At 32.9% G+C, this 72089-nt stretch overlaps 6 protein-coding genes and 1 pseudogene across 7 annotated transcripts; 3 read left to right on the top strand and 4 right to left on the bottom strand.

Moving 5' to 3' along the window:
- Positions 1 to 6949: 6949 nt before the first annotated feature.
- LOC105790114 (polygalacturonase) lies at positions 6950 to 8481 on the bottom strand. The gene is made up of 4 exons (XM_012617538.2): positions 8300 to 8481; positions 7895 to 8203; positions 7288 to 7803; positions 6950 to 7210 (listed from the first exon to the last, which is right to left on the bottom strand). The coding sequence occupies exons 1-4, from the start codon at positions 8474 to 8476 to the stop codon at positions 6950 to 6952; spliced, it is 1263 nt and encodes a 420-aa protein (XP_012472992.1). The 5' UTR covers positions 8477 to 8481.
- Positions 8482 to 14862: 6381 nt separating this feature from the next.
- Positions 14863 to 16376, bottom strand: LOC105790123 (polygalacturonase-like; annotated as a pseudogene).
- A 2750-nt stretch (positions 16377 to 19126) lies between these two features.
- LOC105790136 (rho GDP-dissociation inhibitor 1) lies at positions 19127 to 22295 on the top strand. The gene is made up of 5 exons (XM_012617573.2): positions 19127 to 19542; positions 19663 to 19729; positions 20417 to 20635; positions 20729 to 20853; positions 22037 to 22295. The coding sequence occupies exons 1-5, from the start codon at positions 19396 to 19398 to the stop codon at positions 22106 to 22108; spliced, it is 630 nt and encodes a 209-aa protein (XP_012473027.1). The 5' UTR covers positions 19127 to 19395; the 3' UTR covers positions 22109 to 22295.
- A 7371-nt stretch (positions 22296 to 29666) lies between these two features.
- LOC105790129 (fasciclin-like arabinogalactan protein 7) lies at positions 29667 to 31988 on the top strand. The gene is made up of 2 exons (XM_012617561.2): positions 29667 to 29836; positions 30937 to 31988. Exon 2 carries the CDS (start codon positions 30963 to 30965, stop codon positions 31758 to 31760), a length of 798 nt encoding a protein of 265 aa, XP_012473015.1. The 5' UTR covers positions 29667 to 29836; positions 30937 to 30962; the 3' UTR covers positions 31761 to 31988.
- Positions 31989 to 35378: 3390 nt separating this feature from the next.
- Positions 35379 to 40089, top strand: LOC105790092 (fimbrin-5). The gene is made up of 15 exons (XM_012617504.2): positions 35379 to 35686; positions 35955 to 36077; positions 36250 to 36420; positions 36557 to 36789; positions 36880 to 37051; positions 37158 to 37196; positions 37326 to 37394; positions 37510 to 37626; positions 37901 to 38112; positions 38191 to 38346; positions 38440 to 38639; positions 38898 to 39055; positions 39147 to 39243; positions 39481 to 39572; positions 39695 to 40089. The coding sequence occupies exons 2-15, from the start codon at positions 35991 to 35993 to the stop codon at positions 39857 to 39859; spliced, it is 1968 nt and encodes a 655-aa protein (XP_012472958.1). The 5' UTR covers positions 35379 to 35686; positions 35955 to 35990; the 3' UTR covers positions 39860 to 40089.
- A 145-nt stretch (positions 40090 to 40234) lies between these two features.
- Positions 40235 to 44442, bottom strand: LOC105790101 (BTB/POZ domain-containing protein At2g04740). 2 transcript variants are annotated; one of them, XM_052633390.1, is made up of 5 exons: positions 43895 to 44442; positions 42158 to 42917; positions 41837 to 41873; positions 41618 to 41700; positions 40235 to 40866 (listed from the first exon to the last, which is right to left on the bottom strand). In XM_052633390.1, the coding sequence occupies exons 1-5, from the start codon at positions 44364 to 44366 to the stop codon at positions 40515 to 40517; spliced, it is 1704 nt and encodes a 567-aa protein (XP_052489350.1). In that variant the 5' UTR covers positions 44367 to 44442; the 3' UTR covers positions 40235 to 40514. The 2 variants fall into 2 exon arrangements, with proteins under 2 accessions (XP_052489350.1, XP_012472972.1); XM_012617518.2 differs by having other exon boundaries at positions 41618 to 41751; positions 43895 to 44441.
- A 1229-nt stretch (positions 44443 to 45671) lies between these two features.
- On the bottom strand, positions 45672 to 49215 carry LOC105790082 (uncharacterized). Its single transcript, XM_012617494.2, has 7 exons — positions 48463 to 49215; positions 47508 to 47624; positions 47078 to 47256; positions 46888 to 46981; positions 46686 to 46763; positions 46456 to 46557; positions 45672 to 46040 (listed from the first exon to the last, which is right to left on the bottom strand). The coding sequence occupies exons 1-7, from the start codon at positions 48952 to 48954 to the stop codon at positions 45906 to 45908; spliced, it is 1197 nt and encodes a 398-aa protein (XP_012472948.1). The 5' UTR covers positions 48955 to 49215; the 3' UTR covers positions 45672 to 45905.
- Between the last annotated feature and the right edge of the window lie 22874 nt (positions 49216 to 72089).

Below are 72089 nucleotides of genomic sequence, written 5' to 3' on the forward strand. Positions count from 1 at the left end.
GTGGCAGGCGATTGCAAAGACCGAATGGCATCCTTCTATATGCAAATGTACCGAATGGGCATGTAAAAGTGGTCTTTTCTTGGTCCTCCTATGCGATCGAATTTGAAAGAAACCCGAGTATCCATCAAGACAACAAAATGAGTTTTTCCGCTAATCTTTCAAGCATTTGATCTATAAAAGGAAGAGGAAATGATCTTTTCTAGTGTATGAATTCAACTTCCTGTAATCAATGCAGACGCGCCACCCATTTTGTACTCGGGTAGGTACCAAGTCACCTTCAGCATTTTTCTTTACTGTCACACCCGTTTTCTTGGGCACGACCTAAACCGGACTTACCCACCTACTGTCAGAAATAGGGTAAATTACGTTAGCATCTAAAAGCTTGATTATTTCATTTTTACTACCTCCATCATATTCGGATTTAGCTGTCTTTGCGCCTCTCGCCTCGGCTTCGTGTCTTCCTCCAAGTAGATCCTGTGTGTGTACGTCAAAGGGCTTATCCCTTTTAAGTCTGCAATGGTCCAGCCAATCGCCTCCTTATGACTTTTTAGTATATGAACCAAAGTTTCCTCTTCATGTGTGGAGAGTCTATTGGAGATTATGACTGGTAGGGTATTACCCTTCCCCAAAAATGCATATTTCAGATGCTCAGGAAGTGGTTTCAACTCCAACTCTGGCACCTGTATAACAGAAGGTAATAGTTTAGTATTTGGAGATAATAACTCATTAACAAATTCAATTTCATCAAGTTCAAAATTATCTCCATAAATTGACTCGAAATTCTCTTCCACCAAAGAATCAATTATGTCGATACGATTTACGCTCAATATTTCACTTGGATGGCTAATGGCGTCGTAGACATTAAACTTTACGATCTCCCCATCAAACTCCATCGTGAGAGTTCCACTTCGAACATCAATTTTAGTACTAGCTGTACTAAGGAACGGTCGACCTAGCAGGAGATCTGAAGATTCAGGAGTGCTATCCTCCTCCATTTTGATCACATAAAAATCTGCAGGAAAAATAAGATCGTTAACTTTTACCAGAACATCCTCGAGTACTCCTTCTGGATGCACAACAGACCTGTCCGCCAATTGAATGATAACACCTGTTTTTGTCAAAAAACCCGCGTTAAGTGATTCATAAATAGAATACGACATTACATTTATAGAAGCCCCTAGATCACACATAGCCTTTTTAATTCCCAAATGGCCTATTTTGCATGGTATTGCAAACATGCCCCTATCCTTACATTTTGCGGCATTTTTCATTTGTAACATCATGGATACATTCTCACCAACATTCACCCTTTCATTACCTGTTAATTTTCGTTTGTTGGTGCAAAGCTCTTTAAGAAATTTAGCATACCGCGGTATTTGCTTGATGGCATCCAACAGCGGAATATTGATCTCGACATTCCTAAATGTTTCAAGAATTTCTTTATCCTCTTTACCTCTTCGACACTGGTTGAATCGTTCTGGAAATGGAGGTTGAATTTTAGGCAATGGAGGCTTCGATCGGACCTGTTCGTCTTTTTCGGGTTTTTCCTGGGTAATTTCTTGGGCAAGATTCCTGTCAGGAATTGGTTCCAGTACCTTTCCGCTTCGCAACGTCACTGCATTTGCATTTTGTCTAGGGTTTGGTTCTATTTGTGACGGTAGCTTCCCTTGAGAAGTCAATTTCTCAATCGATGTGGTCAACTCTCTTATGGACGCCTCGATTTTTCGTTGGAAATCTTTCGTCTCTTTTGGAAATTAAGAGTTTGTTGTTGGAAATCAAGAACATTAGTCGCTAACTTATTGACCATGGTTTCTAGAAAATTACCGAACCTTGTGGTCATTCTTTGAAATCGATTTTGGTATGGCTGGTTATTTCGTGGATTGGTCCCATAGCTTAAGTTAGGATGGTCCCTCCACCCTGGGTTGTAGGTATTAGCGTAGGGGTCGTACTGCCTTTGTGGTGGCCCAGGGAAATTTCCCACAAGACCAGATGGGCCGTGGTATCATCATACAAACTGGGACATGCATCAGTTGCATGATCTGGTGTAGCACATATTCCACATAACCGAGCTGTCTTTGTTTTTTCTGCAATAAGAGAGTTCATCATATTAGTAAGTCTATCAACTTTATCCTCTAAGGTTGAATTACTTAGCTGATGAACCCTTCTAGGGGTTCAGTATTGGCTCGGAACTGCTGAGAATTTGCAGCCATCGTGGAGATCAAGTCTCTCGCTTGTTGGGGAGTCATGTTGACCAATGCTCCTCCACTAGCAGCGTCTACCATATTCATCTCCATGGGCTTCAAACCTTCGTAAAAGTATTGGAGGAGAGATTGCTCATATACCATGTTGTGGATGACTTGCACACAACTTTTAAATCGCTCCCAATAATCGTAAAGGGACTCAGCTTCTTTTTGTCTTATTCCAACGATCTCTCTTCTTAGCTCAGCTGCTCGAGATGCTGGAAAAAACCTGTTCAGAAACAAACGAGATAGATTAGCCCAAGTTGTAATAGATCCAGGGGGTAAATAAAATAACCATTCCTTAGTGGAATCTGCTAGGGAGAAAGGGAAAGCACGCAATTTAATCTGATCCTCAGTTACCCCCTGAGGTTTCATGCTAAGACAAACCATATGAAATTTTTTCAGATGCTTGTGGGGATTTTCATTTTGTAACCCACGAAAAGTTGGCAATAACTGGATTAAACCTGACTTCAATTCAAAATCAGTATCCATAGTAGGATACGCGATGCATAATGGCGGTTGTTCTGTTGGAGCTTCGGCCAGTTGCCGAATCGTTTGAGCCATTGGATCGTGTGCTAAATTTGGGTTTTCGTTAACCCTAGCGTTAAGCACTTCTTCTGGTGAGTCGACTTCTACTTTTTCACTTTCAAATGTTTGAGTAGGGTTTTCGTTAACCCTAGACTCAGCTTCGTCGTCGACTTCTATTTGTGGCGGTGGGTTACTTTGAGTTCCAACCACCGCTAACTGCTTTTTTAGTAACTTTGTCTCCTTGCGATTGGCTCTAGCAGTCTTCTCAATTTCTGAATCGAACGCAAGAGTACCTGGAGCAGATCTGGTCATAAGAAACAAAAAAACAAGATTAGTACGTTGCCAGTCCCCGGTAACGGCGCCAAAATTTGATGCGGTCGTTGAAAGCACCAAAAATATCCTATCCCTAATAAATAATGAAAAGAATAGTAAAAGGGAAGTAGGGTCAAATCCTCAGGGATTGGACTTGCAAAATATCTTGTTTCGTGATATCCCAGGCAGAGTCTTGCCCAAGACAACATGCGTTCCTAAAAAAAATAAAAACAATAGAAGAATTAAATTGTTGGATCTAGAAACGAAAAATAAAATAAAAATGAATTAAGAATATTGAATTGAAAATTAGAAAAAATAAAAATAGAGTTGAGAGAAAGAAAATTCTTATGGGAGATTCCACCTCCAGTTGTCTCGTTCGCCTTGGGTTAAATCCTCGGCTTTTAGATGATCCTTCCCAAACCGAATAAGCCAGTTATAGTGGAAGAGGACGCCACGACCACCAGCTCAATGATTTAGACTTACAATTTGGTGGAACTCGACTCTAGCCAACAATCGCTTCAGGATCGTCTTATGCTAGATCAACGCTTCTCAATGGCGAATCCCACGCCATTTTGTCTCTTGGGCTCGCCAACCTCGACGCAGATAAGCTAACGAATCGATTGTGTAACCTTCCCAAAACATACAAAGCGGCCGCCTTTGCATACGTTGAAAAGCTTACTTTTTAAGGGACATGGACGGAAGCGTCGGCCAGTAAAAGTCGGAGAAACGATGAATACTGTTGAGAAGGCTAAGTCTGATTCTAAGCCTCAATAACCCTTTTGGGATTTTTGACAACCTTCGCTAGATGGGTTTAGTGGCTCATGGTTGTGGTAGAAAAGAAAATAAATAAAATAAAATAAAGATTTTATTGAAAAGAAATATGAAAAGAACAAAAGCCTAGACTTTTGGGGAGAGTGTTCTTAGAAAAAGAAAAGATGGGCTCTCCCTTTGAGTCACTTCACCCCTATTTATAGTGCTAGGGAGATATTCTAATTCTACTTAAATTCCTAAAAGATAAATACATTTAATTGAAGATAAATAAAGATAAAATAAAATCCTAAAATAATCCTTAATAATTATCTCAATATTAATTATCCTAATATAATTAAAATAGAGTTTAATAAAATAAAATCTCTTCTTTTGCATTTCAACCCTTGTGTCCTCCATGCTTGCACTTTTGGCACCAACTTTTCCTTGTGTCACACATTGGCCCATTTTATCTCTAAATTCACGCTTTTGGCCCTTAATTTTGCTTTTGCCTCAAATTTAGTCCCTATGAGATAAAAGATCATAAATAGCTCAAATTAGCAGGATCATACTCAGAATAAATACATAATTAATACATAAAAATACGTTATTCTAGAGTGTTATCAGCTATGACACGTTAACAGTTTATAACAGGTAACATAAAGTCAGTATATTAATAAATGTTTAACTAAAAGAAAATAAATAAAAAAAATTCAATCATAGCATACATTTACAAAGCTTAAAACGAGCTTTAGGAACCCTTAAAACAAGCCATTTCAAAACCTAAACTTTCCCAACAAGTTACCCCAATTGATATTGCATTCAATTAACTTAACTCCACTTTAAACATTCAAAAACATATCAATTCAAACAACCTAAACCTTCTAACTAATATGCCATTTAAAGGCACTTCAAATCAAAACAAAACAATTTAAGACAAAAGGTATATTTTCATGCCACAAATATATAACATTAGCTCACACCTAGCACAATTGTACACATTTCTACCCATTTTAAACATACCAAAGTTTTTCTCCAAACATTAACAATGCAAAAAGATTACAAGTTAACCAGAATACAAGTGAACACATAACATTACCATGTCATTCACATCTTAATCTTACAAGCAACCACACTTATGATAGGCTACATCATATTTACATATCAAATCTCAAAACATTTGCATCTCAACCTATTACATGCCATATAAGCCAAAATAAACATCCAAAAACTACTAAAATCAACTAGTTGAGGAAGATATGAGTTTTACAATAACTTAAAACTTTAAACAATTTAAATAAAATTTTAGAAATAAGATGAAATCATTTTTAAGACTTTAAAATCATCCTAGAATCATTTAGAAACTATTTGTGGGTGATCGAAAGTGTACAGGCTAAAAAAAAGAGCGATTGGGAGCCAAAAAGAATTAAAACAGCGCAGTGAAGCAAAATGCTGGGACAACGCGCGAGGTCGCGATGTCACACATATGAAGTCATGACGTCACTTGCTGGTTGGGTGAGGTCGCGACGTCAGAAGTGAATGTTGTGACGTTGCAAGGACGAGGTTGCAATGTCATCCTCTAAGTAGCCCAAAATCACTCCAAATTATCCCCACATCACCCCTAAATATCCATAGAACTTACCAATAAGTTTCAATCCATTTACAACACATTTAAATGGGATTTCAAACCATCATTCACTGTAGAAGTGAGTTTAAAGAAAATCTAAGCCAAAGTATAACATACAAATTAGCCAATTAAATACATTCTTCACTCAAAATTGTAAAACATCGTAGTACCATTCTTTAAAAGGACTAAGCTCGTCTTTACTAGACCTGTCCATGGGCCGGGCGGCCCGACCCGGCTCGACGGCCCGCTCGAAATATGGGAGGGTTTGGGTAAAAATATAGGCCCGAAATATGGGCTTGGGCAAAATTTTAGGCCCGTTAAAAAATGGGCCGGGCCTCGGGCAAGATTTTTTTGGCCCGGGCCCGCCCGAAAAATATTAAATATATATATTTTAATTTTTAAAATATAATAGTTTTTTATTTTAAGTTTATTTACTTTCATTTCCTTGACTAGTGTTACAAAATAATAATAATAAAACATCAAGTTTGTTTTACTAATCAAATGTTAGATTTTGTTACAACAATTAATACAATTAATACAATTAATAATTTGATAAGTTTACTAATCAAATGTTAGATTTTATTAATACAATTAATACAATTAATAATTTGATAAATTTACTAATCAAATGTTAGATTTTATTACAACAATTAATACAATTAACAATTAATAATTTGATAATTTTACTAACAATTAATTTTAATAATAATTAATTTTAATTTTATTTAAAAAATAATTTTAATTTTAATTAAAAACAAGCCGGGCCGGGCCGGGCTCGGGCCCCATATTTTTTCTTCGGGCCGGGCCTGGACAAAATCTCAGGGCCATGTTTCGGGACGGGCCGGGCCCGGGCCTAGTAAACGGGCTGAAAATTTTTTGTGGGCCCGGCCCGCCCCATGGACAGGTCTAGTCTTTACATGTCATAACTATTAAAATCTAGAACAATATCATAGATTAAACTTTCTATCATTTGAGTACGTAATGTTATGCCTCAAAATCTCTAATTGAAACGAAATTGAAATATGTGTATAAATATAATCATATGTTCAAGCGCGTACGAATAATAAAAAAAGACTCCTAAAAGAAAGCTCTTCAACTTCAGTTCAAAATGAAAATATTTTTCAATTATTTTATTAGATGAATTAGGATGATCAATTTTAATTTTATTATAATTAGATTTTTCACATTAATATTCAATTTTCTTTAGAAACTTCGATGTATGTTACAAAAAACAAAAAAAAGATAAATAACAAAAAATAATTAAATAGTATATGGTTCAATGGAATTTTAATAATAATTATACCGAAAGCCTAAAAGCAAAAAATGTTATCACATTGCAATATTTTTGTAGAAGTGTATTTTTAAAAATAATTAATTTTAAGCAAAAAATTCTTAATAACATAGAATGTAAAACAAAAACAAAAAATTGTTTGCAAAAAATAAATAATTATAAGAGTTACAACCTCATCAAATAATTTTATACCTATGATATTGATTAAGAGGTAGGGGTAGGCTTTGCTGGGACAGGGGCGGAACATGCAACTGGATTTTGTTTGCCACTAACTTTAGGCTTCACATTCGAACATTGTGATACTGCAGGTCCAGTCGGTCCACTGTGCATAATTTCAATGTCGGCGAGTTCCACATTTTCACACGGCAAAGTAGCACTGCAAATAATCTTGACAGCTTCTGGAAGCGCAGAAGTGCCGTGAATGTTTTTGAAACTAATGTTGCTTAGTTTAACTTTTGATTCTTCCTGCATCAACAAAATAACGATTCAATGATTGATTGCCTCTTTTTTCTCCCTTACCATTTTGATAAATATGTACGTACATTTATTTTGCATTTGTTCCATGGGCAATATTTCTGATCAATTATAATAGGAGAACTGACATTGGTCACGGTAATATCCTCAAAGTGAATGTTCGAACAAGTGCCGGGTTCTGCACCTGGCCAACTTTTGATTCTAACACCATTTGAAGTATTTGTCAAGGTGCAGTTTTTTACAGTAACTCCATCAACAGGTTCTTCATTTTTAAACAATCCGAGACTGCCAATACTGATACCATGTCCGGGTCCACAAGTTACTCCATTGATAACCAAATTTTTGGTACCATCCCCAATTGAAACACAATCATCACCAGTTTTTATCTCCGTGTTAAGAACATTGACCCCATCTGATCTCCCGATGTGAATCCCATCAGTGTTTGGGCTTTCTCCAGGTGCTAATACGGTGAAATGTTCGAAAGTAATGTTTTTGCATCCTAGAACATTAACGTGGAACTGCTTGCTGTCTTTGGTAGTTACACCTTGTATCATTGCGTTGGTTAAAAAATCAAACCTTAGGTTCTGTTTAATTTTAGAATGAACCAAAAAAATTATTACTTAATTCTATTTATAAAAGCAAAAGTCATAACTTCTCGATAAGAAAAGAACTTACAATAGGAAGTGAACCACAAAAATTATGCTTTTCGCAACCTTTCCGTTTATAAGCAGTGGTTCCCTGGCCGTCGAAAACTCCTGCGCCAGACAATTTGAAATTTTCAATTTTATTGAAGGCAATCCATTTAGGCTCCTTTAAAGCACCAGGGTCTGCCGGAGCCTTCACAGTGCCTTCAACTTGAAGCTCAATAGGAGCCTTGCAAGGACCATCTAAGGTAGCTGTACTTAAAAAATATATCCCTTTAGGAACCACAATTTTTGCCGGGGATGTCGAGGCACATGCTTCTTTCCAAGCATCCAACAATGGCTAAAAAAAGCAAACATATATAACGATAAGAGATTTGAAAAACAATTATACATGCTTTTACCATCTGACTATAAAGTTATATGAAATTTTTGTTACCTTACTCAAATCTGTTTTCTCGTCTGCCTTAGCACCAAACTTTGCAACAACATCAATAACGCCACCACCTCCTCCTCCTCCACCGCCACCACCACCAGCCTTTTGAGCTTTAGCGGATGATATGGTTAAAAGTAACAGTATTAACATGGATGAAACAAAATTAAATTGAATAGCCATAATTTATTTTTATTTTAATTTACTTAAAAGAGAATGATTTTGTGTTTTGTTTTGTTTCAAACCTTCTTATATAAAGAGTAAGGCCAAATTACAACCAACTAAATATTTTCTATTTTAATTAGTGTGGGTAAATAATATGACCAAGTTTTACTTACTATAATTAGCTCTTATTCTTCTTTTTCTTTTTGGAAGGAATTAACTCCTTTCTTTTATTTCTACATGGTTTGGGTATATAAATTTGAGGTTAATTTGCCAACAAACTTGATGCAATATAATCATATAGTAAAAGAGTTAACTAACATATGAATTAATATAATTATTTTAGGTTTCTCTATATAATAAGATATTTATTTAATGCAATAAAAATGATGAATGAAATTACCGACTGTGTTTTACTCGATTAGCATTGACATTGTTGCTAGGCATTGTATAAAAAAACGATAAATAAAATTATCTATTATTAATTTATTTTTTATATTACATTTTAAGCCTTCACTGAGTTGGTGTCACAAGTCAAAGGAGCGACAACTTTGCTGGGTAATAATTAAACTAACATTTGTTTACAAAGTGTATTATATTATTTTGAGGGTGTTTTTGTCTTTTTATATCTTTCATATGAGAAGTAGAAAAAATAAACATAATGGTTCCCTAACCATTTCAAAAAAATGCCTTATTTGTTTTTTATATCAACTTTTTTTTAAATATACTTGTTACATAATTCTTTTTTCACCTATGATGAGGGTGAGACACGCCCGTGTCTTAGGCCGTGTAGGCATTCAAAATAGGGACACACTGCCGTGTCCCAGCCAGTGTCTGCACCCGTATAACTCACTGACTTGGGCTACACAGCCAAGCCACATGCCCGTGTGCTAGGCCGTATACTCTTCGAAATAACCTCACATGTATGTGTGCTAGGTCGTGTAACAACCTAACTTGTAACCCTTTGAAAGCTACAGGGGAATCATGTCCGTGTCGCCTGGCTGTGTGTCACACACGGCTGAGACATACACCCGTGTCTTTACCCGTATGGAAAAAAAAGGTCATTTCCAAGACATTTTTCTCACCCAAACTCACAACTCATGCACAAACCATTTGTACCTAAAATTAAGCATTCAAAACTCACTTTGCATATGCATATCCAAGTTTATACAACATAGAAACTATCCATACAACCAATATGCCAAAATGTCACCTCAACTTCCACAAACAAACTTATTTAATCAACTATCCAATTCAATCATCATTTAACTACAAAATGAACAAATTCACTAACACATTTTTCATAATGATCTTATACCAAAAATTCATAAACAACCAATGCAAAATGACCATTTCTGAACTAACATGTACCATACTAATTTGGCCAAAGATGTTCACTTCCAAATTACCAAAAACTAGCCATTTTCAACATTATGCCACATTAATTCCACATCAACCATTAATTGCCACTATATCATTTCCATCAACATTTCCTTACCATCATCTTAACCAACACAACATCAAATTAACAACCACACAAAATACCATATAATCTTAATATCATACCAACTAATTCATCAACCAAAATAACATATATACAAGTCACACATAATGGCTAAATTCATTAAACAAGACACCTATGCATGCCATTATAACCATAACTCAAAATCTTCAAAATATACTAATATAACCGATGGATAGTGTGATGGATCTCCGACAAGCTTCCAAACCACATGAACCTCCGACTAACTAGAAACATAAGAGAAAATCACACAAGCATATAATGCTTAGTAAGTTCGTAAATCATTAGCATTACTCACCATTTCATTACAAAAGTTTAAAGGCAAATAGTGAACATATCCAACATTGCTTGGCACAAGCTTAAAGACCAACAACAATTCACAAATGTGATTAGCATATAAATTAACCAAACTCATTATTCAACAAAAAGCTTCATTAAGCTTTCCATGTAAACGTTCATTCTATTATGAACATACTAAAAATCTTTAATAAATATCTTATCATACCTTTCCCATGCTTTCGTGAAATTATAAGTCGATGCTTATAGCAATCCTTCCCTTTTTGTATACCCGTTGAACCACTAGAATAATATTGGATACACGAGAATCTCGCACACTATGTGCCAACATATGGTCAGAACCACAACTATATCATATCTTGTATCAATGCTCTCTTTCGAGCCATAAATGAGTCTGCTCACACAAGCTATCAGTCAGGACGTAGCTACATAGTGCTGTTCACACAAGCTGTCAAGTAATCGCAACACATGCCAAAAACTCAGCCATTGGCAGGACGTACAAGACCAGCACTCGAAACACGGTAACCCCTAATGACATGTCATTTGTATCCTATATATTCCTAAGGTTCAAACGGGATTTAAAAGTCGCCGAAACTTTGTTGGATAATTTTGTAGAGTCGTAATACCAAGAATATATCATAAAAGCATTTAAGTCAAACATAATTTAATGCTAATTAAACATACAAACTTACCTTAAACACGAACGGAGAATTACAATCGATTAATCTAATACTTTTTCTTTTTCCCGATCTAAATTCGTACTTTGCTTTTCTTGATCTATAAAATCAAATTTAACTAATCCAAACTTCATTCTATTCACTTTAATTCAAAAATCATGTTTTGGAAAAATTATACTTTTGCCCTTAAAATTTTGAATTTAGTACAATTTAGTCTCTATCTCATAAAAATGAAAATTCATGCAATTTAGTACCAACCCATTATGGTCGAATACCACCTAGGTCCATAGCAAGCCTATACTTCATTTATTTCACATTTTTACCATGAACATTTTTCTATGTTTCAATTAAATCCTTAAATGACAAATTCATCAAAAATTCCTTTACAAAAGTTGCTCAACTATCATCAAATATTCATTTTCATCCATCAAACATGAAAAAAAACTAACACACATTCATGGTAAAACCCTAGAATTTTAACAATTTTGCAAATTAGTCCCCGAGCTAGCTAGATTAATCTACAACGATCCCGAAAATATAGAAATAATTAAAAACGAGTTGAAAATGCACTTACATGCAAGGATACTGTGGTCGAACCTTCAAAAGCACAATAATGGGGTTTTTTATTTCTTATTTTTGGTTGAAGATGAGTTAGAAAGTGATACAATTTTGTTTTCATTATTTTACTAAGTTTATTTTATTAAATTACAACTTTAACATTAATTAAAAACCTTTAAAACCATTAATAATGTGTCCATATAAGTCTAGTCACATTATGGATGATCTAATTACAACATAAACCCTCCAAACTAAGTTTTTCATATTTTGCAATTTAATCTTTTTTTTTCAAATTAAACATGCAAATGATAAAATTTCTTCGTGAAACTTTTATACAACATTACTATCATGCTGTAGACATTAAAATAATAATATAATAAATTTTTTGATGTCGGATTTGTGGTCTCAAAACCACTATTCTGATTTCACTGAAAACGGGTTGTTACAAACCTTGTAGCTGCCATCTCTGAACGGACTGATCTACAAAAATTGAACTAGCTCTGGTAGCACTTGTTGGTGATTGACTCAATTAAGTAACGAACAAGTAAAAGAATAGTAGAAGAAATTGAGAAATTGAACACACAAATTGAACGTGGAAAAACCACTCCAAAGAGAATAAAAAACCACAGGCAAAGATAATTCTACTTCAATGGCAAAAGAATGAAGAGTACAAATGATGGATATAAAAAAAACTAAACCCTAAAAGTCGAAAACAAAAAACCCTCAGAACGTAAACACAAAATTCTCCAAAAGTGTTATGAGTTCTAATCATTAATGGGTGTATTTTCTAAGGTTATAAAAGAGCATATTTAATTATAGGCTAAATTCGTAGGTCAAATAATAATAAAACATTCTAAATTAATCAGAGTTCGACTAAAACAAATAAACAGAGTTTAACGAGAGATTATCTCTCAAATTTGAGTGAAATATGAGTCATACTCAACAAGAACTATAAAATATTAACTATATTAAAGAAAAATGACATTTTTACACAAGAGATTTTAATTGTTAAAATATTGTCTTATTTGATTCTTTTAAAAATATAAGGAATAGATTGTTTCTTAAAAATAGATAGAACAATTTGATCTGGTCCATATAATATATAGAATTGCTAGGTTCTTTCACACACACTTACGCAAACACAAACAAAAATAAGGTACACAAATATTTTTTTTAAAAACCAATCTGATGTGCCATTATAATTGTTGGACTAGAAAAAACCAAGAAGGGATAAATTGATATTTTTAGATATCTACAAACTTTTTTAGATATTATAAGACGAGGGAGAAAAGTTTGCACAATCGATTTATAGTGGTTCAGCCATAATTTCCTACTCTATTACCTTGCTATGTCTCTACCAAGGATTTTCTCAATTCACTATTTAGAATTGGTACATTCAAAGTTAAGGTATAACCTTTATAGTCTCTATCTTTATAAAATGGTTACAATAGAACTTTCCCCTTGATTTTTGTGAGTAAGCTAAAATCCTCTAGCTTTTCTGGCTCTATTAGAAATCCCTTACAATCCTCTGTAGGTGTTCTACCAGAAGAAATGTTAAGTAAACTCTTTAATACGAAGACAAATGTGTAGAAACCTAAGATGCCTCAAAGGTGTGTGTTTACAAGTGTCAGCTCAATCAAAGAATGAAAAATGGGAATGATAAAAAAAATTCAATAACCACCTAAGAGGCTATGTATAAGAGAATATGAGAAAAAGGAGATCTACAATGAGTTCTCTTGATTTCAAAGCTTGGACATGTCCCCATCGAGTCTGGAATTGTCTTTGACTTATATTAATGTAAAAGAATAAGTTTGTGAACGTTTATGACTATTGCGGATAATTTGGAGCCATTAGAAACATTAATTTCGAGTTGGAAAAGTGACTCTGTAACCCAGGTATCGATACTTGATAAGTAGTCATTTGTTGTAACATCCCTCACTCATCTTGAAAATCTATATGGACATGAGATGCTACAGTTACACTTTCAAGCTTAAACACTTTTTTTAAATAAAAAAGAAACAAGTGTCCATTTCGAAACATACTTATGTTTTATAAATCAAATTTGGAACATTTAAAATGATTCAAATATAATTAGAAATCATTTCGGGGCATTGAATACATATAGGGACACGTCCAAATCATAAAACAAATGTTCCTTCGCTTAAATTGAGGTTATTCGGGTTGAGGAAGATATGAGTTTTACAATAACTTAAAACTTAAAACAATTTAAATAAAATTTTAGAAATAAGATAAAATCAATTTGGAGACTTTAAAATCATCCTACAATCATTTAGAAACTATTTGTGTGTCATTTAAAAACTATTTGTGGGTGATCGAAAGTGTACAGGCTGAAAAAAAAAGACCATTTGGGAGCCAAAAAGAATTAAAACAGTGTAGTGAGGACAATATGCTGGGGTAGCGCGCGAGGTCGCGATGTCACACATATGAAGTCATGACGTCACTTGCTGGTTGGGTGAGGTCGCGACGTCAGAAGTGAATGTTGTGACATTGCAAGGATGAGGTCGCAATGTCGTCCTCTAAATAGCCCAAAATCACTCTAAATTATCCCCAAATCACCCCTAAATATCCACAGAACTTACCAATAAGTTTCAATCCATTTAGAACACATTTAAATGGGATTTCAAACATGATTCATTATAGAAGTGAGTTTAAAGAAAATCTAAGCCAAAGCATAACATACACATTAGCAAATTAAATACATTCTTCACTCAAAATTGTAAGATATCGTAGTACCATTCTTTAAAAGGTCTCAGCTCGTCTTTACATGTCATAACTATTTAAATCTAGTACAATACCATAGATTAAACCTGCTATCATTTGAGTATGTAATGTGATGCCTCCAAATCTCTAATTGAAACGAAATTGAAATATGTGTATAAATATAATCATAAGTGCAAGTGCATACGAATAATAAAAAATACTCTTAAAAAAAGCTCTTCAACTTTGCTTCAAAATGAAAATATTTTGTAATTATTTTATTAGATGAATTAGGATGATCAATTTTAATTTTATTATAATTAGAGTTTTCTCATTAATATTCAATTTTCTTTAAAAGCATCGATTTATGTTATAAAAACAAAAATATATATAAATAAAAATAATTAAATAGTATCCGGTTTAATAGTATTTTAATAATAATTATACCGTAAGCCTAAATGCATAAAATGTTATCACATTGCAATATTTTTTGTCGAATTGTATTTTTAAAAATTATTAATTTTAAGCAAAAAATTCTTAACATAGAATGTAAAACAAAAAAAAAATTGTTTGTAAAAAATAAATAATTATAGAAGTTACAACCTCATCAAAAATTTTTATACCTATGCTATTGATTAAGCGGTGCGGGCAAGGTTTGTTGGGACAAGGGCAGAACATGCAGCTGGATTTTGTTTGCCACTAACTTTAGGCTTCACATTCGAACATTGTGATACTACAGGTCCAGTCGGTCCACTGTGCGTAATTTCAATGTCGGCAAGTTCCAAATTTTCACACGGCAAAGTACGCTGCAAATAATCTTGACAGCTTCTGGAAGCACAGAAGTGCCATGAATGTTTTTGAAACTAATGTTGCTTAGTTTAACTTTTGATTCTTCCTGCATCAACAAAATAATGATTCAATGACCGGTTAACTCTTTTTGCTCTCTTACCATTTTGATAAATATGTACATACATTTATTTTGCATTTGTTCCATGGGCAATATTTCTGATCAATTATAATAGGAGAACTGACATTGGTCACGGTAGTATCCTCAAAGTGAATGTTCGAACAACACCTGGCAAACTTTTGATTCTGACACCATTTGAAGTATTAGTCAATGTGAAGTTTTTTACAGTAACTCCATCAACGGGTTCTTCATTTTTAAACAATTCGAGACTACCAATACTGATACCATGTCCTGGTCCACAAGTTACTCCATTGATAACCAAATTTTTGGAACCATCCCCAATTGAAACACAATCATCACCAGTTTTTATCTCCGTGTTAAGAACATTGACCCAATCTGATCTCCCGATGTGAATCCCATCTGTGTTTGGGCTTTCTCCAGGTGCTGATACGGTGAAATGTTTAAAAGTAATTTTTTGCATCCTAGAACATTAACGTGGAACTGCTAGCTGTCTTTGGTAGTTATACCTTGTACCATTGCGTTGGTTAAAAAATCAAACCTTAGGTTCTGTTTAATTTTAGAATGAAACAAAAAAAAATTATTACTTAATTCTATTTATAAAAACAAAAGTCATAACTTCTCGATAAGAAAAGAACTTACAATAGGAAGTGAATCACAATAATCATACTTTTCGCAACCTTCCCTTTTATAAGCAGTGGTTCCCTGGCCATCGAAAACTCGTCTGCCAGACAATTTAAAATTTTCAATTCTATTGAAGGCAACCCATTTAGGCTCATTGAAAGCACCAAGGTCTGCCGGAGCCTTCATAGTGCCTTCAACTTGAAGCTCAATAGGAGCCTTACAAGGACCATCTAAGGTAGCTGTACTTAAAAAATATATCCCTTTAGGAATCACAATTTTTGCCGGAGATGTCAAGGCACATGCTTCTTTCCAAGCATCCAACAATGGCTAAAAAAAGCAAACATATATAAAGATAATAGATTTGAAAAACAATTATACATGCTTTTACCATCTAACTATAAAGTTATATGAAATTTTTTGTACCTTACTCAAATCTGTTTTCTCGTCTGCCTTTGCACCAAACTTTGCAACAGCATCAATAACGCCACCACTTCCTCTTCCTCCACCGCCACCACCACTAGCTTCTTGAGCTTTAGCGGATGATATGGTTAAAAGTAATAGTATTAACATGGATGAAACAAAATTAAATTGAAGAGCCATAATTTATTTTTATTTTTATTTACTTCAAAGAGAGAATGATTTTGTGTTTTCTTTTGTTTCAAACCTTCTTATATAAAGAGAATAAGGCTGTAATATCCCGGTTTTAGTTAAATCAGAATAGTGATTTTAGAACCACAAATCTGAGGTCAGAAAATTATTTTAATATTATTTTTAGTATTTACAACATGTGATTATATATGTGTGAAAGTTTCGTAAAGAAATTTTACTGTTTGAATGCTTAATTCGGTAAAAAAGACTAAATCGTATAAAGCGTAAAAGTTGTGTTCTATAAGCTAAAGGTATCCAATAGCTATAGAACATTAAAGTAAAGGTCCTTAAGTGGTAAATAGGCCATTTGTGAGTTAGTGGAGTATAGTGGAGTGACATTTTGTGTAATTATTAAAGTTTATAAAGGTTAATTAAGTAAAATAGTAATTAATGTTAAAAATAAACAAAACAAAATTATCATCATCTTCCATTACCATCTTCCACCGATTTTTAGAAGGGAAAGAAGCCATTTTTGTGCAAAACATTCAGCCAAGCTTGTAAGCTCAATTAGGTATGCATTTTTGTCCCGTTTTTGATGATTTCTATGTTTTTGAGATTGTTGCTTCGTGATCTAGCTAGCCCATGCCTTAATTTTTGAATTGGTTGATGAATTTGTGAGTTGCCATTGATGATAGCTTGATGTTTTTGAATGTTGATGATGGAAAATGAATAATTGTTGATAGATTAATATGTTTTGTAAAGTGATTTTTGACAAAAATATCAAATAGGGATTAAATTGTGAAATGTGCAAATTGAGTGGTTGTTAATAGAAACAATAAGGCTGTTTCGGACTTCGTTACCACGCTCTGGAATAGCTAGAATAATAGAAACAATTTTCTTTTTAGAGGTAAAGAGGAAGAAGCGAGGGTGGTGTGGGAGAGAGTTGCTACCTTGAGTCAAGACTTCCAGATCCATAACATGGTCTTTAAACCCATGCTGCCAGTGCCTCAGAGTGGAAAGTGTTGGCTCAAACCCCCTCATGATATCATCAAGATCAACTTCGATACTGTTGTCTCAGCGGAGAAGATTGGTGTTGGGATGACAGTGCGTGACTCGGATGGCTTTGTGCTTGGAGGTGGGGGAAGCGTTATTGATGCGAAGATGACTGCTACCTGGGCCGAATTTAAAGCTTTGGAAGAAAGTATCAAATTTGCTAAAACTTTAAGGGTAAACTATAAAAATAGTCACTTTTGTTTGCCTTATATTACATTTTAGTCACTTATGTTTGAAATGTTACGTTTTAGCATTTATGTTATCGTTTTGTTACAAAGTGGTCACTCTATCGTTAAAATTCGTTACCTCCCTAACGGTAGTCCTACGTGGTACTCCAAATAGATTTTAAATGCCAACTTGGATATCCAGTTGCAGGGATGAAAATAGGTTTTTAATTAAATAAATTTAATTTGAATTGCCACGTAGTATATCTAAGTTGGCATTTAAAACCCATTTAGACTGTCACGTAGGGTCGTCGTTAGGGAGGTAACGGAGTTTAACGGTAGAGTGACCACTTGGTAATAAAATGATAACGTAAGTGACTAAAACGTAACATTTCAAATATAAATGACTAAAATGTAATATGAGACAAATAAAAGTGATTACTTTTGTAGTTTACCCAAACTTTAAATATCCAAAAAGTATATTTTGAGACTGATTGTGTCAGTCTGGTAAACCGCATTAATAAAAGGGGGCAGGATATTACTCCTTTGGGCTTTTACACGGAGGTGATTTGTACGCAGTTGAAGCAGTTCACCCATTCCAAGGTCTTGTAGGCCAACAGATTTTGTAATAAGATTGCTGATTTTATTTGTAAGCAAGCTATTGTTGATAACTGTAATTCGATTTTTAAGTTGGATTACCCTGAGAATATTTATGAGTTAGTGATGAAAGATTTAATAAATTGATGTTGACCTCCGGGTATTTTTATAAAAAAATAAAAAAATTGTTTATTCCTATTTAAACTCTAGATGATAATGTTCAAAAGATATAATTTGAAATTTAATCTAAATAATATCAGAATAATCCTAACAATAATCCTAAAATAAAATTCAAATTTAAAAAGTTTTATGTTCATAAATTTCTTCTTTGAAATTTTTTCAAGTCTTCTACACTTTATATTTTCGCACCAATTCTTCCCTATTTTGCATCTTAACTCATTTTATCTTTAAATTCACATTTTTTGCCTCCAAATTTTCTTTTGCCATCAATTTAGTCCCTACAAGATAAACAACCATAAATAGCCCAAATTAGTAGAATCGTACTCAAAATATATGTGTAATTAACATATAAAAGTATGTCATTTTAGAGTACTATCAAAATGTTTTCTTTGACTTATTAATCTAATTTGATTAAAAATCAAGGTTTTCAAAATCAAACCAATTGTCGAACTAGTCAAGCCACCAATTTTCGATTTGACCAATTCTACTAATTTATCTGGTTCAATCAAATAAATTATTAAAAATATATAAAATTAATAGAAAAACCAATTCACCTAGTTCAATCATCAATTTAATTGATTTTTCAATACAATTCATACCTATTCGCAAATCAACAGATTTAACGCTTTTTCAAAAAAAAAATTCGAGAAATAATATAAATTTGGGAGAATATTTATCTGAAAATTAGATCCCATTTTAAGGCCATCTAACTCTATTATTATCAGTTTCCATTTATCTCACCTTCAATCATGGCTCTTTCCCCTTAATAACAAATGCAGTAAATTTCGGATCATCACATATGACACTTTCTAATACCCTCTTTCACGTTCCAACCAAAAAATATAAAAAATAAATAAAGTAACAAACGAAGACCAAGTGCATTTGAGTTTTTCAACTCATTAACCATCTAGCACACAATTGTGACCCTTTCTGTTCTTACCCCCTTTTTTTCTGTTTTTGTTTCTGTTTGTTTGGGGAAGGGTCAAAAAAAGAACACTGTTTGATGTCTCTTTGGCTGTTCCAAAGTTGCAGTTAATATGGCGTTAGATGATAACAAAGACAAGCAAGAAGCTGAGGATAACAAGGCAACTCGTCCTGAAGAGAGTGATGATGATAATGAAGATGACAACGCTATTCCATTAGGTCCACAGTGCTCTCTCAAAGAACAGCTTGAAAAAGACAAGGTTTGTTTTGTTTCTTACATACACACATGATGAGGTTTTTTAATTTGACTTTTTAAGTTGTGGAATCTATATAAACAATATGCATGTATGCATGGGGTTTGGTGATTTTATTGTGTGTAGGATGACGAGAGCTTAAGGAAATGGAAAGAACAGCTTCTTGGAAGTGTGGATATTAACAACATTGGAGGTAGGTAGTCTTCTTCACGAAAATAGTACTTCGGGAAAAATCTTCATTAATATAATTTCATCCTTATATTAGTTTTCATTTTTATAATTTTTGAATAATTAAATTAATTTTTTTTTATTTTAGGAGTCAAAAATATAATTTTATAATTTATTAATATATAAATTTATAATTTTATAAAATTTAAAGGAGCGAATATAATATTTTCTCATTTTAAAGAAGGCATTGACCCTGCCAACCCTCCTTAGTGCTGCCCTTGTGTCTGGGAGGCCGACTTCTTTCAAAAAAAAGGTTTTTAAATGTTGTTTATTGAGAGTTGAAGAATTTTTTAACGAATTGATATTATTTCCAGTCAAGAGTTTTGTCTCTCAATTTTATTGAGATCTCAAGTGCTTGATGCATTAGGTTCGCAAAGTGCCTCGTCCTACCAAAGGAAATGTGGATATTTGCATAGGGTTTGAACCCTTATCCCTTAAATGGCCACAATCAAACCCTATCAAAGAAAATCTGCACCAAACATAGCCAATTCGACAATTAAACCTGTCGTCTCACGCACTAAAGCTCTCCATGAAGTCGAGACACAAAACCTTGTTCGGAAACAATATCGAACCATTGAAGGGTTTGACGTCTCCAATTAACAACATTTTGAATGCATTTGTTGGTTATGGTTTTATACATTTTTTGTTGCAGAGACACTCGATCCGGAAGTGAAGTTCCTTAGCGTGTCGATCGTGTCGGCGGACAGGCAGGACATGGTTCTTCCGATCCCTGAAGATGGGAAGCCGCATGGCTTATGGTTTACACTGAAAGAAGGTAGTCAATATCGCTTGAAGTTCACCTTTCAAGTCAGCAACAACATTGTATCTGGTCTCAGGTACACTAATACTGTATGGAAAACAGGTGTTAAGGGTAAGCCAATATACTATGTCTTTGACTCATGAAAAAAAAAGGAGAGAGAGAATTAAAAACACTTGACTGAAAATGATTTTTTTTTTTTTTTAGTTTATAGCACAAAAGATATGATTGGAACTTTTAGTCCTCAGCTAGAGCCTTACACGCATGAAATGCCAGAAGAAACAGCCCCTTCTGGTTTTATGGCTAGAGGATCATATACTGCAAAATCAAAGGTATGTTGTTCAACTTTGTTGTTACATTTGTTATATCGGATTATCTCGAGTCAACCACCTTGATCATGGACAGGGACGAAATCTGAAATTGTTTTGAGGTCGGAGATTATGTTATATATTTTTATAAGGGTTAAAATGTAATATCATTATTTTATTGACTAAATCAAAATTTTATTATTTTTATAAGAGTTTAAACTATAATTTTACTATATATTAACTTATAAAGTATAAAGAGTCAAATAAAATTTCGTAATTTTAGGGGGCCAAGAACTTGCCTACCCCATCCTTTGCCCTTAGACCAAGGAAGAGTTCATTAGTACAAAGATTCTTGCATGCTTATCACGTGTGCCATTACCAAATTACATCAATGTCCACTCAGATGCTTCTCTTATCATATCCCATAAAGCCTCCCGTAACTATACTCTTGATTGTACAAGAGTAAGACTAAATCCTATCCAATCACATCATAATAAGGCATTCCTGGTAGTACTCTACAACCTTCCCCACGGAAAAAGATTATATGAAACAGAGACGTCACATCATTTTATATATTTCTTATCAATTATTTAATGTCATTTTAACATTTTTTTTATATCATTGACACATCATTTTGATAAATTTTTTTACCTTAAACCTTGGACTTTGGATCTTACACTTTAAAACTTAAACTTTGGATCTTGCACCATGAACTCTAAATTCAAAATTTAAGGTTTAGGGTCAAAGGTCAAGGATTCAAGTTAAAAAAATTGCCAAAATGATGTGTCAATTACATATAAAAATATAAGGAAATAGCATTAAATAATTGGTAAAAGATTCAGAATGATGTAACGTTTTTGTTTCATATAATCTTTTTCCCACTCGACGGTTATCCAAAAAATCCCACACAGCTCTTCAAACTCCTCAAAGAGCCGATTAATATAAGGACTACCAGAATTCTATCCAACTATCTTCGTAACTCTTCAAACACTCACAAGCTACCACTAGAGACTCTCAGCACCCCATGTAAACCTCCTCCAATCCTCCTAACAGCAAACCTTGTACCAACGACAACAACAATCATAGCTCATGTTTATCATTATTTGGCTACCTTTATCAAGATAAATATTTTATCATTTTTTTAATGTATTCATGTTTGACATTTCTTTTCAATGCTTATCGATATCGATTTCTCTTTTTGTTGCAGTTTCTTGACGATGATCAAAAATGTCACTTGGAGATCAACTACACATTTGACATTCGTAAAGACTGGGCTTAGCTCTAGCACCCTTCATTCACATCAATGTTCTTATCGTATTATATACATATTTCTTTTATTCACTATTAAAGTTTATCCCTTTCAGACATTTTTAACTTCTACATTTTTCATGCAATGAAGTGAGAAAAAATTCTCTCACTAGGAAGAACTTTACTATTAATTTAAGGGCAGAGAGTTAGCATTTCTAGGAACATGTTTGGCTTATGACGATGTCTCGACACATTGTTCTTGTTCGTTACTTGTCTTTGCATGATTTTATGCTTTTATTTTTCTTTTCTTTTTATTAACATTTTTTATGTTCTAGTTACAAGTATAATCATAAATAATACATGATTATTTATAATTAAAATCAAATCATTATAATAAACAAGCAAGTTGAAAATTTGAAATAAATTTAAGAGATAAATATCAAAATTATACATGTATTTGATTCAATATATAATGTCATACATAAATTTTGATTTTGTGCGACTTTATACATGAAAATTTTATTAGATTCAATTTTCACAAATCATGACAACATTATTAAATTAACACTATTTTCTGTTTGATATATAATATACACAAACAATCATATTAGTCAAATATGAAAATAAATTAATATATTCATTTATTTAAATATGTACATTTAAATCAAAACTAAAGTTTCATGTATACATATGAGTTATGTATAATTGCAAAAATTAAAGTTCATATATAAATTTATATTTATATCTAAATCCGGACCTATACTAGAATAAATCTAGCATAACTCACATGGTAAAATTTAAACTAAAATTTGGACCAAAAACTCACAAAATTCTTAAAGATCCAATCTTACCATTAAGCCGAGGCCTAATAAAATTTTATGATAAAATACAATTAAAAGTAACCAACCCAAAACCATACATTTTGTATGCATTCTAACTTCATATCAAAATAATATTAGTTTTATCATAAATTTATGAATAATTATTTGGTATATTGTTACTGGAGAGTTGAGGTTTTATTATATATTCTTAAATTGTATTTAAAAATTAAAAAAATTAAATAAGATATTTAACAAAATTTTAATCCTACTTATAGAATAAAACTTACCATCACCTTATATACTAGATAATTACATAAATTTATTTCTAACGATAAAAAGAAAATGTTTGTGACATTTTTTTCTTATATGTATATATATAATTATTTGATCATCGCCAGTGAAGTTTTTATACTTCACAAATTTAAAAGTGTGATAAATTTCATATTTTTTGAATTATTTATTTATTGTACATTCTTTCCATTGCATATTGCAACTTGTGGACATGTCCCTTGAAATAGGTGCACTAGTTTTATTTTATTATTAAGTTTCAGAATATGATTGACTGGTTGGTATATGCAATTATATATATCAGCTTTAAATCAAGTTTTAGAAAATCTCCATCAAATTTGTATAATTAAGTTTGATTAAAATTTTGCATCTACACCAACCGATTGACGAATTTCTAATTGTTAATTGAGATTTATTTAAAGAGGTGTCAATGATCAAACTATTAGTCCAAGTTGTTGATTAAATTAATCCAAAAGATTTTATTAGTTAAAACAAGGTGCATGTGGGAAATTCATCAAATCTAGGCAAGTGTTAATTAAAATTTTGAATAAAAAAATTAGGATTTTCATATTGTTTCTGGTTGAGGGAATTATTTTACATTCAGGTCATTCATATTTGTAAGTTCAGATTTTTTTTTGGATCCGTTTTCAGATTCAGGAATTTTAATTTTTAAAATATTATTTTAAGTTAAACTATTTTGAGTTGGGTTTTTTTTTTCTTATTCGAGATGGATGGATTCTTATCAATAGAATCGAATTGAGTTTATAGTCGTATTTCATGCAGAAAAATAAATACGAATGGCAAAATTCGAGCCATCTAATGGATTATGAATCAATTCGCTTCTAAAGAAGTAGTTTTTATTATAAAATATTTCTAATGGATTATGAACCATCTAATCAATTCGCTATATAAAATTATTATTTTACCCTTATATATAAAATTTATTATAAAAATTATATTCTTTTACATTTTTCTTAATTTATTTTTCAAGACTAAAATCCAAATTGAAAATATTAAAATATTTTTTGAAAAATTATATTGAAATATCTGCATTTTAATTATAAAATGAGGTGAATTTGGTAACATCCCTAAAAATGAGGTGTATAGGGAAGAAAGGAAAGTAGGAGGAAATGGGGGGGTGATGATTGGATTATCTAATAATTTGGATTAAAGAGTAAGAATATTAAAATAGAGCAAACTCATGGACACATAAAATTAGTTAATTTACAGTTGTCGATCATGGCTGACAGCAAACAGCCAATGCTGATTGGCTCTAATCCGACCTTCTTCTCGTGGCGGCAGCCAACCACTCAACATGCGACAGCCACCTTTGTCGGCTTCTCTCTCTGTCTCCACTCTTTCCTTTTTGTTAATATATAGGTGGAAATTTGAATTTGATAATTTATATTTACTTGGTATCTAAATTTAGAAATTGTTAGTCAATTCCATACTTTTGTTAGGTAATTGACTAATATAGTTAAAATAAGTTGACGTAGATCTGACAACTAATAGCATGATAATACGTGATAATTTCACATTTTGACATGTAACAAAATATTAAAATGTTTATTAAAAATTATAATTTTATTTTTGTCATATGTCAAAGTATGATGTCGACATGTGTCACCATGCTATTAGTTAACAATATCACGTCAGCGTCATGTCAGTGCCACACCAGTATATTTTAACAATGTTAATTAGATACCTAAAGAAAAGTACTAAGTTAGCTTACGGTTTTCAAGTTCAGGTGCCAGTTAAGTAAAAAAAAAAACATAAATACCAACTAAGTATAAATTGCCAAGCTCAGATACTTCCGTATATATTAATCATTTTTCTTTTATTTGTTTCACTTATGTTTACTATTTCTTTTTTTCCTAAATATATTTAATAATGTAGTTAAAATACAACATAAGCAACTACACCTTCACAAATTTGGAATTTAGTTTCTCGATCGGATTTCAAAATCCAAATCCAATTGTTAATATTGTTATTTTTTTGTTAAAATTGTTGGTATGACATTTAAAAAAATACTTATTTGGTAGCCTTATAATGAACCTAAATTTAACAAAATGATTTTAACCGTGCAAGTAGTTGGAGTTGAATTTTGAAATTTGAAAAGTAGAGAGACTAAATTCCTAAAAATAAAAGTAAGAGACTTATGGCATATTTTAACCTAATAATTATAAACATAACATAAATTATTTAAAGATATAATGACAAATTTAATTTTAACACTTACATTTTTATCATTTAGCTATAAAAAAAACTAAAGTGATAAAAAAGTATAAATATTAAGAAGTAAAATCATCATTATATCTTATTTAAAATATAAATACATTAAATGTGTAATGTTAATCAAATTAATTATATTCGTATCTTTGGATAGCCTTAGTTAGGTCGGCAGTTTGGTGTTTAAAAAATGAATTTAATTTCTTTTTAAGTTATGATATTATAAATTAATATTACGTTGAATTCACCTCTTCTGGATTATTTTTAAAAAAATTATGGCTTCCACCTTATCATGAATTTATATCATATACCAAATCATGAAATTTAAAGGAATTGCTCTTGAGTAACATTAATATGCTTTTTCTTTTCTTATTTTCCACTCTTTTAAAGACTTTCTCTGCCTTTAACCTCTATTTAGAAGTTCATTTTCTTTCCTTTTATTCAATTTTAAAAGCATTCAAATTAAACCAGCCAACAATGATTATAAAGTTGTTAATGATGTTTTGATTTAATGGTATAAATTATATGTGGGATAAATTAATTAATTATTTTAATGTTTGTAATGCTTGATTTTGGGTAAAAGTATCATAGGTAAATTATTTCACGTACATTAGTTTAAAAAGTAAATTAGTTTTTGTTAAAATTTTTTCTATTTTTATTGTTAAAATTGATCACTGAATATTAGGGTAAGATATAACATATGACACGACACATATTCTTGTTTAGTTATTTTGTCATCATATTATTTTTAACAATAGAAATTGATAAAATTTTAATAAAAAATTAATTTACTCTCTAATCTACTATACTAAAATTAATTTGTAATTTTTAAATGAAAAGGATAAAATATAATCTAACAACGTTGATAATATTTTTACCCTTGATTATGATAATAATTATTATTATAATAGAAAATTTTAACTTGTAAAACGTGAAGAACCATGTGTTTGGTTGGTAATACTAAGAAGTTTTTTGGGTTCTTATTTTTGTCTCATTCATCGACTTCAAAAAGAAATTGTGGGATAGTGGGTCTTATTTTCACTGTTAAAATAACAATAGTTTTATTTACCCACATCTAAAAAATTGTTTCCAAAACCGGGTTAATCCCTTTCAATTACATATTTGCAAGTGTAATTCATAATTATGCAAAAGAAAACCTTCACGTAGGCATTAATATTAAGAGTCGGATTATATTTGCCTCCTTTTAATAAAAAATAGGTAAATTAATTCATATATATTAGATCAAAAGGCAAGTTAGCCCTTTTGTTAAAGTTTTTTTATTTCTATTGTTAAAATTAATTTTTATACGTTAACAAGAGGTACACATCGCATACACTATGTATCATTGTTTGGTTATTCTATCGTTATTCTAGTTTTAACAATACAAATAGATAAATTTTTAATAGAATAGACTAATTTATTCTTTGAATAACGATAGGGATTAATTTGCCCATTTTTTAAACAAAGAGGGCAAAAAATAATCCATCTCCTAATACAATGGCTTACATTATACTTTTTACCCTTTTATGACATATAAGTGTAAGAACACAAATCGAATTTTCTGAAGCATACTTATCAGAAAGATTTTATCTGTCACATCCCAAAAACTAGGTTGGTAGAAATTGGGTTAGTGAACCAAGAGTGGTCACGTTCTATCTTTTTTTAATTAAATGTTGTAGAAATCATGTCAAGTAGTTAATTTGTTGAAGTAGCAAAGTGTTAGTTATGTTTGCTTGAGGTCTTGTGTTTAAATCTCTTCCTTTAAATTTTTGTTATTTTTGTCTCAACCCCTATATTTGAAAATCTAGCTTATTTATTATTTTTGCTCAACTATTAACAAGAATTAACCTACTGTTCAGTGGTAAGGCTTCACCTTACGTTCTATTTTTGAATCTTGTGTGTGTGCAAAATGGAACTATTTTTATTCCCTCTTGTTGTGCCGCCCATGTGGATTGTCGTCCACTTTTCCATTTCTTTTCCAATCTACCATCTTTTTTCTCTCTCCTTTTTTCCCACATCCAAGTTCTTTTGTTTTGTTGACTAATTTCCTATGCTGATTTTCTCATTCTTTTCTTTTTTTTTTTGTTTTTGTGAGCGCAAATACAATCTTAGTTCCTCTTTTGACGATTGTCGGTTGTTGTTTTCTGATGTTTTACCACGGTGGTGCTGTGTTTTGAGTGAGGAATTCGTGTTTCTATTCTAGATTAAGTCTCGTAAGTGCATTCTTTGGTGGTAAAGTGAATTAAATTTTGTTTCTTGTTTCTCATGTAGAGGTAAGTGGGTTATTTGGTTGTTTGGATTGGGGTTGGTTTTGACTAATTTCAACGATTTTGTTGGGTAACGAATGCGAAACGGATAGTTCACCAACGAATTAGACTTGATTAAGTGTTGTGTTTTTCAGGGTAAGTGGTTGAATACTTCAATTAGGGGCTGGTGGTGAATTTCGACAAAAGCCAAATGCCCATTTGTTGTTTATTAATTCGCTGGTTGAGTAAAATTCGATTGATTGTAAATGTTGTTAATTGGTTGTTGGTGGATATCAATGTGCAGAACCTAGTGCTGTTGTTCTACTGACGTCCCGGTTTCGATCAAGTGTGTACCTTTTGTCTTGAAAAACAATGAACGACACGATGTCAAAAAGCATTCTGTCGACGCTACATGGCCGTGTGCCTGGCTGTGTGAGCCACAAGGGCGTATGGGCCCATTTTCGGTAAACTCTAATTAGGACCATAATTTGAAGTGGGTATCAAGGTTAGCTATTTCATAGGGTTTGTTAGGCGGTAAATATGATTTTGATACATGAAATCTAATATTATGCTTTTGCATGTATGACTTCTACAAGCATGTTAGCATGTACTGATGTGTAAAGCATGTATGATACATGTGTATCTGAATGTCTGGTTAGTGTTAATTTGCATGTGCATTGGGGTGAGATAAAAATGTGATGGAGGAAGTGTGGCAATTTAATTATCTGCCTTATCTGGTGGTTTTAACCACATATCTGTTCTAATGGTTTGATCATATTTATCTAATTCTGGTGGATTACCACGCTATTCTGGCAGCTTGTTTGTACTATTCTAAAAAGTGACATACGCTAGCTGTTTGGGGTTGGATGAGTATTTATTACCCTAATTGGTGTGTAGGGATGGACGAAAATGGTGTGTAACGGATGGGGGTAGGATTTGTATCTATTCGATATTAAGTGTCGCATCGCATAATATGTCATGCCATTCGCATCTGATATGATAATTATATTGCATTGCATCATATGTCATGCTATGTATTTTGTTTAGTTTCTGACTTTTGTGTGAATTATACTATTTGGTTTGCTTTTAAGGGTTGAATTACACATTAATCTTGTTAGCTCACCTTTTTATTTTTGATTTCTCAGGTGAACAACAAATTTAGGATCGGGCGGCGAATTGGAGCTCGGATTGATTTTCTGGATAATACCATAAAACGGTTTATGTTTAATTCTTTTCTCGACTGTATATCTGTTTTTGGACTTTGCTTTATGGTTTTTGTTCATTTTGTCGGATTTTGATATTTTAAACGTAAAACTGCATAATCATACGAATTATCAAAATAAACATCGGTTTTCAAAACTAAAAACTCTGAAAATTTTCCGCTACTATACTAAATAAGTGATTAAGTGATCTTATTATAAAATAAGTGTTTTCGAGTATGAGATTTTCTAAAAACACATAAAAGGTTAGCTAAAATTAATGTTTTTTTACCATTAGTTTTCCAAATTTTTGTTTTTCAAAATAAGACGTGTTTCAAAATAAATGGCTAAAGTTTTTAATTTATCAATGTAACATTTATAATTAGATCATAATTTCTAGGCCGAGTGTGAGGCGTTACATTATCTTTAACTTGAATGATTAGTTTATATATAAAATTAATTTACTCATTTTAAGTTAAAAATAAAATGTAATCTGATTTAAGGTAAAAGAAAACTTTTATGGTAAAAAATATTCAATGATTAGGGTATCTTGCAGTAATATAGTCATATAACTTAGTTGAAAGTTGATTACGAAAGCCTACCTTACACTTACATTGTCATCTTTCCTTGAAAGAGTTGCCAAATCCAGATTGCATTATTTTTCCTTTAAGGAAGTATTCATTGATTTCCCACCCATTATTCAATCCCCACTACACAAAAACAACACCCCCCATGTGTAGTGTATTCTTTTTCCCAATTTTTTATTTTTATTTTTTGTATTTACCCTTTAAATCCCACTTTAAAACACCACCAGCTGGTACCATCCTCAAACTCACTTTGATTTTATTCTTTTATAGAAGCCAAAGAAAAAAAAATATCCCATCTTTATAGTCGCTCTCTTTCTCCCAGGTTATTTCAATCTGCTACATTGGGTACCCAAGCACTAAACTTTCTCCCTGGGTTCCTCTTTAGTAAGGTTAGTTCCCCGCATTTTGTCAGCTCTCATTGTAGTTTTAAGTTTTTCTTTTGTTAAAGTTCCATTCTTTAAGTCTTTCTAAGTTCTAAAGATCCTGTTTCTTTCAAGTTAACCGAGTTTTTAAGTTATACCCAGATCTTTGCTTGACTTTTTTTTGTTGATGTACCTTGTTTTGGGTTCTTGAAGAACTTGGCTTTAAAGTACCCAGCAAAACTATAGTTGTGTTCAAGCCATTTGTAGATTCAAAGGAGTAATTTTGATCTGGTTTTTTCTTTATTACTTGAGCCATTTGGTAAGCTGTAATTTAGTGAAGGAGCTCAAGAACAACAAAATGATTAAACACACACACACACACACACACACACACACACACACACACACACACACACACATATATATATATGGTTAATTCTATGTAATCCATATTTGCAGTCTTAGATCCTGTTTTAAGCTTGTTGTTTCATTATGGTTGACTAGTGTTTTCATTATTGGATTTGTTGGATGAGCTAATCAAGATCTGATTTTTCATTTCATTCCATTCCATTCATTGGAGATTTGGTTTTATTTACAAGGGTTAAATCACTGTTTGGTTCTGAAGATGGCAAGGGGTCTAAAATTTTTCTTGTCCAAGTTACCTCGTGAACTTGACATTGGGGTTTGAACTTTTATTTTGTCCTAGTTAATCCCTGAAATTGACAATTGTTTCTATATCGGAGCTTGAACTTGACAATTAGTCTCACATTGGGCTTGAACTTTAAAGTTTCCAAAGACTAACTTGGAAAAAAATGTTCAAGCTCCAATGCAAGAATAATTACCAAGTTTAGGGCCTAACTTAAAAAAAAAAGTTCAAACAAGTGCCAAATTCAAGGCCTAACTTGTACCGAAAACAAAATTCAAGCCCCAATGTGGGCAAAGTTACCAAGATCAGATCCCAAAAAGTGATTTAACCCTGTTTATAATGCATTATGCATAAGATTGAACCCTGAGATTCTGATCTAGATTGTGATGTGGCTGATCTTAGGGAATTGTTTATTATGTTGTTCATAATGTAGATTTCACCATTAGTTGCAATATGATTGTGAAATATTTGATTCTTGTAGGAATTTGGAGTTGGTGGTGGTAAAAAATGGAGTTTTCCAGGGTTTCTATGATTAGTTGTTTTGCGTTACTCTTGTGCTCCTCCTTGGCATATGGTGCCTCTAGTCCTCCAGCTCCTATGGCAATGAGTCCCAGTCCGACACCGACACCGGCACCAGCCCCTGCACCGGAATATGTAAACCTAACTTATTTGCTCTCTGTGGCTGGTCCATTTCACACATTCCTCAACTACCTTGAATCCACTAAAGTCCTGGATACTTTCCAAAACCAAGCCAACAACACTGACCAAGGCATTACGATTTTCGTGCCAAAAGACAGTGCCTTTAAAGCTCTTAAGAAGCCTTCATTATCTAATCTCACTAACGACCAACTTAAATCACTCATCCTTTTCCATGCCATGCCCAAATTCTACTCTCTCGCCGACTTCAACAAGCTTAGTACCAAAGGCCCTGTTAGTACCCTCGCAGGTAGCCAATACAGTTTGAACTTCACAGACAATTCCGGCACTGTTCACCTTGATTCAGGATGGAGCAAAACGAAAGTTTCCAGCGCTGTTCACTCAACTGACCCTGTTGCCATATACCAAGTCGATAAAGTCCTCCTTCCAGAGGCTATCTTCGGAACTGACATTCCTCCAATGCCACCAGCTCCTGCCCCTGCTCCCGATATTAGCCCAGCTGCAGATGCTCCATCAGCAGAAACCAAGGGAAAAGGTTCTTCATCCAAGGCTGAACCTTCAACTTCATCATCCCATAGGATCATGAACTTTGGGACATGGAATCAGCTGCTTTTGGCATTGTTCGGTGGGTGGGTCATGTTCTTCTAAGTTCAAAGGGACTTTCATTTCGAGTCTAATTTATGTTCATGTTGGGGAGAAAATCATATTTGGGTTTTTCAATTTACTTCAGATTTTTAGAACCATTTTTTCATTTATATGTTATGGAGAGATTATTATGTGTTGAAAAGAATGTGACTTCTTGTTTTGCAGTTACTATTTTTTTTAAAAAATTTGAGTTTCTCAATTTACTTGAATAAAGTTCGCAAATTTCAAGTTCTTAGTTGCGTAATTAGTATATTGCTATAAACATGTTCTTCGGTATGGCCATCATTGAAAAGGGTAAACTGATATTAAAACTATTAGTAAATTTATAGTTTAGTCATTCAACTTCAAAAATTACAAAATGGTCACTAAACTATTTTTAAAGTTTTCATTTAAGTCACTGAGTTGTTAAAATTGTTATTATATGGCATTTTTGTTCACATAGTTTGCACCAATTGAAAAATTTTCTTCCTTCTCTTTTACAGTTCAATTTTTTTCATAAAATGGCTTTAAACGTCACAAATTTATGAACCAAAATCTAAACAATTTTTTTTCTAATCTCTTACACTAATTGTCAAATTAGCTTAGATTTAAGGTATGTTCTACTTGTCAAATTCACTATCAAATTTGTCATACCAATCGTCGAATTGTTGCCTGCTCACCAGCTGAACTTTCAAAGAAAAACTTAACATTCCAATAACTTAAATTAAAATTTTTGAATAGTTCAATAACTTAAATGAAAATTTTTAAATAATTCAATGATCATTTTGTAACTTTTTGAAGTTAAATGACCAAAACGTGAATATATTAATAGTTAATGATCTTAGGTATAATTTATCAAATGAAGATAAAGTATGGATTGGAGCAATTTGGTGCATAACCTTGGACTAAAGAGGAACATTTGTGAAATTTTATAATTAAAATATATAGGATATATTTTAGAAGTTAAAGTATGGTCTTCTCGCTCAGTTGGCTAGAGCGGGGTGCCAATAACGTGAAGGTCGCGGTAGTTTTAGGTAATCATGGTTTGAGTACTGCGTAGAGGTAATCATGGTTCGAGTCAAGTTCAAATCAGATTTCAATAGAATTTTAGTTTAATTTTAAGTTTGGGGCTGGTTTAAAAAAATAGATTTAAAATTTTGTCTAAGCTCGACACAAATAAAAATATTAAAACTCGAGTCCAGCCCGACCCATCAGTACTAAAATTTTTTATAATATTATTTTTATATAAAAACAATTTAAAAAAATATAATACATTAAATACACTAAAACAATATAATAACACTAAAATAATATTAAAATAGGTGTAACTTAACAAATGTCTCTAAAATAATAACAAAATTAACAATAAAACAATAATTATACAATATTCAAACAACAACAAAATAATAACAATAAAATAACGAAATGATAACAGAACACAACAATAAAATAGTAGAAACAACAACAAAACAGTAAAAATAGCAGTAAAATACAGCAGCATCTTTTACAAATTCAGATAAAAAAATTTATCTAAGATCCGATTCGTTTAAAAAATAGATCTTATTTTTTATTCAAACATATTAATTTAGTCATATTATCTGTAACACAGTCACCAGTAGAACAAACATGGCGCAGCCTAACCGATCAGTTCCAACGGAGTCTCCACAGGGTTAGTATCCACAGCACAACCAGCAGCAATGGACTCAATAATAAAATATATTATTTAGAATATTAAAGAGCATTATTTAAAATTTTAAGAAAATATTTATCCTAATATTTACAATTCAATAAATAAAATTATTAAAAACTTAAAAAAATCCAAGAATCAATTTATTCATCTACAGTTTTTCGCTCATCCACCCAAACAGTGCCCTAAAGTAATCTAGTACTACTAATCATAAGGTTAATTTTGAAGTTCATCCCTTCATTTTAAGGAAATTGAAAAGTTAGTTCCTTTATTTCAATTTATTAATTTTGGTCCTTGTGCTTTATAAAAATTAAGAAGTTAATCTAATTAGATAAAATGATAAACTTATCATTAAATCGCTCACCTGAAAATCAGCAATTTAACATTTTATAATAAAATTAACAATTCAACAATTTATATATAACAAAATAGCAAAAACAACCGTTCTAGTACATGTTTTATTAACAATTAGACTAACCTTTTGGTGATGGCAAAAAAAAAAAAAAAAGAGAGACTTACTTCTTAGTATTCATAAAGTATGAGGACCATTTTTAATAAATTAAAAAATGACTAACTTTTAACACATTATTTAGTACTCGTGTTTAATATATTTTTAATTTGGTATCGTATTTGGTACTTAAAAATAACAGTGTTAATTTTTAGTACTTAATTTTAGTTTTAAGATTGAAGTGATAAAAATTGTAATTAACTAATAATATTAACAATTAACCGCATCAAATAAACCATAAAATAGAAAGAAAAAAAGTACGAGTATCATATTGTATTTAACATATTAAACAAATTTACAATTGAAGCTAAATTTATTCTATTAATAAAATTTTACCAAATTAATTGAAACTAAATTAAATATTAAAAGTTAACATTGTTAATTTTGGGTGTCAATATTTGTAACTTTCGACAAATACAAATGCCACACTAGATGAGGAAAAAAGAGACAAATATTGCACAAAAAAAATTTACCAAATTTAAATACCAAATAATTTATTAAGCGTAGAACTAATAAGAGATAGTTAGTCCCTAAATTTGACAACTTTTTTCAACTTAGTCTTTATCTTTTTTTTATCCATGTTATTCTTAAAACCTGACAGTTTTTAGCAGTTTTGGTCCATGTCATAACGTGGCACTTTGAGATTCTGACATATCATCATCTAAAAATTATGTAATAACGTGGCACAATCTCCAAGTCCAACATTATCCAGGGACCAAAATTAAAAAAAAAAAGGTTGCCACATTCCAAGGCTAAAATGGACAAAGTAAAGTTTAGGGACCAAATTGAAAATTTTACTAAGTTCAGTGACTAAATAATAGCTTATCCCAATTAGTCATAAAAAAGTAAGGGGTAAACTACGCCATTAGTTACTAAAATATTGTTAAGTTTTTGTTTTGATCATTTAACTCAAAAAAGTTACAATTTAGTTACTGAACTATTTGAAAGTTTTCATTAGACTCATTGAACAATTCAAAAAAAAATATTTAAGTCACCTAGCTGTTAAGTTTTTTTTTTTAAAGTTTTGCTAACGAGTTCAAGTTAAAATTCAATAATTAGTGTAGTAGATCAGTATCCACTGATGAATAGAAAAATGTACTTTAGATCGAAGTTGATCTAACAGTTAGAGTCGAAGATTAGAGAAAAAAGTTGTTTGAATTTCGACTCGTAGATTTATGACATTCAAAGTCATTTCATGAAAAAAATTAAATTGTAGAAAAATGATAAAGAAAACTTTTGATTGATGTAAAATATAAATAAAAATTTATATAACATCAATTTTAACAAACCTAACAATTTAAATAAAATTTTAAATAATTTATTCATCAAATTCTAACTTTAAAATAAATATTCACACATTTAATGAATAATTGTGTAGTTTATCAAGAGTTAGAAGAATATTTATCACTAGAATTGAACTTTATGGTGACATTTCAGGTAAATGAAAACCCCACAAAAAAATCTATTCTCTGTTTTTATTTAGCCTTTTCTCTCTCTTCTCATTCTCTCATTCACATTTGCAATCGACAGTATTGGCGGGTTCTCTGGGGACTAAACGCTTTTCTCTCATCTTCATTTCCTTCACTTAATTCAATCATTTTTCATAACCCAATAGCAAAAACCATCCCTTCTATTCTCTCTTGCCTGAAAACCATACATACAACGAGCAAAGCAACAACAACAAAAAAAAAAAATGGAGTGGACCACCCTTCAATCTTAGCTGTTCTATCTCTGATTTTTTCTGTTTCTCATAAGGTTCTTTGATGGGTCCTTTTTGTTTTTTTATTTTATTTTTTCTAATTTTTTTTATAAATATATTATTGTAATTTTCTTTTGGGTTTTCGTAGTTTGGTTTGATTGTTTGTCCTATTGAATTATGTATGTCCATGCACGTTAATTTTAAACCTACGTGATGGTTTCTCAATTGGGTTTCTCTTTGTTTTTGCATTCATTGGATCTGGTTTTTGTTGAAACGTAGTAATGGTCCTTTGATTTTTTTTAATTTTTTATTTTGTGATTAAAGGTAGCATTTTTGGTGGAAACCAGCAAGGCAAAAACAATGTCTAGTTATCAAGGTGTCATCGTTTCTGATCCTTGGCTTCAAAGCCAGTTCACTCAAGTTGAGCTCCGTACCCTTAAATCCAAGGTAACCTTTATTTTTTTTGTCTAAAAGATTCAATTTTTAGTTTATAACTCTTAAACATATAGTTTGCTTTTTGTATGCAAATGTACCAAGTAGCATTGTTTTAATTAGATTATGTAGTGAATTGGCAACCTTTGTTTTGTGATGGGACATTGAATTATCTGTTTGCCTTCAGTTTATCAACGTGAGGACTCAACATGGTCGTGTTACTCTCGGTGATTTGCCGCCAGTTTTCTCCAAGTTGAAGGCTTTTACTGAAATGTTTAATGAGGATGAGATTAAGACTGTTTTGGGAGAATCCAATAGTGGTATGGGTGAAGAAATTGATTTCGAGGGCTTTCTTCGGGTGAGTCTTCTCGATGTAGTGTATCCACTACTTTTCTAGCTTTGTTAATGACGAAGAAGATGATGTGTTGTGTGATTTGGCTTGTTTCGCATATCTTGTTCTTAAGTTGAATCTGTTTGATTTGGTGAATTGGCAGGCTTATTTAAATTTGCAAACTCATGCAATTGAAAAATCGGGTGGAACAAAATCTTCGTTTCTCAAGGCAACCACAACCACTTTTCATCATGCTATTAATGAATCCGAGAAGGCTTCTTATGTTGCTCATATTAATAACTACCTAGCTGAAGATAAATTCTTGAAAGATTTTCTTCCTATTGATCCAGCTACTGATGCCTTATTCGATCTTGCTAAAAACGGAGTTCTTCTTTGGTTGGTTCGCTAGCATACTTGAAACAGCTTTACTCCCTTGTATTTATTCATGATTTGAAGTTTGTTGATGTTTTTAGCACTTTAATGCAGCAAGCTTATCAATGTAGCTGTTCCTGGGACCATAGATGAGAGAGCTATTAACACCAAAAAGGTTCTCAATCCCTGGGAGAGGAATGAGAACCATACTCTTTGCCTTAATTCTGCAAAAGCTATTGGTTGCACTGTGGTTAATATTGGCACACAAGACCTTGCTGAAGGAAGAGTGAGTAAATTCTCCTTCCTGATACCACTTTAGGTGTTATACACGCTTTTTAATATAAATATGCACAATGTTTTAACCTCTTTTTTCATCCTTTTTCTTTATGTAGCCCCATCTGATACTTGGATTGATTTCTCAAATTATTAAGGTATCGTGTTTGTATTTCATAGAATCATGGAAATCATATTGATCATATCTGTTTTCTTCATCCCTAGGTGTTTCAAGGGATGCATTTTTAGTTATATTACTAATGAAGTTTACATTGCCATGAAATCAGATTCAAGTACTAGCAGATCTCAATCTGAAGAAAACTCCTCAACTCGTGGAATTGGTGGATGATAGCCAGGTCACAGAATGTTAATTGGTTTTGCCTCTTTTCAGTGTTTTGATAATATCATATGCCGGATAAGTTCGGTTTTTGCAGGTCAGAAACAAAATTTTCTTTTGTTTGAATTTTGTAGGATGTGGAGGAGCTCTTAAGTTTAGCACCTGAAAAGGTTTTGCTGAAATGGATGAATTTTCATCTGAAGAAAGTGGGATACGAAAAGCAGGTTACAAACTTCTCTACAGATTTGAAGGTGAGAAAACACGTCAATTCAACAATTCCAGACGAGGCCATGTCAAACGTTATCTACAAAAGATAATTCTTGTCATGGTTTTTGCCTTTTTGGTGCTGCACTAATCTTCAGCTTTGGGCCTTAAATTCCACTAATCTCAGCAATTATATATGTATTCGCAAACAACACCTCCTCATTGGGATAAAGATTTGATTCATGGTTACTTAAAATAAAATAACTAGTAGTTGTTGATGTGTAAACGTTGCCACTTCTCAATAAACCTCTTTATTTGTAGGATGGAGAGGCATATGCATACCTGCTTAATGCGCTTGCCCCTGAACACAGTACCCCCTCAACTTTGGATACAAGTGATCCAACCGAAAGAGCAAACATGGTTCTTCAGCAGGCTGAGAAATTGGAATGCAAAAGATTTCTCACTCCTAAGGACATTGTTGAGGGCTCACCAAATCTCAATCTTGCATTTGTTGCACAAATTTTCCACAACAGGTGATTTTCTCAACTAGTTAGTGAACTGATGTAGCTTCTGTTCCATGTATTTTAACTAGCATATAATTTCTCTTGCAGGAATGGTTTATCTACTGAAAGCAAAAATATGTCCTATGCTGAGATGATGACCGATGATGTAGAAACTTCTCGTGAAGAAAGATGCTTTCGACTTTGGATTAACAGTCTTGGAATTTCTACATATGTCAACAATCTTTTTGAAGATGTTAGAAACGGGTAATGTTCTCTTTGTCTTCTAAATGTTTTGCTTTCCCAGAAATATCAAGCAGTTGTTGGATATTGTTTGGTTCACCTTTTTTGTGCCTGCAGATGGGTTATGCTAGAGGTTTTAGACAAACTTTTTCCTGGAACGGTAAACTGGAAGCAAGCTAATAAGCCTCCTATAAAGATGCCATTTAAAAAGGTTGAGAATTGCAATCAAGTTATAAATATTGGGAAGGATTTAAACTTCTCACTTGTGAATGTAGCTGGCAATGATGTTGTGGCAGGAAACAAGAAACTTATAGTTGGTAAGATCTTCCTCTTTACATTTTCCAACAGTACTTCTGCTATCTGTTTCTGATTGTTAATGGAGAAACACTTTTAACCTTTTTATGCCATTCTCTAGTGCGTACAGGGGCTGTTATTTTGAAGTTGTGGCCTTACAGTGGCTACCTTTTGAGTGGCACATTTATATACAAGCCTTGAAATGGCTCCTTGTTCTATATTACCCCATGTTCTGTAAAACAACTTCACTCTTCTCATTTTCTTTTCTGCCTCATTTCCAGCATTTTTATGGCAACTCATGCGGTTCTCTATGCTCCAACTCCTTAAAAACTTGAGGTCTTTCTCTCATGGTAAAGAAATTACTGATGCCGACATTCTGAACTGGGCTAACAATAAAGTAAAGAAGTCAGGTAGAACCACTCAAATGGAGAGCTTCAAGGTACATAAGCATTAGAACAAAATCGTATCTTAAAATTTCTCTTGTCACACATAGACTGATGCTCTTCTTTTTGTTGGACTCTCGGTTTTAGGATAAAAGCCTTTCAAATGGTGTATTCTTCCTCGAGCTTCTTACTGCAGTGGAGCCAAGGGTGGTTGACTGGAATCTCGTTACCAAGGGAGAAACTGGTATGGCATCACTTCACCTTTCCATGAAACATGGTTCAGTATAATATTTTATAACACATGAGCAGTAAAAATAAGTACCTGCCAAGATTTGGATCTTTTTGTTCCCTACCAAGAACGTATGAACTTTACACGCAAAACTTTGTTCAAGTCTCACACTTGCAAATAAATAGATGATACCATGTACACAAATTCAATGGAAGAGATCTGTTTAGGTTTATTGTTGTTGTCACATTGCAGATGAAGACAAGAAGTCGAATGCAACCTATATAATCAGTGTTGCACGAAAGATTGGATGCTCCATTTTCTTATTACCGGAGGATGTCATAGAGGTAAACCATTTCTGAGTTCAAATCAACATGATGTTAGGCACTCAGTAATGTTGCAGGGGATTGGGATCTTTGTAATGCGCTTAACTTCTCTTTTTTATGTCTGTTTTGCATTACCATAACAGGTAAACCAGAAAATGATTCTTACATTGACTGCCAGCATCATGTACTTTTGCCTACAGCAGCAAGGAGAAGGGCCTGATGACAGTGACCTTGCCAGTGAAGTCTCGAGGTTGTCTGTTGACGGTTCAGTCTCAGATGCTGCTCCATCTCCCCAAGCTGAAGATTAGGGAATTCTCATAATAATTGAAGAAAATTATGGTAACAATTAATGACCTTAGATAAGCTTTCTAGTTTTTCTTCCCCCTTAAAACTGTCTCTAAGCAACTGGAACTAAGAGGCATTGTTCCAGTTTTATTGCCTTTTTTTGTAGACCACAGGAGAAAAGAAAAGATATGGGTCTGTAAAAAAACATTAACTACTGTTGGAAAATATTATTTGGATTGCATTGATTTTCATATGCTGAATAATGCAGAAGAGGGGGAGAATTTCAATTGGATTAGAAGCATTTGGCAATATTATACATAAATATGGCATGTTAAAATAGTAATAAGGTCAAAGTGAAATTATCATTATAGTACAGTGGCCAAAGCAGATATTAAACCTTATTAAAACAAAACTTGAAAACATTTCTAATTTCATTCTGCAAAATTACACATCAAAATCATACAACTCTTTGCTGCTATCATCAAATACTAGCAAAAAGAGTAACCAAAAAAAGGGTAAAAACACTCACAGAACTGTTTGTATTAGGAAATACAGCATTATACATAAGAGACTTATTTTTCTGTCAAATATATATAGGGAAAAGAAAGAAAATTTCTATGCTTAAAATTTATCAGTTCATTTCAAGCAAAGACAAGACGGATGAATAAAATAAAGAGCTTATATAACATGATCATGGCCATCAGCAGCAGAAGGAAGAGATTTTTCTTGTTCTGCAACAACCATAAGCATCTCTAAGCGCTTATCAAAAAGTAGAGCGCTCTCATCTCTCTTGTCAAGCTCAGCACCTTCTGCTTCAAGCCATTTTTCTCGAAGATCATCCAAAAGATTGGCTTGGTCTGTATTGATTACAGCTCCTGGGGCACTTGGAACTGTAGTCCGGAGTGACGAATCTCCAGATGGCGGTGGCAGTGTCAAAAGCATTGCTCGGAACTCACTTGTGTCGGCAAATGTCTCAAAGTTACAAGCAATGGTATCTAGACAATACTCACGTATCTTCAAAACACCATACCTACACGTGTCAATTAAAATTATAAAATAAAAGGCTTTATGGCCATAACGGCTAGTCTAAGGCTGATAATGGCATTAGTTCATCTGTTGACAAGTACAAAAGTTCCATGTAAAAGCAATTGCTGAACTATTCTGGCAGGCCAAGTAAAAGCTGCATGCTAAGGGTCTACAACTCCCAAAGCTCCATTTAACAATCAGCAAATAGCTGTTGATTACTGTACCTTCATTGGTAAAAGTACCATAAAGGCCCCTGTACTAGGAGTCGGACTGCATTTTGCCCCCTCTACTAAAAAAATAAGTAAATTATTCCCTGTACGTTAGGTCAAAGAGCAAACCAATCCTTCTGTTAAAAATTCCATCCATTTCTATTGTTAAAAACCGGTCATTGTACATCAGCATGCTGTACACATGGCATGTTATGTGTCACTTTCCGATTATTCTGTTAGCCACGCCAATTTTTAACAATATAAAAAGATGAAATTTTTAATAAAAATGACCGATTTGCTCTTTAGATTTAACGTACAGGAACTAATTTTCTCATTTTTAATAGAGGCAAAATGCAATCTAACTCTTAGTACAGGGGCTTCTATGATACTTTTACCTACCTCTAGTAGCACGCAAGTACAAAATCCATTCCTAGACCAGCAATGACTCTAATGTTCATTACCCCCATTTAAATAAATTTTAAAGAAATAAGGCATTGATCTAATTCTTCATACTTTAGAGGAAAATAAAAGGTAGATATACCATACATGTCAGATAATACAAGCCAATGGCACAATTCTGCCGGTGAGACCATCTCTAGATGTGGCAACAGTACATCAGCGACAGCACGCTTCAAAGGAAATAATAGATAACGAGAAGCAGCATCAAACATTTCATCTGCCTGATTAATTAGAACAGTTAAAAATCGAATAATCATTCATTTAACTGATGTATATGAGTCACTTTCACAAGACAATATATGATACCTGATCAGGGTCTATATCTGTCAAACCATCAGTGTACCTGAGGCAGTTATGGAGCTATTATAAGTTCCATGAAGTTATGAGAGACTATGAATAACTAAAGCACACTTGACCATGCCTCAAAGGATATCAAGTAACATATCTCTTGTCCCTTTACTAACATGATCTATGATGCAAGACAGCTTCAAGACCTTCACACTAGTAGTAGTAATGTCCAAACCACAGAACCGATTTAGAAAAAGAAAATCCTAGACTTTAGTTACAGAGCTGAAGTAAAAAGTAAGAAGTTAGAGAGAAAAGAAAAAAGAAAAAAAGAACACTTACATATACTCGATCATTTTCTCAAATGCCTCAGCACTCAAATCGTGTTCTTCTAGATATGGAAGGGTATCACTAGAAAATGCATCTGTTTGTTCATGAAATTCTTTCATACGAGACAATCTTGTTTTGAAATATTCTGATCTTGATGCTAAAACAACTTGATGACAACGGAAAATCCTTTTGTCAACTCTTACACAAATATCTGCAAGATCATCCAGAGAGTCACTTAACTGCATTGCACCAACACGAGGCAGTAATCTGTCAATACCAATGTCAAGGCTGTGTTCCTTGGATGACTTTGCCAGGGAAATTTGAAGGATCCGATGCAATGCAGCAGGAAGCCGGTCCTCCTCAGGTAGGGACACGCCCTGTAAAATATACCGTTTTTGAGAGTTGTCTACATCTCTCAATGCTTTGTATTCAGCATATTTTTGGTGAATCAATTCTTCCTCTAGAAACTTTTGTAGTGATTCACATTTGCATACTTTACAAATTCTCACAAGATCTTCCATATCATCTACAGCAACCTCTAGTCTGTCAGAATAAAAGAAGTGGATGAGGCTATAGAGAGCAGGATACGACAACTTTTCTCTTGAAAATCGCACTTCATTGCGACCTTTCCAGTCACTTTCAAACTTTTTCCTAAAAAAAGGTGACCGGGAACTTAAAATAACTCTATGAGCTTCAATGGGTCTGCCTTGCACAAAAAATACAACATCTGGTGGGAAATAATAGGAACTTGATGCCCCATTGGATGCAAAACCTGATTGGATATTCAACGTCATGTCAGACTCATACATGCATATTACTCTCAGAAGAACAATACTTGCAACTAAAATGTGCTTATATTTAGGGACCCAATAACTTAACAAAAAGCAACACCTGCAAGTAATACGCAATTGACTTAAGATTTCATCAAAAATTTCAGTGTTCCACTAGTTTTGATATCTAGACGAAAAAAATTAACAAAAATGCTCTTCCAAAGCTAGCTTTCACATTTACTTCATTAAGAAAATAGATTGCCTCTGATGGACATATATAAAGTTCGAGTCAATCATGCTAGAAACTTACTAAAAACATGCACGTGCGCACGGCGGGGTCTAAAAGCTACATTCTTCAATTGAATTAAAGATTTGACTTGAAGCTACTAACCATGAGCTGATAGAACTTATGTGATACCACCATGCCCCGAAAATTAACTTTCTTTTTTAAATAAGTACCCCCTAGACTTTAGTACCCTCAAAGTGGATCACAGCACCATACAACTTACAACCATTCTCTAATGTTAGCATTACAGGTCAAAGAAAACCAAAATGATGGAAACTCAATATACCCTTTTTCTAATATTGAATCCTTGACGCTAATTTAATGAGCACATGACCTTAAACCAATCCTCCTTATTAGCCAACATCGTTTTTGAAATTAGAGAAATGAAGAGAAGATTAGTGTAATGATGAAATTACTCTTTATTTAGTCAAAACAGGGGAGCAATTCTTAGTCCAAAATTTGAGATCTTTCCAATAATTATAAACAAAAAACACCAATATCTATTAACCCGATACGCCAATGTATCAAAACTCCACTTTTACTAAACATCAACCATTAAGCAATTCTGCATTAATCAAGCCACATGTCGCTAAATAAGAACAATAATCAAGGTTTAATTAAGTAGCAACAGCTTAATCCTAATAAACCCACACCGAGAATTGAATAAAAGGGGGGGAGAGGGGATGAACTGACCCGAAACCTGGAAATGCAACCCACTCTCATTAGCCTGGTCCAGAAAACCCCGATTAGCCTCACAGCTCAAGAAAGTATCTCTAAGGGCACCCTGTAACGGGCCAAGAGGCGGTGGCCGAGCCTCAAAAGCCTTGAGAAGTTTCCTAACCTTCAAGTTCAAAGCAGCATAGTGACACCTATCCCCATCGAAGGTATGTTCGGAGCAAATAGCCCCATTCTCCAGTAACATACGGGCAGCATCCAAGTGACCAGCTAAGCAAGCATAGTACAAGGCAACAGAATCCCAGTTATCCCGGGCGTTAACGTTGACGCCGGACTCGAGGAGGTAACGGAGACGGTCTACGTCGCCGGCACGTGAAGCTTCGAAGATGTCACCGTTGGGAACCTTCTTGAGTGGGACGGAGGCGGTGAAGTCAGAGGCGTCAAGGTCTATGTCGTCGAGCTCGGAGGAATGGGGTGAAGCTGAGGGCATTTGGGAATGGCTATGGAGATTTTCACTTCAGTTCCGGTTTTGCGTCGAGGCCCCTGTGGGAAGGGTCTTATTGCAATTGGAGGGAAGGGAAATCTATATTTTGGGCCCATTAAAAATGAAAATTATTGGATTCGGATTTCTTGCAACCTGGATTTTTGTCCTAAGTCATAACCGTTTACCTTTCACAAGTTAACTTTTTAAGGGTTAAAATATGCCATGAGTCTTTGTACTTTTCATAAATTTAAAATTTAGTCTCTATATTTTTATTTTTAGGAACTTAGTCCCTGCATTTTTCGGATTTCAAAATTCATGTTCTAAGTCAAAACAGTGTTAACAATTGGACCTGAATTTTAAAATCTGAAAAGTAGAGGAACTAAATTCCAAGAAATAAAAGTATAGAGACTATATTCTAAATTTATTAAGATTACATAAACTTATGACATATTTTAACCTTTTAAAAGGTTAATTTCGCACACATATCTATCAATCAGTTTGGATGTTACTCAAATCTGACCTGAATAAAGTATATTTAAAATAAGTGGATCAAATTGTAAATACACGTATACTTATTACATAAACAACTTGAACCTAATAAGTTAAAAATTTTGAAATAATCCTGAAATTTTTTCTAAATGTGTCATATTCAAGTTATCCATGCAATAAATTACATATTTATACTATCTACATAATTAAATATGTGTTACATGTTGAATCCAAATTCACAATTAACGCTTAAATTGATTGATAAATTTATGTAAAGCCTTGGTTGGTACGATGCTAATATTTTGAAGACTTAATTAAAAATTTTAAAATCTAAAGGTGAATTTGAAATATAAATGATAGTTTGGGATGTTTTATATAACATTTTACACAAAATTACTCAGAAATTGGATGTGAGATCTTTTTTCCCCTGAAGCATAACTTTTGGTTATATTTTCCATTAAAGAAAAGTTATATTTTAAAATGGTTAAAATTTACTATTAGTACATATATTTTTAAAAGTTTCTTTTCTATCTTGATGCAAATGAAAATAATGGCTATGGTCCATTAACTGAAGTTTTGTGAATAAAAGGTGAAAATAACAATCCCACATTACATCACACATATGACTATATTTGTCACATTAGATTTTAGGAATAGCAAAAACTTAATAAATTTAGATTTTAGGAATGGCAAAAACTTAATAAATTTAACGTTAACATTTAACAAGAACTGAAATTTAAATTTAAAAAATACAAAGACTAAAAGCGTCCAAATTAAAATACAAATATTAAATCTACAACTTTCGTAAAGTCCAACAACTAATTGCAGAATTTAACCTTTATATTGCTCAATGACAAAGTACAGAAATTCATTTGAAGATGATTAGGTAACAAATTTAGTCATATAATTTAAACAAATGTGCAAAACAAACTTCAGCAATGTAAAGTATATGACCTTCAAAATTTACATTTTTATCAACTAAGTCCCCATAGAAGAGCAATAAACACTCTCTTAACCTTGTCATTACAAACTTGGGTCTTACCACAGTCATTGTTGTTACCTGTCATCTTCTCTCAGAGAATTTAATCTTCTTAATCTCTCGTCGAGCTCTTTCATTACTTCCGGTTCCTGCTTTTTCCTTTGCTTCGATATAGTGTTTGTCGTCATAAACCCGATTTTATTGAATGCAACCTGTAGAGATATAGGGCGAGATGTATCACAGTGGAACTATGGTACTTCAGATACATACACCAAGTCTATAGTCCGTACTCGTAAAAGAGCTAGACCAAGAAGGTAAAAATAGGGCCAACCAATATCCATGTTCGATGCATATTCAGGCATATACGGAAAACTTATCAAACAAATAAGTGTCTACCGTTTCTTTCTAGCAAAAGAAGACATATAGTATCGGTTTTCGGGTTCTGTTTATACTCAATAAGTCAGTTCCTAGAAATGCCATGTTAAAACAAATTGAAATGATCTCCTATCTGGTTTATATTGAGGACTAGGTTTGTTACTCTAATTCATTTCTCTGCAGAAAACAAGGAAAGAGGTAGAAGTTAAACAAGAAAAGGAAAACAGAAGAACAATCGATGACTTATAGTACCGTCAATAACTCATCGGGATCGAAAAGGTGATGCGTAGTTCTTTGTATTATATTAATAACATCGCCGACCTGATGTGCTAGAAGTACATCTTCTTCCTTCATCTGCATAAGTAGATCGAAGCTTAAATTAGCTCTGGTAGTATTGTTTTGACAACCGAGCAAATTTTAAGAATATCGGGAAGAAAAATAATCAGCAAGAATGAAGAGCCAAACGGAAACTGAAACGGCACCTTAAATATAGCCAAAGCTGCATGAAAAAGAACCTTCGCTCCCTCATAGAAAAGGACATCCCATACACGCAGAGTTGTCTGGACAAATAGCCCGACAAAGAGAAAAGTCAAAAGGAGACAAATTTGGTATCGGCTGCAAAATTCAATCAAGAGATGTCTGTAGGAGGGAATATGTAAAGATGTAACCAAATAATGTTCAAACCTCGGAAGGCAAGCTTTTAGCAAAAAGGCATAGAAACCACTCTGTAGTAACGAGGGAGACATCGAACTCTAACGCTTCCAAATGAGCAGCAATCCTGCATTTATAAGATAAACCCCGGGTTTAATGTATAACAAAAACAGATTAATTTAACGAAAAAAAAAAACCATAAATAAATTGAAAAGTTTAATACCTTGGACACTTCTTAGAAAGCAAATCTTTAAAAACCCTTTGCTCAACATGGCATCCGGATAAGTTATTTGTATAGCAGTCGTTAACTAGGACATTTTCAAGGAGTACAGCAAGCATCCAAAATGCATCTTCCTCCGTTTTCATTACAAGCAATAACAATGCCGCGACGTAGTTTAACCCCTACACAAGAAATAACAATGCCATTATTCAAAAACCAAATCAAGAAGTATTAACTGTTAATGTCGAAACAAAAGGGAACATCAAATTTGGTAGGAATGATTAGTAACCAAAGTAAAAAAAAGAAATGTGGTATGAGTTTGGTTGCAGTTCAAGCAACACGGAATTGCATAAAATGTGTAGTGCCTTGTTAACTTTCGTAATAGGCTCAAAAATATGAACCAATGGGACACACAAGTGTCGATATAACTCACCTGACAGTACCCCACATCAGAATCACGAAAAGAATACCCCACAAGCACACGCCGGAGAGCTGCATGGCCCTGTGGTGTGTCCAACCAAGGGTGACCGGGGAATGTTCGCGGAAGGTCCTACAAGCATATAAGAAAATTTGCAGCACCATAACTACAATACAGTCTGTCATTAACAACTCAATAACTTAAATTTTACTCATTCATCTACTAAATCCAAGCTCGAAAAAATAGGATTTTTAGTTTATATCAAAATCCAATCAAACAGATTTCCACAGGATAAAAGTACCATGGAGGCCTCTGTACTAGGAGTTAGAATGCATTTTGCCCCTTCTACTAAAAAATGGGCAAATTAATCCCTGTACGATAGATCAAAGAGCAAATTGGTCCTTCTATTAAAATTTTCATCCATTTCTACAGCAAAAAACTGGTCCCTGTACATCGGCATGAGATACACTTTTAGTTATTCTATCGTTCTTGCCAGTTTTTAACTGTACAAATGAATCAAATTTTAACAGAAAAGAACAACTTGCTCTTTGGTTTAACTTACAAAAATCAATTTACCCATTTTTTTATTAGGGCCTCCAAGGTACCTTTACCATTTCCACAGTTATATTTCAAAGACAAACTTCCCAATTCTCTTATATTTTGATTCAATAGCTTCAGATGGCAAAGCACAACCTTCCTCATTATCAAGTACATTCAATAAACTTCATTGTCAAGGCATAAACATATAATATATATTCATTTAAACTCCAAAATCTTAAGATTTCACTCCAAAAAAGAAAACCCTTCTGTATACAGATCAATATAAAGTGAATTACCATCTCAAAACCCCAATATTTAACCTATAAATTCATCTTTACATTTAGGTCCATCAACAATTTTCAGTTCCAAATTCATTATGCATTATCAATCAAAACACAGATCCACAATCAAGCAATGCAAGGGTACTTACATGATCAATCTGTCGTGTAGCAGGTGTGACTTTACCTTCCACCGCTTTAGTCAAATCATTATAATAACTTTCAGGCACCGTGGATTTCTTCTTAGCAGCGCCTGAAAGTGAGAACCAAACCTTAGGCCTAAGCACAGGTGGAATACCTTTCCTAATAAGCTTCTTCAATGTCATAGCATTAGCCAAAGCTGAAATTTTGAGTGAAGATTTCAAAACAATCCCTTCAGATAATGAAGAAACTTGTGGTTGTAAATACCAATTGGCTCCTTTGCTTGCTTCAAGTGCCCACCAAACACGCCCTTGTTGCCTTACTTTTTCTCTAACCTCATTCAATACATTAACATCGTCCACATTGCCTTCTACTGTGAACCCATAAAGGTCTTGGAATTTCACTGTTAGATTTGCTCTTCTTGTGTGGATACTTGGTCTTAAGATCGGTAGCTGTGCTTGTAATTCCATGGCAAGGTCCCTTTTGCTTTGGGCACCATGCATTTTTTTTGTTCGGTGGTTGATGTGATGGATCAAGAGGAAAACGAAGAAATGGGTTATGGGGGATTTGTCAAAATTAGAGAAAGCTGTAAGCTTTGAACCATGAAAAGGTCAATTTTTTTTCAAGCTTGCAAGGTTGGAAATTTGAAGAAAGGTTGAGCCGTGCAAATGGGGATTTTTATTTAACTTTCAAGAAAATTGATGACAGGAAGAGTTACAGACACGACAGTGGGGGCAAAAAAAAAATCCCACAGATGTTTGGATATGCATGAGATTTCCTTCATGTTATAATAATACATTTTCATTTCTTAAAAAAAAAATTATTTTCAAAAACAGAATAGTCCGGTCGAATTGGGTGTAAATATAATATGAATATTCTTTATATTATTCATATTTATAATTAATTAATTAAAGCTTATTTTAGATTTGTTTATTTTTTTAAAAAAAATTAAAAAATAAGTATACTATTTTTAATTTACTATTTTTTCATATGTATAGGCATCTTGAGGCAAAATTTTACAAATATGCTGAAAAAAATTATTTAAGAAATTATGTTGTTTTTTTTTTTGAAAATTTACCGATTTATGTTATTTTTGGAGAGAGTAAGGAAAAATGCGTTTTCCTTTCAACGGTAGCTTTTTCAACCGCTAAAAAGATTTCAACAGTAAAAAAATTTCTTATATAAACCCCTCCAAACTTTATTCTTTTCAACCAAATACTCAATACACATTCGGGACGCCGATGATTATGTTTTTTGTAATTTTCTCAAACTGTATACTTTATTTTACATCCCAAATGATCACTTATTTATAATATACAAAACTTATTTATTAAATTGGTTTACTTTGTACCATATTATATTATGAGTTTAAAATTTACAACTATTTCTGTTTCTTTTTCATTTAAGTTTTTCTCCGTCTATTTGTTCAGTACAATCTTTTGAAAAAGCAAAGAATTGTTCAAAAGGTATTGAAAAAAATTAAACCTTTGGTTTGCGTATTGTAATATATATTACTTCAATAATTAATATTAACTTACATTTTACAGAAAAAAGTAATAAATAAACAAATAAGTCAGTGTTTTCACTGCATTAGTTAGTGTTTTAATTAGCTCTTCTCCTCGATGCTCCTGAGTTGTGTAGACATGTTGGCTTCATATGCCTTGGGTTCCTACAGTAACTGCATAACCTCAGTGTGTCTCCCCGCTCTTGAATATCCATATTGTCTCGTATCCAAGTTGAGTTCAGTCGACCTTTCGGCTTGCGTCGCGAGTTCTTACCTGGTACAAACTCGAAAAGAGCGTGCAAGGTAGAAGACTACATGCGTTCATCTAGGACAAGTAGAAATTCATATTTCCAAACATTATACGCGCGTTCAAGTTTGTAAACTTCATCAACATAGGTCATGCAATCTACACGTGTCGAGGCACATGCTGTAATTGCATGTGCGTATGGATAACGAAGTGCTTGAAATCCCCCACAGTCGCAAGTCATTTGTCTCAGGTCTACGTGGTATGTTCCACCGATAACTCCTCGGTTGACTCTATTGGGATGTTTAACCCGGAATATTAGATTTGGTCACGAGTGACACGCTGAAGTATTTAGTTTCTGATTTCTACATTTTCCCTAATATCTTTCAGCACCGACTCGCATCAAACTTGATCGCCCTTTATTTGTCCAGCGTATGTCTCAGTTCGCTTTTGAAACAAAACTGCTAATCGGAAATATGTTTCATTAACCACTAAGGTTATCAGCAAATGACGTGTCTCTTTCAGTACAGAATTAATGCATTCCACTAGGTTCGTGGTCATGTGCCCGTATTGTTGTCCTCCGTCATACGACTGCGTTCACTGCTCCTTCGGTATCCCATCGAGGTACTCCGCACTAGGTCGATTTCTAGCCCGTAGTCTCTCCAACATTTTATAGAACCAATGTTGGACGAGCTCGTACCCAGTCGAAGACAATCAATATTACATTCAAGAAAAAGAACCCAAATGTATATGTTAAGTTGTTATACATGAAATAAATTTTATGCACAACGTACCCATGTTAATGACATGTCATTGCTCGACATGCTTATGGCATCGACCCATGTAGTTAGATCCTATATGACGCAAACAATACCTATGGTGTGCACAATCCCATAGGCTTGAATGACGATCGGATGCACCATGTATTCTGATGCCCCTACCGGAAATGATGCATACATTGAGCTGCTACACAACATGCCTTCTCAGGTTAGTTAAGAAGAAATCTAAGTCATCATCAGATTTTTATGGAGTTATTGCAAAAGCTATTGGCAAGATTCTTCGGTTACCATCCTATGCAACAACTAATAACAACTTATGCTCGTATATTTCGTATATGAATGTACCATCAATTTGGACAAGTGGTTTACAGTACCGAAATGTAGTTACACATTGCTTGAAAGTAAAAAAAAATGGTGGAAAACTCTTTTTCTAGGAACCAAGTGATCGCTGTAATACGTAGGCTCCGTTTGCAGCTCGATTACGGAACCTTATACGTACCACTCTAGTACCTGACATCATTGCGACAATTCATTGTAGGATTTCTCTCACCTGTTATGCATATTCTCCAACGCCTTTTGCTTTGCGAACCATGCCTTGTGGTAGGACACATGTAATCAAAATCGTTACAAATTTGTACGTCAAAGCGGGGATCGGAATCCTAAGACTCACTTTGACGATGGGTAATATACAATATGATATCATGTCTGAATCAAATTTCGAGTGATCATTCGACATGCGTGCAGAGAGCGTTTTCTCTCTAGCCATTTCAACCCACAAGCCAACTTGATTGCTTCTGCCCCTGCACCCTTACAACACGAAATTCCCAGGATAAAAAATTTCCCTTTTTACCCCACCCCATCCCCTATATAAATGCAAGTTCCCATCTCTTACTCACCTATATCTCAGTATCCTTTAAATTGTTTTTTTTCTTTTTCTTGCGCATTGAAGTTTTTAGGTTTAAAGATTTATTTCTCTCTCGCTTTGGTTGAGACATAATAATAGTTTTAAGTTGTGTTTGGGTTTACGGTGATGTCGTGGAGCTTGGTAACCTATAAATTTCACCTGCCGTGTAAGTATAAAGCCATCACTTGAGAAGTCGAGATCGCTTTGCAATTCGAGGTCCAAGTTGACGGTGATTATACCATCTCAGGTTGAAGTGTAACGAAGGCTTCAAGTTTACAAAAGTTACGCTGTCAATGGATGGAGCATAACCGGGGTCGTAGTTGACAGTGCTAATGTAACACTCCACGCCCGACTTGTTCACCAGATCCGGGTATGAAGCATCACAAATTGACCTATACTTAATTTTTTTAACTTAGTTGCTATAAAACAATCTTAAAATAAATCTAATCATAAAGTAAATAATAATTCTTACAACTAAGGCCTTAAAGCACTAATTTCTTAGCCTCTAAAATTCCTATCTTTAATATGACTGTTTAATTACAATGGACCTCTTACGACACTTATTAGGACCATCTATTTCATTGCCCAAATTTTAAAGACATTATCTCGATATGACATAACAATTCCTAGGTGAAGCCTCAATGGTACCCCATTCTTATGTACATGACCCTAACTTTCTACGATCCCCAATCTCATCGTTCCATCTGGCTTGGTCCTCCCTCGAAATCATTGATCATCTTCGTAAGTCCTACGAACATCAGCCAACTCCGTAAGTTCCTTCACTACATCATATTTTAACCCTATCGTAGGAATGTAACATATGTGAAATAAAATAAACATAAATACTTCATGTTCGCTTAACGCGAGCGTTCTACATCGAGGTGGCAGACTCAACACGATTTTTTGAATTACTTGGCTCTCTATGAGACCTTCATCTGGTCGAACTCTATTTATGTACTGTATCCCAGACACTTCGCTACATCAGCGAAACCTATCTTTTTTTTTATCTTTCCTTTCTTACACTTTCCCCCTTACATAAGGTGTTCAAAACCTTAAACCGAGCTGGCTGTTCCCCGACTTCCCATCATGAAATCTTACGATAGCTTTTCAACTATATGCCCAAGGATTCTCAAGCCAGACCTTCATTGGCAGACTTGATCATGCCAATCCTTGACGAATTTTTTCTTTCTCATACCTTAGTCCCGGAGGACTCCTTGACATTCCCACATTGTGTTGACCTTCAACATGACTCGCTACTCTACGTATCTGTTCTCGTTTCACTTTAGTATTCACAATGGTGGCACTACATCTAGTAATCCACCCATCACAACAGTCTTTACTTGAGGATCCTCATGTCCCATAAGTGAAGATCGCTCTATCTAGCTAGACTAGCAAGTTATCTCCCATACGACTATGCGAGTCTGTCATTTCACTTGTAACACCCTTTACCCAGTTCGATCGTCGAACCCAAGTAATAAGATGTTACGAACAATTACCAAACAAATTCATATAATTTATTACTAAAAATATTAATAAATATTAAATAATCACATATGAGCATGAATAAATACATTATTCAATCTATTTCAGGTAAATATTGAGTATATGAAAGCTTAAAATCAATTCGATAATGAATAGGGATCAAATTGAATCAAAAATAAAAAGTTGAGAAAAATATAAAAATAATGGTCACATGACCATGTCCCATGCCCGTGTGGAAGGGTTGAGGCCATATGGATAGGTTATATGGTCGTGTGAGCAAACCGTGTAACTCACTATGACCGTGTGAAACAAAAATCAACCAAACTTACAGGCCACACGACCTTGTCCCCAAATCGTGTAGGGCACATGGCCATATGCCAGCTCGTCTATACCTAAAAAATGTCTTTTTAAGCAAGCAATCCAACCATGAAACATTTCAACCTATTCAAAAGCATCATTTTCAAGTCAAAAAATTTATTTTACAATAATCATCCTAGGTGCCTAACCAATATGCCACAATTGGCACCTCAACCAACAATTCAAGACTAGCTAAATGATCTTATTCAATCATACCAATATGCCTTCAATGACACCTCAAATAATAAAGCCAAACATCAACAATTTCAACGATTAAACCATTATACATTTGATTTTCATTTTAACCTAATACCTTAAATACAAAAACTACCAAAACTTTCAAGTAAAATATAGGTATAAACATGACTTTCACCAATTCCTTGCTAAAACATAATCTAGGCATATCATGAATCAAACCATATTCAAGCACCAATCAAACATAATACCTGGCATATAACCATCTCATCCATGAAGACAATAAGCAAATAACCAAATCAAACTATCAATGTATCAACAAAATGACCATTGCCATCACATTTATACATATTTACATAACCTTTAAGGGTCAATAAGACTCAAAATGACTAATAAGTATAGAACATCCTAGGTACATGCCAAGACCAAAAAGAACGATTCACCAACACTTGAATTCGGGATTTCCACTGGATGCTGAGTTGATGATCAAACGGATAAGTACCTAACCTGTGCACGAGAAAACAAAACTGTACGCTGAGTATAACTCAGTGGTATTTTTATAATCCGAACATTTAAAACATAATAAAAATCATAATGATGCATTAATTAAATAAAAATAATATGTAATATATAAATCCAATTGGTTAATTCACATCATTATTTGCAAATTCAACTAATATGACGGCACATTTCATATCAATTCCTCATTCATAGTTCGTTGTTCGTATACAATCAATTTCATAGTTCAATTCACCATTTAATGTTTCATTTCACATATCATTTTCATATATCAACAACTGCCATTTCAACATAAAATATCCCAATTTTACCATTATTTTACCTATTAACACGACTTGAACTTGGACGGATACATGGATCCAACCAACACACCAGTTTGGCACCTAGTGCCTCATAGTATAAATCTGAAGCAAGTACTTGCACCCAACGCTATAAATAAGTTGACACCCAGTTTCTCATCTGTTAAACCAAAGTAAAATCACACCCAGTGCCTCATTGACTCGTAATCAAAAAATCTCTGAACTCTTCCTATCCTATGGCATGCCAACTATATCCGACTCTCCCCGAACAGTTAATAGGGTATTCATCAATCATTTCATTCTCAAATGATATCTCAATCTACATCAATTTTTTTATCATGAATTCATTTATTCAAAATATGGCAACGTCAATCATCTCATTTTGTATTCAAATTCATGTTTACATATACATACATATTTTTCACATATGTTCAATTTAGTCTTAAAAAATCGTCAATCTATTCAAATCAATCCAATCCATCTCATTTAAACAAAATATCTCACCTTACATTCTTACCATGCACAAATAAGTCAATATGCAACAATTTATAAACTAGTTCGAATTATAGAAACACAAACCGTAAACTTCGAGCTATTCGTCGACGACTTTGTCTTTCCTTTCTTTTTCGAGGAATCCAGGTCGACGTTAGCTACGAATTAAAAACAACACATAAAATCATCAATGTACATCCATTTTCACATTCAATTTCTAAATTATGCAACTTTTTCATTTTATTTAATTTAGTCCCTAAAATCGGAACTAACATAACTTTCACATTTAACTCATAAATTATATGTTGAATTCACAAGAGTCCCTTTTTTTAATTCCTATTGTTCAATTATACCCTAATTTTTACAATTTATGCATTTTAGTCTCTATAGAAAAAAATTATGCATTTTAGTCTCTATAGAAAAAATTAATAATTGAATTTACAATTTAGTCCCTTTTCACTTCTAACCTAAAAATCTATCAAATTGGTCCCTAAAACTTTAATTATTCAACCATGGTAACATCTTCAAATTTTAACAATAACATAAAATACGACATGAGTCAACTTGCTCGAGGTACTGGGATTCCAAAAGCATAAAAATTATAAGAAAATGACTAAATTGAACTAACCAATTTAAGCTTGAAACTTTTGAAACCCTTTTTGTTTCGTCTTCTTCCCTTCTTTTTTGTTTTGAAATGGTTAGGATGAAAAGAGAATAATGTTTCTCTTTCAATCCACTTACTTTATGTTTTATTATGGTTTCGTTTAATATTTTTTTAAATTTATTTTAATCATAGTTTTATTTTTCATAACTTTTTTTAATCTTTAATAACTACATTACCATCCACTATATTTACCATTGGTCTATTTGCTTCAAAAGTCCCTTAGTCAAGTTCTACCTTATAATTTAATAACAATTCATACTTTTATCACTTACGCGATTTAATCACTGTACTCAAATTAAATACTATTTCGATTAAATTACTTATCTGAAATTCAATTCACTTTAATTATAAATTCGTAAATATTTATAAATATTTACGAGTCTGGTTTACGAAAATAGGATCCCAAAACCACACTTTCCAATACAACTGACTTCTGGGTTGTTACATCACCTGTTTGTTTCCTCCTTTCGAAGTTATCATTTTTGCGGTGTACTCGCACTAGACTTTCTTTATAGAGGAATAGTCTTGATAGATGCTCTGTCCCCTAGACAAAATCCTTATCATGGGAGTGAGACTCTCATCCCTTCCACAAGATTTACTTCTCGGTACAACTTGCTTGAGCTCCCTTTGGTGGCTCTTCAGTTTGGATCTTACTTGAGATCCTCGAATAATTTTTCCCTTTCTTACTTTTCCCTTAATCGAACCAGCTTCCACACAGCCTATCTTTCTCCAATTCTGGTCAGGTCTTCACCTATGTCTCATAGGCTTCAATGTCTTTCTGATACGAGCCAAGGAGGTGACACTCAAAGGGTTGTCTTTCCTAGTGGTCCAATCACTCGAAGCAAGGCACGACAATTAAAATCAAAGATGAATGCTTTTGTCCAAGACTTTGTTGCGACAAATTTAATTCATCATGTTCGTGACATTGATAAATACGGGAATGCAATTCACTGGACCAATCTTGGAATAGTAAAAGCCCATAAATTGGTGGATTAATTTTTTATGTATCTTGTTATTATTATTTACTTAATTCTCATTGGTTGGGACACATCATTTATGAGTGAAGTAATTTTATTGGTTAGGTTATTATTTATTTATTTTCTTAGATAATTTTAAAGAGTTTTATTAGGATTCAATTACTCTTTAAAGAGTTTTTATTAGGATTCAATTACTCTTGAAAGAGTTTTATTAGGATTCAATTACTCTTGTAATTTGCCTATAAATAGGCTTGTTTTATACACATTGAAGGAGAATAAAAAAAGAAGAGTATATGTTTTCTTTCAAATTTGTGTGAGGCAAATTTTTTGGGAGTAGAGTGATTCTTCTCTTGCTATTTAATTTGGAGTTTGTTACTTTCGAGGGTATTTCGGAGTTGCAAATATTCAAATTTCTTTCCCGTTCATCGGTGTTTCTAGAGGTTATTCTTCTAGGGGTTTCGTAGGGAGCCGCTCAATCATTGGCGTTTTTGGTTACAAGTTAACCAAGGGTTCCATAGGGCAAATCTATCCTTTTTATTATTTATTTATTTATTATTATTTTAACTAATTTTATTTATTCTCGTTTTATTTCTAATTTGTGTTTCTCTTGTGTCTAGATCCGGGATTCCGCATCAGTTGGTATCAGATTCAGGCCATTCAGTGTTATTTTCGAAGCTAAAATCAAATCCGAAACGAGTCAAAATACCTAAAACACTTTTCATCGGTTTCTTCGATTCTCTTTTTTGTGAAGTTTGTGTTTATTCTCCTCTTATTCTTTAAAAAAAACAAAAAAAGCAAAAAAGCGCAAAAAAAAAGCAAAAAGCAAAAAAGCGCAAAAAAAAAAGTTGCCTACCTTTCATACGTAGGTTTCTTCTTTTCCTATTATTGTTATTATTTTTATTTTATTTTGGTGGATACCTCATGATCCGTTTGCCATACTTATTCTTTCCCTTAACGCTTCTTTCATCTGTGTGGTTTCAGTACTTAGCACACCGGCCATACATCTCTCACTGAGGACTTGGCGCACTTTCTGTATTCTTCCCATGGTAGGGATGCCATAGCTTAGCTAGGGTTTTATACCCTTCTTATCTCTTTTCTCTCATCCAGATGGACTTACCTCGTGTTTACTGTCCTGACTAATTTATCCGTGTTTGCTGTCTTAGTGGACTTACTCTTTTTCATGTTTATTATCTTGGCAGACTTTGTTCCTGGTTTACTGTCTAAATGCCATAGAGTCTTTCATCCATGGTCTTACACCTATCTACCATTTTGGAGTATTATCTTATGATTCCATGGAGTCTTTCACCCATGATCTTACTCAACGTCTTTCATCTATAGTCTTACAACGTATACCTTATTCATTATACCTTACTGCCATGACGTCTTTCATCCATGGTCTTACACCATTTACCTTTCTACCATGACATCTTTCATCCATGGTCTTACGTGTAACACCCCCTAACCTTTATCCATCTTCGAAACAGGGTTACAGAGTATTACCAGACTTTTCAGATCAAATATGAACATTATACAATCATTTAGCATACACATCATAATTTAATCATATTGTCCCTTTTATGATCCCTCGAGGCTCAAAATATGTGTTAGAAACAAATCGGGACTAAATCGGGTACTCCAGGAATTTTTCGCAAAATTTCAAAAATTTTCCCAGGTGCCAGGGACACATGCCCGTGTGTTAGCCGTGTGTCTCACACGTTCCAGTCACATGCCCGTGTGACTAGTCGTGTGGACTCAAAAGGAACCTTAAACATCAAGTTTACCCTACCCTGCAACCTTGAACACCAAACCACTCAAAAACCAATCGTTCAATCACTTTAAAACACGATTTAATACCTTTAAAACATGTCAAAACAATCATCCTAGTTTCCTAACCAATGTACCCTCATAGGTACTTCACATATATGATCAAAACAATAAAATAAAACACCATTTAAGCAAATTCTAAATTCTTACCAATTTCAACCCAAATTTACCTATATCACTCTCACTTATGCATCAACTTAAACACTCCATATTAAACCTCAACTTAACACGAATAAACATGTATATAAGTAACCAATATCATCTTATAACATCATTTACATTCACTTCCCAAAATGACAAGCATAAGACATCTTAGGTACATACCGACACAAAAAGAAATATGCATCACCACATTTTGAGTTTTGGATCATTGATGGATGCTGAATCGACAATCTGACTTTAACCTAACCTGTGCACGGAAAACAAACCATATGCTGAGTATAAACTCAGTGGTATTCTATAATCCGAATATTTAAAAATAAAACAATATAATATGTATAATAAAATGTTAAGCACAATTGAACATTTAAAACCATACAGTACTAAATTTTCCATCACTTGCTATAGAAATAGCTTTTCACAATTTTAACCACATTTCATTTATGCAATTTTATCCATAATGCAATTGCTTTTTCCATACCATATTCAATTCACTATTCCACTTCATTTCTCATATCATTCCATTTCAATATCAATTATAAGACTTTATTATTCATTTCCCCTATTAACATGACTCGGACTCAGACGGATACACGGATCCAACCAAAACACACCAGTTTGGCACCTAGTGCCTCATCGGATAATTCGAAGCAATAAGTTGACACCCAGTGTCTCATCGGCCATGCTGAAGTAAATTGGTACCCAGTACCTCATCGAATTTATCTGAAGTAACAATTTGACACCCAATGTCTCATCGACTTGAAGTCAAAGAAATCCCTGAACTCTTCCAATCCTGTGGCATGCCATCTATATCCGACTTAGCCCAATACAGTTAATAGGGTTTAATTTCACTTTTCAAATACAACCAATATTCAATTCAATTCAAATAATCAATATATAATCAATATATATACCAATTCAATCAATATAAATTTAATAAATTCATCACATACTAAATCAATCCATTTCAATTGCAAAACACAATAATTCTCACCTCAAAACGTACCATATACATTAAATTGAATTATAACAATAAACAATTGAATTCAGATTATAGAAATACAAACCGAAAATTTCGAGCTATTCCTTGCCGACTTTATCTTTTCCTTTTTTAGTCGAGGGTTTTGGTACGACGTTAGCTACGGAATTAAAACAATTAAAATTCATCAATACAATAAAATTTCACATTGAATATTTCAATTTTTATTCAACTTTTGTCTAAATTCCAATTTAGCCCATAAACCGAGACTAACTTTATTTCTTTAAAACTAATTCCATATTTTCGTTCAATTTCCACTTTAGACTAAATTCAACCCTCTAATTTCACCCAAATCCCTAAATTTTTGATTTTTTTACAATTTATCCCCTAATACTCAAAACTTATAATTTATTTTACAATTCAATCCCTTTTCATTTCTAACTTAAAATTCTATCAATTTAATCCCAAATACTTAAATTATTCAACATGACAACATCTAAAAATTCAATATTTTCTAAAATTTCAACATAGGTTAAGTAGTATTTAATACTAGGATTCTAAAAACATAAAAATTACAAGAAAATGGACTAAATTGACTTACCAATTAAGCTTTGAACTTTAAAACCCTAATTTCTTCTTTCTTTCTTTCCTTTTTCTTTTCTTTCTTTTCTCCCTATTTCGTTTCTATTCATTTCTTTCTATTTCTTTTTGTTTCTTTTATTTATTATATTTACTTATTATAATATATAATATAATATATATGCTTAATAATTAAGATATAATATTCTAATATTCTAATATATATTTTAACTTTAAGTTTTATAAATATTTATCTTATGTCGCCTCATTTATAAGTAATTACATAATTGCTTATTTAGTCCATTTAATTTTTCTTTAATCTATAATTCAACTTCCACCCTTTATGCAATTTAGTCCTTATACATAATTTCTCTTAATTCGTGCAAATTCACCTAACAAAAACCTGATTAACCACACAACTAGCTTCGTAAATATTTTTAATAAATATTTACGAGTTTGATTTACGGTAACGGAGTCTCGGAAATGCACATTCTGACACCGGTGACTATCAGGTTGTTACATTACGCCATTACCATTTTACTGTGTACTATGTTGTCATGCGTCTTTCATCAATGGTATTACATTACACACCACATACCAAATTGCTATAGCATCTTTCATCTATGGACTTACACCATATATTATCGTCACGGTGTCGCCCAGAAGAACCAATCGATACCGTCGCTGTGGTAAATACCATTCTATAATTCATATTATCTAAATCCTCCTCCCATTACCTCTTTTACATCACCTAACATTAATGCTCGAACATCTCAGTGTTTCCTCTACAAGGTCCAGAGCTTCGCCCAAGGCGATAACTAGTGGGTTCTCTCACCATTCCCCTCCTAACTTCCCCTATTCCCTGAGGGTTTACCCATAATCATATAATGCATGCACATATCATCATATCTCATGTTCATGCAACCATGGCATGCTTAAACAACGTAGATCATAACAGTAATTTTAGAGTCTAGAACTTACTTGAAACTTCATCGTTTCCATAGGTTATACCTTCTTCTTGAGTATTAGAGCTTTCATCTTCTGGCCAGCAGCTTACAACCAAAAATCATGGGTTATACTCAACAATTTTAGCTTAAAACCATTTTTTATAAACATGCAGAACCCTTAAAATAGTACTTATGTCCATAACTTTCTCTTACGTACTCAGAAGGATTAAGAACCTTACCCGTTTACTGGTTTCTCTACTTTTTCAGCTCCATCCTCATGAAGTGTTCTCCATGTAGAATTTTTCGTGGTTACTACTTCTTTGAGCTACCGAAGAAGATCAGAATGACAAAAATGAAATAAGCCAGGAAGAAAATCATTCCTAGAAAATCATTTCCCAACTATTTATAACTCTTCCCGCGCTACTTTCAACCCTATAAGAATCGTGCATTGTTAATTACTATGTCTCCCACTAATGAACCGACTGATTTCATCTTAACTGAACCAGAATTAGATCTAAACCATGTCCAATTTGATTTCTAGATTTTTCGTTTCTTCCAATATAGGTCATCAGCTTGTAGTTTCTTTCAATTTAGTCTCTTATTCATTCTTAATTTCGAGTAATTAGAAATCTGAGTGCTACAACTAATGTAGGCACGTCAACAAGTTTCTCCTCATTAGAGGAGCATGCTTCATAAAACCCATACACAAGTGCAATGAAAGAAAACGCAAAGGGCTTTCCAGTATGATCAAGATTACTTGTGTTGTCCATCTCGACCGAAGGTGGTAACCTTATTGCTATAACCTGTTACACCCCAATTCTATCACATGTTGTAATAATGAGGTTACCGCATTCGATGGTAATGGATAAGATGCATTACTTGATTATACTGAAACATTGCTACGATTTTCTTCCTCGTGCTTATGTATGAGTTTTATAAAGCACCCTCTTCTGATGAGAAGAAGTCATTGTTGTGTCCACATAACCACTGTCAACTATGACCTCATTTATGCACCATACTCGCATGACAGATAAAATTTGTAGGTCACCCAACTCCACGACACCACCGTAAATTCAAACATTCCTTAAAACTATAACTATGTCTATCTCAAACACGGACAAAAATAAATCTAAATACTTCTAATTTCCAATCGCAAGAAAAAAAAAGAAAAAAATTTAGCTAAGTGAAAACGTGCCTTGTAGGACGCTTTTTCCTTTCTCTCTAAAAACAGCGTATATCGGTAAATTTTTAGAAAAATAGCATAAATTCTCAAATATTTTTTCAGCATATTTAGATAAATTTGTCAGCATCTTGATAATTTTTTAATGTTTACTTTATAGTATTATATATTACTATAAATTTTATTTTTATGTGTTATAAATCATATAATATATATAACATAATATATTATATTATATGATAAACATAGAAAATGAGTCGGGCTAGGCCATATTTTTATCCAAATCTTTTTAACTTTTGGGCTCCTACAAATAGTCTAATATGAAAGTCATAAGAAATCTTAAAAGAAAAATTAAAAATTAATATAATATTTTGTCTTAATTCTGCCAACTAAATATACTTTAATACTTTTCTTTTCATATTAGCCAAGAAATTTGGTAGCTTTTCTTAATTTAATCTTAGAATTTGGATTTCGCTAATTATGCTACAACTTTATGTGTCGGTGTTCTTTAGTTTTACCAATTGTACTTAAATACTTTTTCTCATTAAATAAATATAGAGATTGTCAATACATCTACAAGTTGTCCGTAATTGAATCTTTCATGAAATTTAAAATATTTAAGGCTTAAGGATGAAAAAAGCTATTAATAAAAAATAAAAAAATAAATTGAGCTCTTAAAAAGTAGTGCACCCTATTAAGTCCTTAATGACTAAAAAAATAATTAATTAGGCCCTTTTGTTAACAAAAATCATTAGTCAAACGGTAATGTGGACATCAACAAAATTTTTAAAAAATATATTAAAAATTACAAAATATTATAAAAAAATTTAAAAGTGAACATCTCCTCCCTCCGTGGGCCGCCACCACCTCCTCCTCCATCTTCAGCTCTAGTATTGGCACTGACATCATCTCTGACTCCACCTAGTCCAATGAACATCACGGTAATGCTTGAAAAATCTGGCCAATTCTCCACCTTCATCCTACTAATGAAAGACACACAAGTCTCGAACCAATACTCGGCCAACTGAACAAAGCCAACAATGGGATCACCATTTTTGTACCGATCGGCAATGCTTTTTGAAAGACAAGATTTCATACACCGCAGATGAAGCTAAAGAAAAAGTTTTAGAAACCGTGCATGAGGCTAAGGATAAGGTGTCGGAGATTGCACATGAAGCCAAAGACAAGGTTGTAAAAACAACCCAACAAACGAAAAGGGTTGTAGATGGTGCTTTAGTCAAAGAGAAGGAGGAACAATGGTGTGAGAACGATGAAAGACATGATCGAGACGACCCAGTGTCATATAGTGAACAATGGTTTTGGTCAATATACCAAATGCTTCAAGCTTTTAATCTTTTGTTATCATGTTTTTTGGTTTTGTTTAATGAACTGTATTTCGATCCTAAAGCCGTAAAGTTACTAATTTTCATATAGTTTCTTTTACTCAATCGTAGCAGTCAATATTTTAGCAATTCATCCCAGCAAGTTTTGCTTCTTTTTACAACTGATGATACGTGTGATGTACGTTACATTAGAGAGAATAAGAATGGAAAAGGAAAAAGGAAGAGGGAGAGATCATAGCTTTTTCTAGGATTATTGTGATGTTCGTTGGACCGGGTAGAGCCAAAGATGATGTTAGTGCTAGTATCGGAGTTGAAGACGGAGGAGGTGGTGGTGGTGGCTCTCCTTTTTTTTGTGAGTTTCGAGAATATCCCCATTCATAGGTCTGAGATCCACATCCATGAATTGAAAGGTATGAATGATCAACTTTGCAATTAGTTGTTAGAATCCATAGGTCTTCAAATCGTTCATTTGAAAAAAATTAAAACATTTCTCATTGGATGATCATAATACTTCTCAAAAATCAAACTTTAATCAATGAAGGACAATATTATCATTTTTTGTCAATAAGATACCAAAGTGAACGATTAACGCATTCCATACTAGAAATAATCGCAGGAAATATTTTAATAACATGGATTCCTATTTCTCAATGATATCCCACGATCAACATAATTGGTTAGGTCCCGTGAAACCATTTTATAGAAGTTTATTGATATATTCTTTTTATAAAGTAACTTGACCTCGATTCTTGAATAATCCAAATCACTCTTTTATTGTAACAAAAGATTCCCTTTTTTATGTGAAAAATGCCCGTATCAATAATTATGATTTTACAAATAGACCATCTTCAATATCTAGTTCATTCGCAACAAAGTATTTTCTTTTGTGCAGTGCTAAAAAAACATGTTTCTTTAGAGAGATATTATTTCACTTTCACCAATCGAGTCGTAGGTATGTAACATATTCATATCTAATGATTTTCCACAAAGTGGTGACCAAATGTATAACTTGTACAAATCTTTCCAGTTTCCAATTTGATCTGATCCATTAGTTTGTAGAGCTATTTACTCGATTACAGACGTTTCAGGAACACCTCTAACAGAAGGACAAATAGCAATTTTGAAAGAACTTATTCTCAACTCTTTCAGATATGTATCTATTTGATCCGAAGAGAAGAACTTGAATCAGTATCTTAATTTCAATTCAAACATGGGTTTGATTCACACTTCATATTCTGAAAAATATTTACCATCCGAAAAGCGGAAAAAATAGAGTTTTTGTCTAAAGAAATGCGTTTAGAAATGGTAGATTTATAGAACCTTTCAACAAAATAATGCTTTTTCAACTCTCTCAAAACGAAATTTATTCTAAACATATATGTCATGGTTCCTTACTTTAACAAGGTATAAATATCTAAATTTGATATTTTTAGTTACTTTTCAGACCTATTGCCAATATTAAGTAGTAGTAAAAAAAATTATATCCATTTTTCATGATAAGGGAGAAGCTTTTCATGGTTAATTTTTTTTTATAATTTTTGTATTTTTGTAATTTTAATATTTTATAAACTTTTTTAATTTTTAAAATTTTTTTAAAAATAATTTTTTTTAAATTTTTTTTGCTGAAGTGGAATGCTGGTCAACATGTCACATTAGCACCATTTGCCACATAGACCCTGTTAACGGTCAAACCGGTCAATTAACAGTTTTCATTAATGAAAGAGCCTAATTAATTATTTTTTGATCATTAAGGTCTCAATAGGGTGCATTCTTTTTAAGAACTCAATTATTTTTTTATTTTCTTATTAATGGTTTTTTTTTTTACGTTTAAGTCGATATTTTATAACCGAAATTTTAAAATTAAAAATAGCAATCTGATTACTTTTTTTAAAATTAAAAATTAAAAATATTTATAATCAAAATTTGATTTAGAAAGTGTGGCTGTGACATTCTTGCCACGTGGATTTATAAATGAATTAACTCATTAGTCTTTACATTTACTCTTGCATGATCCGTTAAAACTGATTGCTACGTTATTAAAAAAATTTATTGCTACGAGTTGTGGCGTGTCAGAAATTTGTGGGTCTAATGTAACAATTTAATCGCCTAATTTACCTATAAAGTTCCATTCCAAAGTATATTTACAGAAATAGGTCAATTTCTGCATTATTTATCGAAAGGGGCTGATTTTGACAAAACGCGTTCACGTAAGAGCGTTTTAGGGTGAAATTTCCAGTAAATCGCGCCCCTGGGGTAGCGTTTTTGCCATGTCAGCACAAAACGCGCTGACGTGGACGCGCTTTGCTGACGTGGCAAAAACGCTCCATCCGGGGCGCGTTTTGCTCCGTGTTTTTTCTAGGTTAGGGCTTTTTCTATGTTTAATCCCTAAGTTTTTTGGTTTAGGGTTTTTAAGGTTAGGGTTTTGTTAAAATAATTTAGGGTTCTGGGTTTTAAGAATTTTTAAAAATAAATCAAAATTTAGTGTTCTTTTTAAAAATTAATTAAATTTGTTTAGAGTTTTAAATAAATTAATTAAATTTGGGTTTAGTTTTTTAAGAAAATTAATTAAATTTGGGTTTAGTTCTTTTTAAAATAAGGGTCTGTTTGATTGGCTGTAAAATGTTTTCCGTAAAATGATTTCTGGAAAATGTTTTACTTTTCTGTAAAATGACTTACTGGAAAATGTTTGATTGAATCTGTGTAAAATATTTTCTACTGTTTGACAGATTTCCTGAAAATATTTTCCGGAAAAGTTGTTTTTACATATATTAATATATATTAATAAATTTTATATTTTAAATTGTTTTTACATATATTGCAATGATTATTTATAATAATACTCAATAATAAGCTACAATATTGATCGTTATAAATTGAAAAATATTATCCACAATGAGTATTAGTAAGAATATTGAATAATAATAAATTGCTTGAAACCATAATGAGTACTAGAAATAATATTATCCAAATACATAATTAGTAGTACACCACATAGTAACAACATTGTCCAAGTGCATAATATTACACCACATAAAAGTATCAATATCTTCAACCACGAGAAAATTTTTGAAGCCAAATTTTCTATGCTTCTTACTTTTAACTAAAAACATTTTGGCCTCTGATTCATGACTCCCTAGATAATCACACACAGAACACAAGAAGTCATCATCAAATCCTTCTTCCTCCATCGACATCACTTGTTCGTAAAGCTATGCTGTATTGTCGGCAGTAAATTGTTTCAAAGCATTAGCAATTTCGCCAAGTTGCTCACCCACAAATTTAATTTGTTCATCAACGAGACCTTCTTGACCACTTTTTCTTTTACGTTTGGATGTGCCAAATGAAGATACATTTGTTCTTACCTCTTCAGCCTCTTCATTGTCGTAGTCTACAGGCATTGAATCTTTATTACCATCATCCAAATCTATGTCAGCAAATGTTCTGGCAAAACTCCCTGTTGCCATATCTTTGCCAACAACTACAGCCATTTCATCATAATGATCAATGCTTTTATTCAAAAATGGTTCATACTTCTTGTGTGCATGTTGGATATTATACACAATTAGAATAACAAGTAAAAAACAATTGAAATATACTTAACATATATATACATATATTACCATCACTGTTGCATCGTATGTCGCTCTATCACATGTGATCATTTTCATGTTATCATCCCATCCAAAACCACTTTCACCTCGAATTTTGCATATAATCGCCCACGATTTTTCTTGTCCTCAAATGATTTTCCACGTGCTTCGTATCGCATTGGACTTGGAATCTAGAAGAAATGGCGTCGGTAACTCGATTAATAGAAACTGATTTGAAAGTATTAGAAGGCTTATTTCCTTTTCGAGCCTCCTCTGCTAGAATTTCAAGAAAAACATGTTCCATCGGTTTTGTCCACCTGAATTGCTTGGAGGTCCCTTCTTTGTTGCCCTTACCCATTCTACATAAAATAATTGTCATTGTCAATAATTTCAATATCCAACAAGCTTAAAACATAATAATCAATTTAATATCCAACAATGTTAAAACATAATCAATATCTAAAAAATTCAAGACATATATCAAAATCCAACAATCTAAAATTTCAATATCATTATGCAACCAACATTTCCAAAAAAAAAAAAACATCAGTCTAAAACATACATAACATAGAAACAATAACCCTAAGCCCTAAATCTACGTAATATTTCTAGCCATATAATCAGTCCACATAGTTTGTGCAATCTCATCTCTCTTAGCAGACCATTCTCTTGCTTCTTGTCTTTCTTCTCGCTCCGTGAGAGTTTGTATTATCGAATCAAACTCAGACTCCTCGTATAATCCTTGATTAAGTAAATCACTAGGATTAACTCCCATTATATGATTATGAATGATACAACAAGCCAAAACTATATCTACTTGAGTTTGAAAATTCCAAAATGGTTCAGCATCTAATACACGAAACCGTTTCTTCAAAATCCCAAAAACACGTTCAACAGTGATCCGTAATGATGAGTGGCGAAGATTAAAGAGTTCCTTTGCATTTTCAAGCCCTTCAGCACTAAACTCTTTTAAATGATATCGAACACCACGGTATGGGGTAATACATCCAGTTCGGATGCCATATCCAGCATCAGCAATACAATATTTACCTACAATTTTACAATACATAATTAATACTAATAAACTATGAGCTTACTGGAACTATTTCTGATAAATATTATCTTCCGGAATTCTTAATCCTCTTAGGCGTGAAAGTGCATCACATAAAATACGAGAATCATGTGCACTACCTTCCCAACCAGCTAGAACATAGGAAAATTTCAAATCAAATGTAATGGCAGCCAATACATTTTGTGTTGTCCCCCCTTTACGGCTACGAAATCTTCCTTGCAAGCTAGGTGGAATAGATGCACGAATATGAGTTCCATCTAATGCTCCAATACAATCTTTAAAATAAGGATAAAACCTTGGATTGTTTTTAATTTCACTAGAGTTGACTCATCGGGTAATCTAATAACTAGTCTATATAATTTCAAAATAGCTCTCAATACAACCCTAAAGTAATGGTGAACTATGCGAATTGATCTCTAATATCTAGATCCAATCACTCGAAACCTTACATTATGACCAATTATATGTAAAAATATAACTACTTGCTCCCTAATATCGATGATTTAGACGATTGTAACAAATTATTCGTACTAAGAATATCACATAAATTAAAAAAGCGATCGGTCTCATCCTTATCATATCAATGCAATGCTGGTCACCACTATATAAAATACTATTAATATAGTTTTCTCTTTCATAATCTCGATTCACACGAGGGCGAGAAGCAATTTCCTTCCTAGTTTCTAATTTTTTAATCCAAAGAGTCCCAAAAGCTAAAACTGAAGCCACGACTCCGGCAATTGCCATTTGATGTTGATTACGATCCATCTACACAAAATAATGCCACACAAATATATGATTACTACTACAAAAGATGCAAGATTTTCATAAGATCACTATATATATTTGATAAGCATATAATGAACAAAAAAATAAAATAAGATTACTTATTTTTTCCATTAGATTAGAATTCACTAACTATTTAATTAATCACCATTATATTAGAATTCACTAACTATTTAATTAATTATGACCACTTTGCAAATTGTTAATGATTTCTTAAAATATCAATATCTAACTAATTGTTGCCTATTTGTAGGCCAAATAAAACGACTTTGAATATTTTAAATAATATTTGTGTAAAACATTTCTTTTTACTTGAAATTATTTTGATAGTGAAATGTTTGTTGGAGTACAAGAACCTACATTACTTGATGGCGAGGCAATGCTATATTTTTAATTGCTTCTTATAAAGATGCAAATGATATATTTTTACTAGAGTTGAGTTTGAGCTACATTCTATTTGGCATCCAATGCTAGTGGTGTGAGTAATTAAGATACTTTTCCTCCAACTAGTAGTTCGCAATTTGAAGAGGATGGATTGTTCTACATTATTGTTTTTCTTTGGATTAAATTTCTTGTTCTATTTGGTTTTATTTATGGTCGAAAGTATTTGAGTTGTTTGCTATGAATTAGGTCAATCAAGCACTTTCACTTTTACTTAAATCAATTTTGTGGGAGTCATTGCCTTGCATGGTTGACTCGAGGAAGGAATGGTCATCTTCTGTTTTCTTGATGATCATAAGAAGTACCAAACCATAATTTTGTGGAATGTGAGATTAGCAATAGGCAAGCAGAGACTGTTGACTCTGTTAGCATTCCCTAGTCAGGTATTTCAGGTTGGTTAGAGATCATATGTTCAAACATTGCTACCCTCCTACTGTACAGAATATAGTGATTTTGAACATCAATTATTTGAACATCACAGCTTTGAAGATGCTTTGTGAGGGAATCTAGTGATTTTAAGTTACCTAAAACTCCTCAATAATCTCACATAAATTTTCTGTAAGGTACTTTTCTCTTCTAGACTGTAAGATGCATTAGTAAGGACATTTTGTTCTCTGAAGTAAAGATTCTAGGAGTTGAATAATTACATTTTGCTTTTTGGCGGGAGAATATTCAGGATAAGAATTGGTTTATACACCCCTATCATTCCATATTTAAAGGCATCACCCCAGTGGGGAATTCTGTTTATGGATCTTGCTAACATGTCATATTGTTCTTCTGGGTTGGCATAAATAATGGTTTCTGTCTTGGATTTTGTAGTTGGTTTGAGGTGGCATAAATAACAACATTATTTGGTGATAAATGAGCCATTGGGATCAACAGAAAAATGTGACAACTAGGTCTCTCAAACACCTGGCAAGAACCTCTACCAAACCTTCGAAGCATGCTAGGTTGGGTGCTTAAGTAGGCATTATTATAAAGAATTTTATCACTTCAGAGAGTGGGATTTGAGTAGTTATTTTTAGTTATTTTTTTCCCTTTAAATCACCATTTCACATGTCTTTTAAGTTGAAGTTGCAGAATATTTTCTGAGTATTAGTAAATCTCATTTGCTAGAATTTTAAAGTTTCTAATATAGTTCGCTCAGATGGTAGTCCTCATCGAAATAGGAGTGTTGGCTCTTATCAGATTAGGAGCTTTATAGAATCTATTATAAAACAATTTCTACTGCTCTCCACATAGTATGATCCAATCAATTCTAACAATGAAACTCACTCCTACATGAAACACTAATTACCTAACCGAACCTTTAGCAATCCCATTGTTGCTCCTTTTTTATTGATTTTCCAAAACAAGAAACCCAAAAAGAAAAACCGAACCTCCAAAATGAAATTCAGAACACGAACAATCAGTTAGACCCAAAATACTAATCTTCTGGCCTTATTCGATCCAATCTGAATCACATCCATACAAACCCAAAAGGTAAAAAGAAAATCCTACCCAAAATCAATAATAATGCCAAGAAAAGCAATCATTTCTTTTTCTTTTTAATAACAAACTCAAAATGAATTAAACAAAGCCGAATAAAACCGAAGCATCATCAAAGACGTGAAATCAAACCTAGAAATCTAAAATAAAAGTTACCATAATCAAACTAGGAAGACTGAAATTTACACAGATAATACATTTATTCAGGATGCAATAATGAATCAAATAAATCACTGATAAATCAAACATTTAGCAAAGAAGCTAAACCAGCTAAACAGACAAGTGATGCTAAACAGACAAATTATGAACATCAACGAGTAAACAAAGAGTTTACCTTAAATACGAATTTGTTGGCGATTCGGGAATAAACAAACCCTTGATTTTCTGGAACTGGAACTGGGTGGAGGACCGGAGGTAGACCGGAGGTGGATCGGTGGAGGACGGAGGTAGCTTGATGCCTTGATTTTGGATTTGGAAAAAAAAGGGAGGAGGGGAGATAGGGTTAGGGAAGACTGTCGGCGGTAAAACAAAACAATAATGTTGTGGATACAGCAAAATTAGCAACAATAGCAGAGGAGATGAGGCAGAGATGATGAGGAGCTATGGAAATGGTTTCAACGGTGAGAAGATGAGCTGTGGAAAATGTCTTACCGATTTCTAAGGGGTAAGACATTTTCTGAAAATATAGGGTTGATTTTCCCGTGTTTTGGAATTGATTTTCCAAAAGGAAAATATTTTCCTCCAATCAAACACTGGAAAATGGGGAAAACCAATTCCGGAAAATCATTTCCCCTATCAAACAGACACTAATATTGTGTTTAGGTTTAAGGTTTA

The sequence above is a fragment of the Gossypium raimondii genome, chromosome 7, assembly GCF_025698545.1.
Source record: "Gossypium raimondii isolate GPD5lz chromosome 7, ASM2569854v1, whole genome shotgun sequence".
Taxonomy (NCBI): Eukaryota; Viridiplantae; Streptophyta; class Magnoliopsida; order Malvales; family Malvaceae; genus Gossypium; species Gossypium raimondii.

What these genes read in the sequence shown, in the direction of transcription:
- LOC105790114 (XM_012617538.2), bottom strand. Translation starts at nt 8,476, where the DNA reads ATGGCTATTCAATTTAATTTTGTTTCATCCATGTTAATACTGTTACTT. An exon ending in AGAAAACAGATTTGAGTAAG is followed by an intron (nt 8,204 to 8,299) that starts GTAACAAAAATT and finishes TGCTTTTTTTAG; the next exon opens with CCATTGTTGGATGCTTGGAA. An exon ending in GGAACAAATGCAAAATAAAT is followed by an intron (nt 7,211 to 7,287) that starts GTACGTACATAT and finishes TTGTTGATGCAG; the next exon opens with GAAGAATCAAAAGTTAAACT.
- LOC105790136 (XM_012617573.2), top strand. Translation starts at nt 19,396, where the DNA reads ATGGCGTTAGATGATAACAAAGACAAGCAAGAAGCTGAGGATAACAAG. An exon ending in ATGGAAAACAGGTGTTAAGG is followed by an intron (nt 20,636 to 20,728) that starts GTAAGCCAATAT and finishes TTTTTTTTTTAG; the next exon opens with TTTATAGCACAAAAGATATG. An exon ending in CATATACTGCAAAATCAAAG is followed by an intron (nt 20,854 to 22,036) that starts GTATGTTGTTCA and finishes TTTTTGTTGCAG; the next exon opens with TTTCTTGACGATGATCAAAA.
- LOC105790129 (XM_012617561.2), top strand. Translation starts at nt 30,963, where the DNA reads ATGGAGTTTTCCAGGGTTTCTATGATTAGTTGTTTTGCGTTACTCTTG.
- LOC105790092 (XM_012617504.2), top strand. Translation starts at nt 35,991, where the DNA reads ATGTCTAGTTATCAAGGTGTCATCGTTTCTGATCCTTGGCTTCAAAGC. An exon ending in ACTTCTCTACAGATTTGAAG is followed by an intron (nt 37,627 to 37,900) that starts GTGAGAAAACAC and finishes CTTTATTTGTAG; the next exon opens with GATGGAGAGGCATATGCATA. An exon ending in AAACAAGAAACTTATAGTTG is followed by an intron (nt 38,640 to 38,897) that starts GTAAGATCTTCC and finishes CCTCATTTCCAG; the next exon opens with CATTTTTATGGCAACTCATG.
- LOC105790101 (XM_012617518.2), bottom strand. Translation starts at nt 44,366, where the DNA reads ATGCCCTCAGCTTCACCCCATTCCTCCGAGCTCGACGACATAGACCTT. An exon ending in GTTGCATTTCCAGGTTTCGG is followed by an intron (nt 42,918 to 43,894) that starts GTCAGTTCATCC and finishes ATATCCAATCAG; the next exon opens with GTTTTGCATCCAATGGGGCA. An exon ending in TGGCTTGTATTATCTGACAT is followed by an intron (nt 40,867 to 41,617) that starts GTATGGTATATC and finishes TGACACGTGTAG; the next exon opens with GTATGGTGTTTTGAAGATAC.
- LOC105790082 (XM_012617494.2), bottom strand. Translation starts at nt 48,954, where the DNA reads ATGCATGGTGCCCAAAGCAAAAGGGACCTTGCCATGGAATTACAAGCA. An exon ending in CTGATGTGGGGTACTGTCAG is followed by an intron (nt 47,257 to 47,507) that starts GTGAGTTATATC and finishes TTTCTTGTGTAG; the next exon opens with GGGTTAAACTACGTCGCGGC. An exon ending in CTTTCTAAGAAGTGTCCAAG is followed by an intron (nt 46,982 to 47,077) that starts GTATTAAACTTT and finishes TTATAAATGCAG; the next exon opens with GATTGCTGCTCATTTGGAAG.